The 72,089-nt window shown below is 41.4% G+C and overlaps 1 protein-coding gene across 6 annotated transcripts; it reads left to right on the top strand.

Moving 5' to 3' along the window:
* Positions 1–14,757: 14,757 nt before the first annotated feature.
* On the top strand, positions 14,758–66,088 carry GPR63 (G protein-coupled receptor 63). Of its 6 annotated transcripts, none has more exons than XR_012157997.1 (3): positions 14,758–15,191; positions 26,149–26,296; positions 27,061–28,301. XR_012157997.1 is itself a non-coding variant. In XM_073336792.1 (2 exons), the coding sequence occupies exon 2, from the start codon at positions 45,064–45,066 to the stop codon at positions 46,321–46,323; it is 1,260 nt and encodes a 419-aa protein (XP_073192893.1). In that variant the 5' UTR covers positions 14,758–15,191; positions 44,920–45,063; the 3' UTR covers positions 46,324–50,261. The 6 variants fall into 6 exon arrangements, 2 of the variants coding, with proteins under 2 accessions (XP_073192893.1, XP_073192894.1); XR_012157995.1 differs by having other exon boundaries at positions 25,082–26,296; XR_012157998.1 differs by lacking the exons at positions 26,149–26,296; positions 27,061–28,301 and adding an exon at positions 65,957–66,088.
* Positions 66,089–72,089: the final 6,001 nt, after the last annotated feature.

The following is a 72,089-nucleotide window of genomic DNA, read 5'->3' as shown; positions in this document are numbered from 1 at the left end:
CAGCTTTTTCTATCTTTGTTGATCCCAGAAAGCTTTATCATAGCTTTGGAGAGGAGCCATGGTCCTGTGATTAAGGTACTGGCTTGGGATTCACGAGATTTGTATTCAGTTCTGGCTTCTGTCATCTACCCCTTGTGTGATTTTGGGCAAATCACATAATCTTTCTGTACCTCTGTTCCCCCATTGGTAAAATGGATATAAGAATACCTCCCTTCTCCCATCCTGTGTTTGTCTTGTCTATCTAGATGGTCAGATTTTCAGATCAGGGATTGTCTCATGGTGTGTATGTAGAGGGCCTAGCTCAGTGGGTCCCTGATTCAGATGGAGCCTCTAGATGCTACTGTAATAAAAATAATAATACTAAACATACCCCATGAGTGGCCACTGTCCATACAGAAAGAGTCAATGCCCTTTAGAGGAATGAAATAAAAAAAAATCCCTACTTCAATAATAATTCATATGTGGGATGCCAATGTGTAGGAGCACCCCTCACCTCCCTCCTGCCCCAGTTCACTTCCTCCCAAAATGTGTAAGCCGCAGCCCAAAGAAAGGTTATCACAGGGCCCAGAGGAAAGATGTTGCAGAAATAACTCTACTTTGCTTTCTTTTGTATCCCCTAGCCCAGTTAGGGATCCACTGTGTTTGCATCTTGTCCACTCACAGAAGCGGAGATGATAATTTTGGATTCATTTATTAAGAATTTCATTTGACTTCAATAGGAGTACTACATGTGGAAGGGCTATTGCACTGTTGCCAATCCATAGTCATATCTGATCCTTCATGTAAAGTGATCACATGCAGGACTCAGGATCACAGATATGCTCCCTCCCTACTATCAATTTACATAATTGCACTATTGGCTAGATTTGTCCCCTTCCTCTGAAGTGTGTAGATTCCTTACAGTGTTTCCATGGCGTCTAGCTCTACGTGTATGAGTTGAAAAGTCTCTCTGGAAAAACTCGGTTGTCAGAAAGTTGATTAGTACCTTTCTGTAAGGACCCCGAGAAACATTTGTAGTCAAGCTCCCCTGTTCCTAATGAAAGACAGTAACTAATCCCATACAGAGCTTTTGATTCCTAAGTAGGGTAATAGCTCTCTGAGACTTAATTGAAAATTGTAGCCAGTACTAATATAGCAAATTTATATTTTTGTTAAATTCTTCTCATTCAAAGCGTTGCTTGAAGATGCACTATTTCTCCATCATTCTTTGCTCAGGGTTGGAAAAAAACTTTATGATTTTTAATGTTTACTTTCCAGTTTGCAGAACAGGGCCTTGAACAAATTATTCTTGATGCTGAATTGTTTGCCTAATGTACTGTAATGTTGGCCTGCAATTATAAATAAACACTTAACCGATTTTGTTTGGTTAGATCAAGGATTCTATGAGAGGATATTTGTGACCTGTCAATGTTTCAGTGATCCATTTTATTACAAGGTTTGCTTCTTCATCATAGTAAGTATACGGAGCATTGCCTAAGGTTTTGAATAACAAGGGTGCAAGAGATTTCTGTTAAACAGTGTTTACTCCCTTTGTAAAAGTATTCTAAAGAATACAGGGCAACTTTAGCACAAGGGCCAAAATTTAGTTTTCCTAATACTCCCCACATTAGGCATAAAAACAAAGGAAGTTGCTTTGTTTTGGTGTCCTTTTTTTTTTTTTTTAAACTATATATGGTTTCATTCTATAGCTGTGAATTTTCCTTTGGCAAACTCCAGACATTTTTGAAGAGTTCTGTGGGTGGATTCCTTTGTTTTTAAGACATTAGAATGTCACTTCTCCAGTCTTCACCAAACAATGATGTAGAGACTCCAAGGTCTCTCCCACATAATACTGAAGAATACTTAAGTTCCCATTTGAAAGACAGATTTGACATTTTTAAAAACATCAGAGACTGAAATGTAATATGAAAGTGCTATTGAGAATCGGGCTAACCCATATTAGCCTATTATTAATGTGCTAGATTAGCAGGCAAGAAACTAAATTATTCCTGGAAAGACCTGTTTAGTAAAGTCTCAGTGCATATAATCATGGATCTATTCCATCTTGCTATGCTATGATCAGCCTGCTTTTCCTATTTCTGCTCCATATAAACTAGTAAAAGCCTATGGGAATTTGGATGAATGACTTTGATATTTGCCAAAATGCAATTTTTCTTTAAGGGCCTCCCTCTTCCACTTCTGTGCTCCTTTCCCACATCTGATATCTATTAAGAAATTAAACTCTCTGCAGTGGTTTTGATGTGCTGGCTGTGACCCGGTGTGCCTGGGGTAGCCCTCACTGGAAATGCCAAGGTCAGAGCAGGCTGCAAAAGGGAGAGCAGATACTCCCAAGACTGGTGGGTAACACTGAAGTTAAACTCCTCAACCAGTCACAAACTGTGCTTCTGATTCCCCATGCTGGTTATCAAGAAGCAAAACAAAAAACAAAAAACAAAACAAAACAAAAATCACCCCGCCCCCTTTACTGCATTCCAGTTCTCTGGCTCCCAGTTAGCACCTAGGTCCAGTACAGTGAGAAGTTATTTTAAAACTCTACTCACATATACGAAATGTTCTTCTGACCCCAAAGGTCAGCCACGTTACCAGGTCAGTATAGGTTTGGATCTTACCCAAAATACCATGCTGCCAGCCAATCCTTTAGTGTCTAAAACTAAAGGTTTATTATAAAGAAAAAAGAAAGAACAAGAAGAGAGATGTTAAGTGGTAAAATAGTCACATACATACAAAGACTTCAAAGTCCATATATCAGGTTCCTAGCAGTATTGGTGAGCTTGCTGGCTTGAAAGTCTCTCTGGAATACATCCACAGCTTGGATGGGCCATTCAAGCCTTTATTCAGAGCTTCAGTTTGTAGCAAAGTTCATCCAGAGGTTAGAAGCAGGTTTGAAGACAAAATGGAGAAGATGCAGCTGCCTTTTATAGTCTTTTGCCATGTGGCCTGTGCTTCCTTTGTTTCAAACACAAGCTACCCAGCACATGGCTTGGAAGCCTTAGGGTCTGTCTTCACTAGCAATGTTAAACGTGGCTTTAACGTGGCTGTAGAGTCGTGGCACCAGCTCTGGGAGAGAGCTCATTAACACCTCTCATTAACAATCTGAATGGTAGCATTGTACACCCACAATACATTAACTTTACAGAGATGTAAATGACTATACAAAGTGCAAGGCAGTGGAGAATCAGGCCTGGTTTTCAGTGGAACTGTTCTATATTCTTCTTGTTTGTTGTCCCCGACTTTACACTGAATGAGCAACAAAATAATTTGGATAATAGAAAAAAAAACCCCAAACCTCCATAACCTGAACTTCTACTTCAAACATATTTGTTGCTGGACTGACTGGCAAGTACAACTAACAAGAAAGTCACAGATGTTGGTATATTAGCAGAGAGCAGTGTGCTAGAACCCAGGAGGGAGGCCTTGCTCTGATCTCCAACCATAAATTATAGCAGCGGGAATAAGATGTGCGGATTAGACAGTGGCTGGGTAGGGGTCCCCAGAGATTGAGGGCTTGTCTACACTGGCAACGTTAAAGCGCTGCACTTTAACGTGGTTTGTGTGGTCGTGGCACAGCGCTGGGAGAGAGCTCTTCCAGAGCTCCAAAAAAACCACCTCCGGGAGGGGGTAGCTCCCAGCGCTGGTGCCCCGTCTACACTGGCACATCACAGCGCCGGGACTTGCAATACTCGGGGAGGGGTGGGGTGTCTTTTCACACCCCGAGTGAGACAGCTGCAGCACTGTGAAGTGCCAGTGGAGACAAGCCCTTAGGTAAGCATTCCCACTTATTAGCAGAGAACCTCTGGAGGTTCATTCCTCACTTGAAAACCACAGTGCGGAATGTTTTACTGTATTGGTGCAAAACTCCACCTTGGCTGTGCACTTTGCTCCAGTGGTAGCAACAGGGCCAGAACTTCACAGAGTCAGGAAAGATCTATAAAACTGCATATTTAAATACACACCCACATGTGCTACGGCCTCACAGTTACAGTGCCCGGAGCTATGACTAAAAGAGTAAAAGGCAGTTTATTTCTAACCGTCGTTTTCAGTGATTTATAATTTCCCCCCAATATTAGCCTTCAGAAAAATAATCTTATTTTATGTATCTATTGCAATTTACAACACTTGAGAGGGTACCCTTCTGTTAAGCTGGGTGCCTTTGACATTATTTGAAATAATCCAGTAAAAACAGAACCAGGAGCAACCCCCTAAGAAAAGTACAACCTTTACACAACCCAATCTATTCATCCACTCAGGGACAAACAGATGGGCGTTACAGTATTTCTGAAAGTTCAATGATTCCTGACTATTTAGGAGCAAGGATAGAAGCTGATTTCTTAGCTGAAAACTCCTTGTGGAGAATGTTCTATCATTCAGCTCCCGGAGTTACAAGCATCATAATAAATAAATAAATAAATAAAATAAAGGTATTTCCACAAATAGGAACAATTCTGGTGCATTTCTGCTCTGCTAACTATTGACCAAATTCTCTTCCTCTTAGTCTGTGAATGGTCCCACTGGTGCTAATGTAATCCACACACTTTCTTGATGTGGTTTCTGTCCCATCTAGTGGCACCAAGACCGCTATAGAGAGAGATTAATGAGTGTGCCCTACAGCCTTAGCTAACAGGGAGTTGGCTTTTAGCTCATGCGGTAGAGGCTCATGCACTAAGCTCCAGAGGTCCCCGGTTTAATACTGTCCTCCGACAACCGGGGTCTGTTAGTGTTACATTAAGACTTGGTGATAGTAAGCCTGTGCTTCAGATCTAGTGATAGTAAGCCTGTGCTTTTGGAAAAGGAGGATCTAAATTCTATTACTGCTTATCTCATCATCATATATCAAGAGTAAAAATAATAGTGAAGCCAAGACTTGTGTAAATAAAGTGGGCAGGACTTGACAGTGTGTGTCTGTTCTAAAATGTATCCTTTCTCCAGCTCTTTATTAGTTAAGTAATATTTTATTGTTCTTTTCCCCACCTCTGAACTATTAGAACTGTTAGATAGGCCTTCCAAAATTATCTTAAGCTTGGAAGCACTAAAAGACATCACTATTCAAAAGGTGAGACTAGAATTTAATGAGGGTATTAGCCCAATAGATCACAGCTTGCATCAGGAAGCATATGTTCATTACTAAGCTGTGATTGCTTCAGTGAGTAAAAATGCTTTTTCAAATCATATCAAACACTCTGCTTTTCCCAGAGTCAGTCTTGTGCCACAGCAATACCAACCTTTTGCAAATAAAATGTGGTCATACAGTATTTGTTTTACAGGATCAAGAACTGGAGCCTGTTGTACTAGGCTCCCTACAAATACTGGAAGACAAAGGGACAGATTTGTATGTGTATTGAGGCACCTGGAGATGCAGATAGGCTCCCAAGTCCTCTTAGAATCAAGCATCATTGTCATAAAAGGGCATAGAAGTGGAAGATGGACTTGGACATAGTTGAGGTCCAGGCCCTTTAGGGCTTCCTAGATCACAAAGGACACCTGAATTTCACCCAGATTAAAGAGACGATGAGGATGACACACAGATGCAACAGGATTTCTTTTGTCTAGCCTATTTCAAAGGCAAGCAGATCCACACTGCACCAACTGTGAGTGGTCTTTTTGAGAGGGTGGCACCATCCATGGTGCCAAAGTGCCAGTGACCTCCATGCACAGATAGAGGGCAGGATATTATTTCATATAGTATCTTTAGCTTTGTCACTCTTTTCAGGTACATCTAACAGAGTTAATTTACAAATCCTTGTTGTGGAAATCTCTAAGTCTAAAGGCAAGGGAAGTAACAAAAGAGTTACTTTTGTTCTATCCTCTTGGTTCTTAAAAAGGATTGGGCATGATTTATGTTTGGTTTTTTTTAAAGATTTGTTTGTCAATAACAATTTATTTTTAATCTCAGGTTTCCAAATGTGTGATCACTGTCTCTTGTCTTCTGTTTTGTTGCCTAGTAAGGGAGACAGAATACTAAAACTGTGAGGAAATAACATGGGAATGGGAGGTGTGCATTCTAGCACAGGCAGCTTCACAGCACATCACAGGATGACTCTGAGAGGTGTGAAATGATTTTCATGCTACATTTCAAGCTCAGCTCCAGTTCACTAGCCTTCTGCATCAGTTAACAGATAAATGTCATATGCTTCCACTGCAAAAATAGCAGTCTATTTTTTTCAACATAACCCTTATTCATTTAGTCTTTCTTCGCTTGCTTCAGTTAATGTCATATGGTTGCATGTATCCTAGGCCTAGATTCAGCAAAAGAACTTAAGCGTGTGTGTAATTTTAAGCATGAGTCGTCCCACTGAAGTCCATGTGATTGTGCATGTGCTATGCTGTGCTGGAGCCCAAATTGTTGCAGGTTTCAGAGTAGCAGCCGTGTTAGTCTGTATTCGCAAAAAGAAAAGGAGGACTTGTGGCACCTTAGAGACTAACCAATTTATTAGAGCATAAGCTTTCGTGAGCTACAGCTCACTTCCTCAGATGCATATCGTGGAAACTGCAGCAGGCTTTATATATACACAGAGAATATGAAACAATACCTATTCCCACCCCACTGTCCTGCTGGTAATAGCTTATCTAAAGTGATTTCCAGCACAAATCCAGGTTTTCTCACCCTCCACCCCCCCACACAAATTCACTCTCCTGCTGGTGATAGCCCATCCAAAGTGACAACTCTTTACACAATGTGCATGACAATCAAGCTGGGCTATTTCCTGCATAAATCCAGGTTCTCACATCCCCCCACCCCCATATACACACAAACTCACTCTCCTGCTGGTAATAGCTCATCCAAACTGACCACTCTTCAAGTTAAAATCCAAGTTAAACCAGAACATCTGGGGGGGGGGGGGTAGGAAAAAACAAGAGGAAACAGGCTACCTTGCATAATGACTTAGCCACTCCAAGTCTCTATTTAAGCCTAAATTAATAGTATCCAATTTGCAAATGAATTCCAATTCAGCAGTTTCTCGCTGGAGTCTGGATTTGAAGTTTTTTTGTTTTAAGATAGCGACCTTCATGTCTGTGATCGCGTGACCAGAGAGATTGAAGTGTTCTCCGACTGGTTTATGAATGTTACAATTCTTGACATCTGATTTGTGTCCATTTATTCTTTTACGTAGAGACTGTCCAGTTTGACCAATGTACATGGCAGAGGGGCATTGCTGGCACATGATGGTATATATCACATTGGTGGATGTGCAGGTGAACGAGCCTCTGATAGTGTGGCTGATGTTATTAGGCCCTGTGATGGTGTCCCCTGAATAGATATGTGGGCACAGTTGGCAACGGGCTTTGTTGCAAGGATAAGTTCCTGGGTTAGTGGTTCTGTTGTGTGGTATGTGGTTGTTGGTGAGTATTTGCTTCAGGTTGCGGGGCTGTCTGTAGGCAAGGACTGGCCTGTCTCCCAAGATTTGTGAGAGTGTTGGGTCATCCTTTAGGATAGGTTGTAGATCCTTAATAATGCGTTGGAGGGGTTTTAGTTGGGGGCTGAAGGTGACGGCTAGTGGCGTTCTGTTATTTTCTTTGTTAGGCCTGTCCTGTAGTAGGTAACTTCTGGGAACTCTTCTGGCTCTATCAATCTGTTTCTTTACTTCTGCAGGTGGGTATTGTAGTTGTAAGAAAGCTTGACAGAGATCTTGTAGGTGTTTGTCTCTGTCTGAGGGGTTGGAGCAAATGCGGTTGTATCGCAGAGCTTGGCTGTAGACGATGGATCGTGTGGTGTGGTCAGGGTGAAAGCTGGAGGCATGCAGGTAGGAATAGCGGTCAGTAGGTTTCCGGTATAGGGTGGTGTTTATGTGACCATTGTTTATTAGCACTGTAGTGTCCAGGAAGTGGATCTCTTGTGTGGACTGGACCAGGCTGAGGTTGGTGGTGGGATGGAAATTGTTGAAATCATGGTGGAATTCCTCAAGGGCTTCTTTTCCATGGGTCCAGATGATGAAGATGTCATCAATATAGCGCAAGTAGAGTAGGGGCTTTAGGGGACGAGAGCTGAGGAAGCGTTGTTCTAAATCAGCCATAAAAATGTTGGCATACTGTGGGGCCATGCGGGTACCCATAGCAGTGCCGCTGATCTGAAGGTATACATTGTCCCCAAATGTGAAGTAGTTATGGGTAAGGACAAAGTCACAAAGTTCAGCCACCAGGTTAGCCGTGACATTATCGGGGATAGTGTTCTTGACGGCTTGTAGTCCATCTTTGTGTGGAATGTTGGTGTAGAGGGCTTCTACATCCATAGTGGCCAGGATGGTGTTATCAGGAAGATCACCGATGGATTGTAGTTTCCTCAGGAAGTCAGTGGTGTCTCGAAGGTAGCTGGGAGTGCTGGTAGCGTAGGGCCTGAGGAGGGAGTCTACATAGCCAGACAATCCTGCTGTCAGGGTGCCAATGCCTGAGATGATGGGGCGCCCAGGATTTCCAGGTTTATGGATCTTGGGTAGTAGATAGAATATCCCAGGTCGGGGTTCCAGGGGTGTGTCTGTGCGGATTTGATCTTGTGCTTTTTCAGGAAGTTTCTTGAGCAAATGCTGTAGTTGCTTTTGGTAACTCTCAGTGGGATCAGAGGGTAATGGCTTGTAGAAACTCGTGTTGGAGAGCTGCCGAGTAGCCTCTTGTTCATATTCCGACCTATTCATGACGACAACAGCACCTCCTTTGTCAGCCTTTTTGATTATGATGTCAGAGTTGTTTCTGAGGCTGTGGATGGCATTGCGTTCCGCATGGCTGAGGTTATGGGGCAAGTGATGCTGCTTTTCCACAATTTCAGCCCGTGCACGTCGGCGGAAGCACTCTATGTAGAAGTCCAGTCTGCTGTTTCGACCTTCAGGAGGAGTCCACCTAGAATCCCTCTTTCTGTAGTGTTGGTAGGGAGACCTCTGTGGATTAGTATGCTGTTCAGAGGTATTTTGGAAATATTCCTTGAGTCGGAGACGTCGAAAATAGGATTCTAGGTCACCACAGAACTGTATCATGTTCGTGGGGGTGGAGGGGCAGAAGGAGAGGCCCCGAGATAGAACAGCTGCTTCTGCTGGGCTGAGAGTATAGTTGGATAGGTTAACAATATTGCTAGGTGGGTTGAGGGAACCATTGCTGTGGCCCCTTGTAGCATGTAGTAGTTTAGAAAGTTTAGTGTCCTTTTTCTTTTGTAGAGAAGCAAAATGTGCGTTGTAAATGGCTTGTCTAGTTTTAGTAAAATCCACCCACGAGGAAGTTTGTGTGGAAGGTTGGTTTTTTATGAGAGTATCCATTTTTGAGAGCTCATTCTTAATCTTTCCCTGTTTGCTGTAGAGGATGTTGATCAGGTGATTCCGCAGTTTCTTTGAGAGCGTGTGGCACAAGCTGTCAGCATAGTCTGTGTGGTATGTAGATTGTAATGGATTTTTTACCTTCAGTCCTTTTGGTACGATGTCCATCTGTTTGCATTTGGAAAGGAAGATGATGTCTGTCTGTATCTGTACAAGTTTTTTCATGCAGTTGATAGATTTCCACTCCATACGGCTAAATGCAGTGCCTTGCATAATGACAGGTTTCAGAGTAGCAGCCGTGTTAGTCTGTATTCGCAAAAAGAAAAGGAGGACTTGTGGCACCTTAGAGACTAACCAATTTATTAGAGCATAAGCTTTCGTGAGCTACAGCTCACTTCCTCAGATGCATATCGTGGAAACTGCAGCAGGCTTTATATATACACAGAGAATATGAAACAATACCTATTCCCACCCCACTGTCCTGCTGGTAATAGCTTATCTAAAGTGATTTCCAGCACAAATCCAGGTTTTCTCACCCTCCACCCCCCCACACAAATTCACTCTCCTGCTGGTGATAGCCCATCCAAAGTGACAACTCTTTACACAATGTGCATGACAATCAAGCTGGGCTATTTCCTGCATAAATCCAGGTTCTCACATCCCCCCACCCCCATACACACACAAACTCACTCTCCTGCTGGTAATAGCTCATCCAAACTGACCACTCTTCAAGTTAAAATCCAAGTTAAACCAGAACATCTGGGGGGGGGGGGGGGTAGGAAAAAACAAGAGGAAACAGGCTACCTTGCATAATGACTTAGCCACTCCAAGTCTCTATTTAAGCCTAAATTAATAGTATCCAATTTGCAAATGAATTCCAAATTGTTGCAGTGAGTCGTCCAGTTTAATCCTCTATTACAGTGACGAAGCAGGCATTAAGAGGGTGGACCTCATAAAATCTTGGCACTAGAGATGTGCTAGAACCAAACCCCCCAGATCCAAATGTCTGCACTTGGGGGAAGAAGTTCAGATCCAGACCTAAGTATTGAAACTCAGGCCCTGTTTCTGGTTAGCACATGATGGTACTTTGTAAAGGAATCTGAATATTTAATGTTATGCAATTGCTTCATAATAGAATAAGTGCTCTTGCCTGAAGTCTGTGCAGCATCTCATCCGGTATGCCTATTTCCTGAATCCAGTGCTCTTTGGCTTATATATAAATATAATTGGCTTATTCCATCAACTGTGTTCCACACGTTGACAATTTTCATGAATAAAGAGATTTTGGGAGGGTGTGATTTCTGCTCCTAGTCTTTCCTATATTATTAAACTTTGGCCCGTGCTGCACATTATGCAGATACCTCAAAAGAAGCATGCAAGATCTTTTACGTTGTATTAAGCTCCATTAGGAGGGAAATCTGAATGGGATATGGCTCAGAATAGTACTTTGGCTGTTGAAAGCCGCCCTCCCACAGCCACCTCTTAGGTAGGGTTGAAAAAGCAATATCATGGATGAAAGAGAAATATTCATGCAAATATTCCTGTGAGAAAAATAATTCAAAAAGTCTAAACACAAATATTCTCATGTAACATGTTTGCAGGTAGTGACTGCTTCAAGGATTCTGACAGTTGTAGTCAAAGAAATAAATTACATAGTACTTGTGCTAATCATTGTGTATTATGCACTGTGAGTAAGACAGGCCAATGACATTTTAGATGGTTACCCACTGCTCTCAAAAAATTGAACACCACGCAGGTAAAGGGTAAACAAAGATCTTAACAGTGGGGGTATCCTTCTGCAAAGAACCAAATCTAAAATGAGTCTCTGCCATCAGCATTGCCTGTTCCCACACATCAGGAATTAATATAGACCAGTCTTTGCTACCATACTAGTCCACAAATTGGGCTACTCTTGCTTCCAGGACTTTGTCCATGCTGAAATATTTCCTAAAATCTCTCCATTGCTTTAGCACTGCTGCAGCTCTACAGATGCTAACAAAGGTGGAAATGCTGGTGTTGAGAAGCCACTAGCAGTTTGACCATTGTGTTATGAGTGGTTCTCAACCTGCGGCCCGCAGGCTGCTTGCGGGGGCCCAATCAGCACAGAGCTGTGGCCCATGTGACATCCTCAGGGCCAGAGAGATGGTATTGGATGTGGCCCACATAAAACATTGTGGCCCACAATGGTAAATAGAACAGTTGAGAACCACTGTGTTATCTAAACCTGCAGTGCTAGAAGAAACAGCAGTAAAAATGCCAACAGCCAGTCTTTACTTTCACTCCTACCCCTGGAGGACCTGTACTAATGCTGGGGCAACAGGATTTTCAAAAACAGTTCCATGTAGATGTAGCCACTCATGACAGTCCTTTTACGTTAGGGAAACTTTCCCTCCACTTTCCCTCCCCCACCCCTGCCACTTGCTTCTGGGGTAAAATGACCAGAAAAGTCACTTTTTATTCAAGGGCCCTAGCAGGTACATTTAGATCCTGCTCATAGTTATTTTTTATCTGAGACAATGTGTTCTCCCTGGCATACCAGCCTAAAAACCCAAGCTTTCCTCCAGCTGTGGGCTGAGAGTAACCCTTCCTTGTATTTTTTGCTACTCATTAGTTTGTCAAAGGGTCCTCTCTCCAGACTTAGTATCTTATCTTGGGCAGTTATTACAGGATTGGCCTTTCTACTTTCCTGATTCCAGGGAAATCTGTTAATCCCTTCCTGCACTGGCTAGGTATGAATATGCCATAAGTATTTATTTCTACAACCATTTTCTTATTATTTGGAGCTGTTCTGTGTGGTCAGAATGGGCATCAAAGGAGAAAGGTTCAATGCCCATTGAAGGCTACTTGAAAGGTGAGGGGGGCAAAGAGCTCATTTGTGTGCATTTCTTGACCAGCTCTGTGGGTCTTGACTGCATAGACAAGTGAAGCCCCTCCATCACCCTCCCCATACTTGGTCCAATGAAGAGCTAGCTTACCTATAGAGGCCACAGTGTTGCCACAATATAGTTTTTTTGTAAGTGTTTCCTAAGCAAAGATCTGAAAGACTAATGATCTATCCATTGGTCTCCTTAGGCATTCTGAACTCTCAGTTGGGAAGACCAGTACTCGGTCTTAGTGTTAGTGTATTAGTGTTTAAAGATGCACTTGAGAAGGGAAACCTTCTTTTGAAGTGCACTGCTGGTATTCACCAGAGAGCAGTGTTGCCCTCCATGTACAGTCCTCCATGGAATGACAAAGCTCTTCCCTCAGACAAAGAAGAAAGAGAGGTGAAGCTGGTGCATTAATTCAAGGGAACAAAGAGGAAAACAATGTGCGCACTGCATTCTATCCAGATGAACTGAAAATATAAAGGTCAAGGCAAGATTTATTCCTTTTCTCTGGGATGAAAGTCCCCTATCCATGCTGACAAGTTAATTGTTCAGGCACATTCAACTGAAGCGTCTCTCAATTAAAGCACAAACTGTGTATGCATACAGTAAAACCAGCAAATAAATGCAGAATCCTGTGGGAATGCTAATCTTGAGCAGTGAAGATATAACAGGTTGTCAATTAGATAAGCTTTGAAGATATGTTTTAAGAATATTCAGGGAGTTAATTTCCATCTTGATAGCCACTTGATAGTTACTGATTTGCTGTGTGGCCACGGAAAAGTTACTTGGGTCGCATTTTTTAAAGCAGCCGTTGATTTTGGGTGTCTTCATTTCTGAAAGTCCAAAGTTGATTTTCAAAAGTGCTCAGCATCCACAACTCCAGCTGAACTCAGTGGAAGCTACTTGTGCTCAGCATCTAAAAAACAAAAGAAAATATCCCTCCTTCCCATTCCCTACAAAAAACCTGACCCAGGTTGGACGCGTATTTGGTAGCTATTATTGAAAGCGTGGGCCTTGACTTCTTTTTGTTATAATGCCCACTATCTGTATTGTGTTCAAGAAATTAATATGAGAGAACCTGAAGCTTCCTGTAATCTTCATTTTCTTCTCGTTCTCATTTTGGGTTATTGTCCGATTCTTGGGGATTGGATAGAGACACATGCTGAGTGCCTACTACAGTCTTTGTAATAGCCAAACTGCAGTTTGACTATGAAGAGCTCTGTGTGGCTTGAAAGGTTGTCTCTCTCACCAGCAGAAGTTGGTCCAGTACAAGATATGACCTCATCCACCTTGTCTGTGTAAAAATGGCATTCTGGAGTTTTAAGTTTGACTTTCTCTGAGTGAGAGATCAAATACACTCACTTTATAAGTTAAAAGAGAAAAAGAGTTTTCATAGTGGCATTATATCCTTTCAGTCTTGATACTGCTCCCATAAAGAAATAACTAGTCTTCCACAAATTCTTTTAACTGAAAATACAATTAATTGAAATAAAATTAATACATTTGATACAATGTAATAACATTTATTGAAAGCTAAGCTCATTCCCTGCCTGAATTGTTTCAGAGTAGCAGCCGTGTTAGTCTGTATTCGCAAAAAGAAAAGGAGTACTTGTGGCACCTTAGAGACTAACCAATTTATTTGAGCATAAGCTTTCGTGAGCTACAGCTCACTTCATCGGATGCATTCAGTGGAGCTGTAGCTCACGAAAGCTTATACTCAGATAAATTGGTTCATCTCTAAGGTGCCACAAGTACTCCTTTTCTTTTTGCCTGAATTGTGTTACTGATGCTATTAATAGGCACCTTGCTTGAAGATTCTGCAGTTAGACTTAGTTAATGATGATGCATGAGCCAGAACTGAATCCAACCCTCTTCCTCTTGGTCGTATTGGCTCTATGGGGAGTCAAAAGCAGTAAAAATGTACCTTAGTCACTAAAGTCAGCATATGACTCAATCCACAAAGGGAGCAGATCTCTATGGAGCGAGGAAGTGTTATTTCTACAGTCATTTTTCTGTTCATAACTAGAGTTAAGGATTGGGGGGTGGGGGGGAATCCAACATTAGAGAAATGGAGCATATTTATACGTATGTGCCAAGCCAATGGGAGGCAAACGATTTATTGTAAATAGTGTGCAGCAACATCCATCTCCCCTAATGGAAATGTCATGTGTGCATCTGTTTTAAACATCCAATTTAATAGAAAGAACTTAATGCGAATGCAGGAACAAAATAAAAGTGGGATCACACACACAGTGTTTCCATAGCAGTTGGTGCTAAATCCCAGTCTGTTTCTATAAACTGCTCCTTTACATGCCCAGAGCAAGAGCAGACTAGACTTTCCAGTGCACGCTCCCCCTGCCCAGGATTGGTGCAGGCAGGTCCACCCCGGCTCTGAGCAGCCCCTAGCAGGCAGCGAGCTCTCTCCCTTGGGAAGCACCAGCCTCGCTCCATTGCAACGGGCCTCTGCCGTGCGCTCGCTCGCGCCCGCCACTCAGGGCCGGGGCCGACTGCTAAGGCAGGTGCAAGGTGCGCCAGGCTGCTGCCACATACCTGGAGCGCCCGGCGCGGCGAGCCCGGCCCGAGGGATGCTCGGCGGGAGCGCGCGGCCACTGGTGCACGTTCTCGGAGCGCGGAGTCTCCTCCCCTCCCGGGCGGGGGCCCGCCCCGGCAGCAGCAGCAGCAGCGGTGGCGGCCGCAGCAGCATTGCACAGACCGGCCGGGACGGCCAGCAGCCCCTTGCAGGGAAGCAGTTAGTAGAAGGAGGCGGCTGGCTGGAAAACGTTTCCTCCTCCGAGCAGGCTTTGAGTCTGTTTGTCCAGCAGCAGCAGATCCGTCCTCAAAGCAATGGGGAAGGTTGCGCTGAGCGGGGCGCAGGCGGGTTACCCTGAGGCAGAGAGAGCAGCCCCAGCTTGCAAGCAGTGCGCCTCCCGGGCTGCCTCCTCCTGCTCCCAGCTTTGAACCTTTTGTTTTCTCCAGTCGGGGGCGGCGAGCTGCTGGCTGCTGCTATGTCAGGCAAGTTCCAGGAGGCGTCGGATCAGGCCAGGCTTCTGCTCTGCCGGGATCTGCAAGGCGCGGTGGTTGTTCCGAGGTGAGACTTTGTTCTCTTCCTAAACACCCTTCTGCCCGCTGTTCAAAGCAAGTGGATTGCTCCAGTTGTGGGTGTGGGGGGAGAGAGGGGGCTCTGCGTGTACGCCAGAGGGAGCGGATCATCTGAATGGGAGAGAGGGGAGAGGTGAACTCCAGAATTGTGCTGGGGTTTTTCTTTTTCTGGAGAGTCCTGCACAATTGTCCCAGGTGCATTTGTTTTGTTTAACTTACAGTGCGGAGCCCATCCGCTAGACTAATTCTCTCGTTTCTGACTGGGGCTGAGCTAGAAACGCACCGTTTCTCCGTGGCACCTGGTGCCCTTTCACTCGGGCTGTTGTCTCTAAGCAGCTAGGCCATTTTAGACATGTGCACCCCGAAGAGTACTTGCATTCCTGGGCCCCAGGGCAACTGGCTGTCGAGCCTAATTCGAGTTGCAAATAATCTCTAGCCAGCCGTCCAGGTGGGAAAAATCCGCTTCATCTTCAGGCTTTATTCCAGGAGCCATTTATCAAGCCATTAATTAATAGGCAGAGTGGTTACTAGGGTTTTATAACCCTAGTTATAACCCAGTTGCACTGCTGCAGAGTTCAGCCAAAGAAACTGACTCTTCTTTCCGAATCTAAAGGTGCTAAAAAGTAGAGGTTTTGTCAGCCATGAGGTAGGCGCTTTAGGTTTCTCACACAATTGTTTCCCAAGGCAAACCTTCACACGAGGCGTTTCCATTTCCTCTTTTTTAAAAGTGTTTCCTCGTCTGGCCCCTCAAATTCTGGCATTATTTTATATCTGTTCAAACTTGGCCATAAAGTATGTGCCTTTTACAGTGGTCTTTGGCCTCTTCGCAAAGGTGTTGAAAACACACAGTCCATGTTTTTTTTTCTTTTATTGCCTCAGTTGTGGGCTTGTTCTTTCGAGTGGTTGCTAAATAAAAGCTGTAGTTCAGTATGTGATCCAAATATGAAAGCTCCCTATTATCCTCGAGGAGTTACATTCATAGTAGATATTTAAAGGGTTGAATGTCATCTCTTTATCTTCCCTTACCTTTTTAAGAGTGATTCTTTACAGTTTGATTTTATAGCCTATACAGTATCTATATTTCTCTATTTTTCATTCCAATTCTCTCTTTTATGTATTGTCTTGTTATCACTTTGCCTGCAGAAATGCAAATTAAATTGGGTGGCTGGGGACTCAGATTTCTACTTTTAAAATATATTAAATAGATTTCAGGTCCAAAATACTTTCTACCAGAGGATTCATGTTATTTATTGCCTAAGAAAGGAAATTGACTTGTGAATTCTTGGACTGTGAGAACTGCAAGAGTATCTATCTAGTTATTTTAGGATTTTCTGTCCTTACCAGCAGTGTTTTGCATCTTGATTGTGAAAAGTTTTTTACTAGACAAAAATACTAACATACACGCATTGATATATTTTTGATTGAAGAGTGACTCTTAGCCAAAAAAGTGCCCCATGTGAAAACATGAGAAAAACTGGTTTTCCCATCAGGTTAGAACAATTTTATTTGTGGGATTTGTGTTTACAATGCAACTTCGTGCATAGCATCTTTCATTAATGACTGTACAAAGACACATAATGCAAGACACACTATGAAATGTTTCAGTAAGTAGAATTGTAAAGACATTTTTGGCAAATCAGTTAAGGTATAATTGTTTCCCCATGAAAATGGGGTGAAACAAAGGAATATATATGCATAAAGATATAAGCAACATCTACATTTGCAAAATGGGGCAGAAGATGTGACAAGCAAGTTGTGTGTGTGGCTGAGGGGACTGTCATTGTTCATTTTTATTGAAGAATGAATGTTTAAATACTGGGAAATATATTTTGTACAATGCATTCTCTGCTATTGTGAGGAACATATGGTACATAGCTGATCTTATAGCAGAGAGAATAAGAATCCGATATGAGAGACAGTTTCTCACAGATTACATAGACCATTTCTGAATAACTGTTAAAAGCTGTTTTTGAAAAAAGCAGTTAGTTGAATGGGAAAAACCAAGTTCCCTCTAATTTTTGACAGGCCGTGTGTGCAAAAAATTTCTTATGTGCAAATTGTTGTGCTTCTGTGCAAATTTTTGTGCGTGTGATGTTTCGCCGGGTGTGCAGGGTTTAGGATCTGTGTGCGTGCGCACACGTGCACAGCTTAGAGGGAACAGTGATTGCCAGCTCTTCAGTGTGCTTTGCTTCAATGTTTGCAGTGTTCTACTCTCTACTGTCTGATGTCAGGTTTAACAGTGATGTTGTCACGTTCCCAGGGTCATATTAGACTAAAAAATTTAATTGTAATGAACCTGTCTACAGAAGCAGATTTGACGTTGACCAGTATTGAGGTTTATTTGTTTTATTCACTGTGATCATCTTTGAATAATTTTTGCTTGTTTCCATACCTGAAATTGAATTTTTGCACTCATACTATCCCAGATCAGAAACCCAGATGCTTTTCTTATGCACGTTTACTTGCATAAGTTATTAGACAGTGTCCTTATTATTACAGTGTGTGTCAAATGGATAGCTGCCTTTATAAATTGAGAAAATAATATGAATCAGGACAAAACTGACAGCATACTCATTTCCCATTATCTGCTCATCTATTAAGAGATGTTGACACTTTTCATAAGGTAATGGCTGATCACGTTGTTTTCACATTTCATTCCTGTGCCACTCTGAAAATCTCCCTTTAATAATAAGAGTAGGTGATGTATGGAGGCATAGCATACTAAGGGCTTGTACACACTACCACTTATGTCAGTATAACTTGTGTAGCTTGGGGTGTGAATAAGCCACCCCTCCCCCACCGAGTGACATAAATTACACCAACCTAAGCACTATGTCAGCTTCGCCCACTGACACAGCTATCACCTCTATTGGAGGTGGTTTTATTATGCTGATGGGAGAGCTCTTCACCAGACATGCTACAGTGGTGCAGCTGCATTCATGCTATTGTAGACTAGCCCTAAGTGACGAAACAGTAGCAAAGGCTTGTAGTTTTGAAGTTGGAAACAGGTATTGCTGTTGTGTAACCATTTGCGTGAAGATAACTTTACTTACTGTAGTAGAAAGAAATCTGGAGGAGTCTCTTACATCCAGTGTAAGACATTGGTCCTGCTTTGAAGTGCTGTAGATATGATGGGGCATTAAAACATATATAGGGATTATCACATGCTTCTTAGTGCCTTATTTCACTGGTAGATGTTTTGCTTATTCATTCCAATCTATATTACATTCCACTGTCTTGAATAAACAAAAGATCTTGAGATCAATTAAATATCTTAATTGGGTAGAATGTCTGCCAACATATTTTGACTTTGCTCATTTCAGGCCACATTCTGGTACCCTTATCCATGCTGAATAACACCTTGCTCAGTGAGTAGTCTCATTGAGCTCAATGGGCTCAATTATAAGTGGTGTAAGTCACTTGCATAGCGGGCATAAGGAAGCCCAAGATTCTCCCTCATTCCCCTGTGTTGGCTACCCACAAGATCAACTTATACAGGAGAGTTGGGGAGAGCAGATGTATCTGTGATGCTACTCTTCTCTTTTGCATAGGGGGCCAGGCAGGGAGTGGGTAAAGGCTTGACTCCATTCCCCCACACTCTCACCTTATGCACTGGCCAGTGTAGCAGAGGGGGGAAGTAAGCTGTTTCAGGAAAGGGCTGGCAAAACTTACTTTTCCTCCTCCCACTCCAAATTTCCTTCTGGGGCAGACCCACTGGGCTAGTAAGGCGTTATTCAATGTGAATAAGAGTATGAGAAGCCAACCCTGAGCGTGCTAATATTCTTACACCAACTAGCATGACACAATGCTTGGGCTAAATGGCTCAAAGCTGGATTTAAAGTTGTTAGCATGGCTGAAGTCCAAGAAGATTTCTTCATGCACTGGTCCTCTTCCATCAGAATTATGAACAAATCTTGGGCATGTGGAATCCGTCTGGAATTTTGTAAATATGCATCTTGCTGCTTGGTTCAAATCTATGGTGTTCTTTGAATTCTTAGTCTCACTGTGTGTGTACCGTATGTTATGTTATGGGGTTTTTTGTGGGGGGGGGGAAGAATTGTGAGGGAAGATATCTTGATGTGTCTAGATAATAGTCCTATCTCTTACATAGCTTTTCATCAGAAGACCTCAAAGTACTTTACAAAGGAAGTCAGTATCATTATCCTCATTTTACAGATGGGGAAACAGAGATACAGAGAAGTAAAAAGTGACTTGCCCATGGTTAACTAGCCAGCCAGTGACATAGCCAGGACTAGAACCCAATGGGTACACTGCCCCTCAGGAAAGCAATGCATTTTAAAAAGCATGTGTAGTCTGTGTGCTAAGGCCTATAACTACCATCCAAATTAGTAGTACAACTAAGAATTTAGATTTGCTACATGATTTTCTCATGTATTGATGAACCTGAATAAAGAAGAACATGGATGAATTACAGTGATATTTTAAATGTAGGAAATAATTCAACGAGGAAATCCGGTGACATGATAAAACACAGCACACATGTTTTATACATTACCTGTCAAGACCCCAAGAGCAAACTAGTTCCATAGAACGTTTTATAACATGAGGGAGGAATACTATTAAACACTTTGTGAGTAAAAAGGGGAAGAGCAGGAACATGAAGCTTTTAATCACTTAGGTTGCAGTTCAGGAAAGTACTTAAGCACATGCTTAACTTTAACTACACACTGGAACATAGCAAGTGCTTAAGCGCTTTCTGAGCTGAAGCCCCAGTTTAGTCATTCCATGTAAATTTACTTGAAAGATTCCTCATAGGATACAAGCGTCTCAGTGTTCACATGTTTCAACACCTTTCTTTTCTAAAGCTTAGCTTACTGTCTAAGGCCCTGATTCAGTAAGGTATTTCAGTACATGCCTAATTTGAAGTATGGGAGTATTCCAGTTGACTTCAATGGCACTTTTGAAGTACCTTGCTGAATTGAGTATATTTTGCCGCCATCTATATATAGATAGCACACAAATAACTGTCGAAATAAACATTATTAAGACTGCAAAGTCAAACACGCAAATGTTAGGAAATGCCAAAATTAAGGTTGCCTGTGTTCTTTTAATTTAGTTTTTGTGTGTGTAATTCCTAGGCTTTCTAAAAAGCATACTGAAAAAGCAGAAATTTGATTGTGGCATCCTATTGACGCCTGTGTAGTTGACATCCGTAGCGTTTGAACCTTGAACCACATGCAGGCTTGTGCCACTTAAGCTAACGGACTAACTGTTAGCAGTAGTAGGTTGTCATTCTGCAAGTGGATTTCACAGATATTTGCTGACATCAGAGGAATGGTGAGACTCCAAAACCTTGAGTTCCATTCAAGGCTCTCGTGGGAAGTGTGCTGTAGTGGGTGCAGACTTTTCTGTCCATTTCCCTCTCAAAGTGTGACCCTTCTACCTCATCCCCTCCAACCTGTCTCTTTCCCACATCAGGCTCCTTGTCCTAATACCATTCTCCTTGTCTATGCAGTCCCAGTTTCTTCAGGTTTCTCATCCCAGTTTTCTTGCTCAGCCCATCACAGTTCACCAGAAGCTCCCATTTCCAGCCTTCTTGTTTAGCTGGTCCCAGTCTCCACCCCAAAACACCTGTTTAGACCCTCCTGGCTTCAGGCCCAGTCTCAATGTCCCCACAGCTCCCGCTCCTAGTTCTTTTCCCCCCATCTCTAGCTGTTTTGTCTATTCTCCCTGTCTGCAGGTCTGGCTCTTTTTCCCCCTCAGCATTCAAATCAGGCATTATCCTCCTCCACACTGCCTGGGTACCATCGGGAGGGTCATTGAAAGCACAGGAGAGACTGGTTCCCTGCTCTCAGTTCTTGTTCCCAAACCCAGCAGGGCCTATAGCAGCCCAACGGTTTAATTTCAGGGAAAGTTCTACTCAGTCCTGGGATGAAACATAGCCAGTGTGGAGGGCATCTTGGGAATTTAGCAGCTAAAATGTAAGATATGTCTACTGAGCATATGCAAACGGCGACTTTTTTTCCTAAAGGCTTATAATTTGGCCAAATCGGGGTGGATTTTCTTGGTGAGAGCAAAAGGCACATCACTGATGCAAAGGCCACACCCCTGCCAAGTTTAAACTCCTTGCTTTGAAGCATGGTGGCATGAGAACTTTTCAAAAGACAGGCTGCTGGAATTTTTTAATATGGTACCCCTTAGGCATTCTGTGCCAAAAAATTAAAAATTCTGCGCCAAAATATTCTGCGTGCAATATTTTAAAATTCTGCACATTTTTATTTGTCAAAATAACCGTACATAATCACACCAGTTTCAATTATTTTGGTAATTTATTTCAAAATACCTGTAGAAAGTATATCTGTAAAAATACAGACACACACAAAAATTCCTCCAGGAGGAGAAAGAAAAGGAGTACTTGTGGCACCTTAGAGACTAACCAAAGAAACCCCTATAACAACCCAGTTCCTGTTTCTTTGCCCCTTTCTCCCTCCCTCCCCCCCTTAGAGCCCAGTTGGGGGGCCAGACACCCACAACCCCTCCCATCACAGAGCCCAGTTGCAGGCCCCCCCAGTCAATACACCTGAACCCACTGCCCCCCACAGACCAGCCTTGGGGCCCCCTAGCTCATATACTCATACCCCTTCCTCCCCAGAGCCTAGCCATTGCCCCACAGCCCAGACACCCCCTCCCCCTCGCCTCCTACCCCAGAACCCAGGGATCCAGAGGGAGAAACAGCCTGTTGCTTAGTCCTAGGCCTGCATGGAGTTTCCTGTGTGCCGCCACCCTCTCCTTCACACAGGAGGTGCTGGGAACTGTAGCTGCCAGGCACCCTCTATCTTCTCCACCCCCCAGCAGTGTCTTCTATGTGCGAGCTGGGCTCTGCTGGGTCCAGTAGCCCCTAGTGGCAGCTAGCAGCACTGCGGCCCATTTCTTTGGGGGACAGTAACATTATGTAGGCAGAATTTCATTTCGGAACCACTGCGCAATGCAAAATTTTGCAGAATTTCCCCAGGAGAAATATATGGGACAAAACAACATATTTTTCCTTAGCCTTTTTCTTGGAAGTGGCTGAACTATTTCACTGAAATTTCCCCAGAAATATTTAGTTAGTGTTTTTTTTTTTTTTTTTTTTTTGGCAAAGTTAAAAGCAATTGAAAACAGGGTCTTATAATGGGAAGTATCTGGCCTCCTCAATAATCAGCAGCGCTAACAGCCCGACCTATAATGTTACACATACAAAACCATGTTAAAAGAACATTAAGGTTGCAAAGTCAAGCACCCAAAAGTTAGGAAAAATGCCAGAATTAAAGTTGCTTGTGCAACCTTAATTCAGCTCCTTTGTGCTTATGCATTGTGATACACAGGACCAGATTTAGGGGCAAGCAACTGCCTGGGGCTTGGGATGCTGTTTTTGTTGTTAGCATCTTATATGACAGGGATAAATCATGCATACAAATTGTGCATCCAAGTCATGAAATGGGCTACAAATGCAATAAAAAATAAAGTATTCAAAAATTTAACAAATTGGGTTGGGGCGGGGGAGGTGGTGCTGAAGATGCTCATCGCCTGGGATGCCATTTGGTCTTAGGCCAGCCCTGATGGTAGTCTTTAATTACATGATTACATGCTATTTTTCCACAGGAGTCCTTCCTCATTCAGTGCACAGGATGGCCAGTGTTCACTTAATGAGCAGCTACTCCGTATTTTGTTTTCTCCTCATTGTTCCGTGTGTGGTCCCATGCCTTATGTGCAGCACACTATTCAAACCCTGCTCTGAAGACAGAATTATTCATTTCATCATTAATTTTCTATAGCATTCATCACTACAGTATCAGAATGCTTTGCAAATGTTAATTCATTTATCCTCAGAAAACCTCTTTGAGGTCAGGAGATGGTATTATCCACATTTTATGATGGGAAGCTGAGGTACAGAGAAATTAAGGTCAAAAGTGTCCACTAATTTAGGGTGCTCAATTTGAGTTACTTTAAAATCCAGAGAGAAAATTTATGCAACAGATGTACAAAGGAAAAAGCAGATTTTTTATATGAAGATTGTAAAAATCATATCTTTTTACAGCTGAATTGGATAGACTATAAAAACTATTAGAGCAGGTCATTGCTTTAGGATTTACTATACTCCATAAAATCACACCTTTTTGAGCATCCTCTAAAGTTCTGTGTTTATAATAATGAAAAAGTATGTGATTTCTCAAAAAAGTAGTAAAGACGCTTTTTAAAAAAGTGTTGAAAATGATTCTGAAATAAAAAAATTGAATTGTGTTGCTTAAATTCTGAAGTTCTGCAGATTTACTACGTTACTCTTATTCCATTGAGCCTTGTATTCTATCAGATCATTTAGGTTTAAAGTCTTCAGTATTATTTGTCACTTTTGAGGTTTTCTCCTGAAATTTGTTTGTGATTTGGTATGTTGTTGCCAAGAGTTGGTGTGTACATAGGTGTGTCTAACTAGGAAGCTATTAAATTGTGTTGTTCTGCCCTGGATATTGTTTTTTATAACTTCTTGTATTATATTAAAAAAAAGGTGTGTGTGTGTGTGTGTGTATATATACACAAACACTCTTTATGATACAGGAAGTTATTCTAACTTCTATTTTATATAATAATTTACAGAAAACAACAACAGACTAACCAAAAACTCTTCTTGAAGCATTTAAAGAGTATGCTCGTGTGCATGCTTGCACTCAATCTCTCATCAGAGGTTTGTGTGTGTGTGAAGTAACATCCCAGGAGATGGAATCCTTCTATTCATGGAGAAGAATCAACACATTTAGTGGAAATGAAGACCCTCCGCCCCCCGAATGTCATAACCCTGATTTGAAGGGCTCACCATTAGAGCTGAAAAGTCAGTTTGGTCTCCAGGACCACTGAGGGTTTGTCTACACTATGGAGACTATGCTGGCATAGCAGTGTCACTGATCATGACTTAAATCAGCAAGCAGGAAACATTGATGTAAATAATCAATTTCAGTCATGTTTTCAATTGAACTTTTTAGTTATTTTCTTAAAGGTTGATCCTCATTGGTTGGTAATCATTAAAATGTTGATTTGCAACTAAATATAGCCTTTGTACTAAGTTTGGTGCTTCTTTTTGCTAATAGGAGAATGTGCCATAGCTATACATGTATATATTTAAGCAGTTATATAAATTAATCTACATTCATTCAGATTCTTAATTTTTACATTTTTAATTACAAAATGGTGAATGATCTATTTCTTATTGACTAGATCATGATTAATTTTTTACTTGTGATTTGTCAAGCTCTATTTGGATGGAAATAAAAAATGCACTAAAACAGCATTTTAAATATTTTTATTTAAAATACATTAAATATGCTAGATGCAGAAGGGGGAAAAAGGCTTATCAAAAGTTTTGCATTGAAAATTGATTTCTTAAAGGAAATATTACCTGTAGTTAATCAATTGAATTGATAGTTTCCTATCCTCATGGCTTTCAAGATTTTAGAACTGCTTTATTTCATTCTCTCTCCTATTTTTTCAACTCCCAGTTGGTTTCTTAACTTTGAATGAACTAGTCATTGAACTGAACTGGTTGAATAAACTGAAATGAAGAAAATGTTTTCTGTCAACCTGCAGAAACACTACAGCTGTCAAAAGTGGATTAGGCACGTCAGCAAACTCTGGTTCCAGGTGCTAAGCCAATGACTTCTACTAGTTCTGTGGTTTGACTTTTTTTAAACCATGGCAGCAAATATGTACTGCTTATAATTTTTTTTGTTTAAATAATTGAATAGATTATAATAAGTTTAGGCCTCCACTTAGGTTGTCAGTTTCAAATTTAGTTTTAAATAGGTTTATTTAAAAATCAAAATAAACCCGTGTTTGATTTTAAAAACTTTTTTTTTTTTAATTTTATCTATTTTTATGCACTCTGTGTAGGAACACCATCACTTCCTGGAACGACGGTAGCTACGTTAATGGAAGCATTCTTCCATCAACATAACTGCATCTACACTGGGAGTTAGGTCAGCATAACTTATGGTGGGCACAGGTATGGATTTTTTATACCCCTGATCGACATAGCTGTGTCGACCTAACTTTTAAATATGGACCAGGCTTGAATCTTTGGAGTATCTGCTGAGGGTATGTCTAGACTAGAAACACTACAGCATTTCCAGTGTAGACATTTATTACAGTGACCAAAGGGATTCTTCTATTGCGGTAGTAAATTCACCTCTTTTGAGGCCTGGTCTACACTACAAAGTTAAATCAATGTAAGCTGCCTTGCATCAACCTAGCTGTACATGTGTCTACACTTGATGTAAGCACTCTCTTATGGTGACACAATTACACCAGCTCCCTGAGCCATGGTTGATGTAATGACTTCGATATAGCATGAGTCCAGACACTGCATTACCCATTTCAACCCTAAAAGTCCTTCAGCAGATGTCCCACGATGCCTGACAATGACCACTCTGGTCACAGTTGAGATCTCCACAGCTCAGGAGTGACCGAGACTGGAAGCTTCCCCTCTTTTTCTCCCCCCCACCCCAACCCACACACTTCAAAAGCTCTCAAATTTTTGAAAGGCTTTTTCCTGATTGTCCAGCTTACCGAGAACATTGAGCAGCTCTCCATTGTTGTCTGCAACTGCCCAGCTGACCATGCCAGCTACACACTTCAGATGTACTCCAGCCTGGAGTAGGCTGGAGAGATTAGATCTCCCTTGCCTGTGGTGAGAAGAGGCCATCCGTGAGCGGATTGCACAGGGGATGCAGGAGAAGGAGTACAACAGAGATCCGCAGCAGTGCCAAGTGAAAGCAAAGGAGCTGTGGCAGGCAGATCAGAAGGCTTGGGAGGCCAACAGTCAATCTGGTGCTGAGTCACAGACCAGCTGCTTTTACAAAGAGCTGAATGCCATAGTTGGCGGAGACCCCGCCTGCACCCCACAGAGCATGGTGTATACCTCTGAGGAGCTGGAGTCACAAGCCCTTGCCTTGAAATAGGACAAGAAGGAGGAAGAGGAGGAGACTGGGGAGCATGTGAGTGGAGGGTGCGGCGAGGTCCAGCTATGCTACAAGACAAGACCTGTTTGAGACTCCACCACAGTCCAGTAAAGCACGGGTGAGCCCGATGCAGGGAAACAAATGTTGGGTAAGTGTGTACATGTATTTTCCATTACAATGAAGTACTGATGATGTCCCCAACTTAACAGGACACAGCTATTGACTTTTTTCACTAATTTATTCCTACTAGAAGAGGTAGCAGTACAACTAGAGAGGTAGTGTTGTTATCTGCTTTTTGTTCCCTATGGAGTTAGGTGGGGGGCAGAAGGACATGCGGAGCAGTTTGTTTATGTATATAGGGATGTCCCTTGAATCCTCCTCAGAGATCTTGATAAAACTTTTATGGAGTTACTCTGTAGTCCTTTCCCGAAGGTTTCTACAGATGGCATCCCTATTTCTTTGTCCGCGGTAGGACACTTTCCCATCCTGGTCAACAATTACTTTGGCAGTCACCATTGCAGTCAACAGGCTAACGGCATATGGGCCCTGGCAGCTTTGGGATGCCAGCAGCAGCTGTATTCTTGGTGCCTTTATCACCCTCAGGAGTGATATCTCAGCTAAAATCTCCACTGCCTGTAGAAAATGGTGCCAGTATTTAGTACCATTTCCCTCTACTTATGATTTCATGCAACTGAGCAATACCCTTCTAGTTACCCTCGCCCCTGGCAGGCCATGCTCACCATGGCTGATGCAGTGAGTGGTGTGGTGCACAAGCACTCCAAAGCAGATGTGCCTTTAAGCATGTCTTCTTTAAAACTTTAGGGGAGCAAGGGAAGGGAGTTCTGAAATCTTTATTTTTGCTTTCTATTGTGACTATACTTACAGTGGTACCTCTGTGTGTTTCATCTGTAGTTGCTGCTGTTATGTCCTTGAGGGGTTCCTGCTCCACACCCACAAAATGCCTTAGCCAGCTAAGGAGGAGAAAGAAGAGGACTCAGGATGACAAGTTCAGCGAGATCCTGCAAGCCAGTGCTGTATCAGATCGTGAGCAGGGGGCCTGGAGGGTGAATATTGCAGACTGCATGGAGAAGGAAAGAGCAGACATGAGAAACTCTCAGCAGAAAGTGGAGGAGGAGATGCACTAGTCCATAATGGAGCTTTTCCAGCAGCAAACACCGCTGCAAACTCTTGTGAACCTACAGGTTTAACAATCATGGGTTGATCTCCCTTTTCAGCCTCTGGAGAACTCCATTATAGCACCTCCCTATGCTCCCCTCAACATTCCAAATGGAATCTGGGGGTGCATCCCTACCCCTGCCATTCCACACCAGGGGACATTTCGGACAATCACAACTTCACATACACTGACCTATGAGAGCAGCAATTGCTAAAATGGAAATAAATATTCTTAAGTTTTATTTCATAAATTTATTAAGATTTTAATGTACTTGCTTTTAACTTGCACAGAATTTTTTGCAGTGTTTTTGTTAGTCAATAACATTGTATTGTTCGGAAAATAATTCATCTTTATTAGCTCCCGAAATATGCTGCAGAATGCCTAGCAGTAATGAAAGCACCCACTTCCTCGTTGCACAGTGTGACACAACTCATAGGATCAGTAACAAACACAGTGTAGTGATCGTAAATGTACAGCAAATGCCACAAAATTAATAGGTGCATTGACAGTGTTACATTATGCATGTGCACCAAGCACCTCACAGTTGCTAACAGGCACCAGAACAGCAGGGCGAGGTAGAACACAGTACATCACAGTGCATTGTGGGGGGAAACCTGGATTTGTGCTGGAAATGGCCCACCTTGATTATCGTACACATTGTAAGGAGAGTGATCACTTTAGATAAGCTATTACCAACAGGAGAGTGGGTTTGTGGGGAGAAGACCTGGATTTGTGCTGGAAGTGGCCCACCTTGATTATCATACACATTGTAAGGAGAGTGATCACTTTAGATAAGCTATTACTACCAGGAGAGTGGGGTGGGGGGAGAGAAAACCTTTTGTAGTGGTAAACACCCATTTTTTCATGGTTTGTATGTATAAGAACATCTTCTGTATTTTCCACAGTATGCATCCGATGAAGTGAGCTGTAGCTCACGAAAGCTTATACTCAAATAAATTGGTTAGTCTCTAAGGTGCCACAAGTACTCCGTTTCTTTTTACTATTAAAGTTCTTTTTCAAAGCCTCCCTGAGTGGGATAGCTCTGCACTGAGCTCTTCTGATAGCCCTTGTGTCCAGCTTTTCAAATTCAGCAGACAGCTGCTCCACTTCCACCCTCCAGCCCGGCTGCAACATTTCCTTCTTTGCTTCACAGATGTTATTATGCAGGTCACAGCAGGCAGTGGGATGATGTTTTCACTCAGATCCACTCTTGTGAGTAAACAATGCCAGCCTCCCTTCAGTCTACCAACAGCACATTCAACTGTCATTCTGCACCTGCTGAGCCAATAGATAAATTTTTCCTTGGTGCTGTCAAGGTGGTGGGTGTACAGCTTCCTGAGTTAGGTAGGCTGGGTTCCCCAGGATCACTGTTGACATTGCAACATCACCAGTGCTAATCCATCAATGGGGAAAGAAACTTCCTGCTTGTAGCTTTCTGTACAGTCCTGTGTCCTTAAAAATGTCAGCGTCTGCGGCAAGGTGGTCTGGTGCCAAAATAGGAAGATGAGTTCTGTCTGTTGCTCCACTGCAGTTCAGGAAAGCCACTGCTGCAAATCCATCCATCTCAGATTGCTGAAAGTCACAGTCCTGCATAACCGGAGATGATTAATGGCCCTGCAGGCTGGCATGGCAAGGGCCCCCCTAGTGGATTTTCTGCCTTCAAAATGATTTCCCACTGACTGGTAGCAGTCCGGTGTTGCAAGCTTTGAGAATGTGATTGCCAATTGCTTCTCCACAGTCCATGAAATCTCCTTGTGATGTCCCTGTGCTGGAGGGCTGGCGCAAGCTTGCCATATAGATCCAGGAGCATGGCCTTGCCCATCCAAAAGTTCTGCTGCCACTGCTCATCATCCCAAATCCATATTACATTGTGATCCCACCAGTCAGTGCTTGTTTCTCAGGCTCAGAAGCAACACTTCACCATCTGCAGCTGCTCTGTGAATGCCACCAACAACTTGAATTGGTTCTTGCTGTCCTCCACAGAATCATCATGTTCCCCTCTGATTCAGTGGTTCTTGTGGCTCTACAAATACTGAAGGATCGTGCGCCCTGTGCTTGTAACACTCATGACAGTAGTACAGAACTGTGCAGGCTCTGTGTTTCTGTCAGAGATGGTGGACAATGAGAAGGGCCAGATGGGTTTATGAGATTTTTTTTTTGAAAGGTGCAAAAATTATGGGAATATAGATGACATTATGAGATGGAGAAAGTTGCATGCTGGGAAGTTGACTCCTTGCTCCCAGGCAGCCAAGCATGACCCGTTTCTGTCCCCCTTGCACTGCCAAAACTTCCCAAAAAGTGCACTGGATGGTGGTGAGTTGCATGCTGGGGTACCTACCCATGGTGTACCACGCTGTGCATCGTCACAAATGCTTCTGGTGAATACGCATAGCACCAGTGCAGGGAGCCAAGTATCACGTGTACAAGTGATATACTATGGTGGCATTATATTGGTGCAACTTGCATTGGCAAAAGTTTGTAATATAGACATGCCATGTGAGGAGGTAGCTAGGTCGACAGAAGAATTCTTCTGTCAGCCTTGCAGTATCTACACTGGGGCTTAGGTCAGCTTAATTACATTACACAGGGCATGAAATTTTTTACATCCCTGACAGATGCAGTTAAGATAACTGTGCCTGACTTGTAAGAGGGCAGGCAAACCTTTTCTCTTTACTCTGAGACGTTTCCACTGCAGTTACTATGTGGACACCTGTCTACCAGGAACTGGACTGTATCCATTCACTCATTTCACAGAGACTAAGAAACATCAGTTCGTAGCAGTGTATGGGCAATACTGACTTGGGCTGAATTTATTTCTTTACGTTTATTTAAATTGCCAGTTCAATCAAGCTCTAGATACCTGTACAGTTATCTTTAAAAAACCACCCAAAAAATAAAAAGAAAAAACTGAAGGAGAAATATCCTTACCATAAATAATTCTGCTGCCAGACCACCTCATGTCTATAGCCTGCTTAATTGTGCCATAAGCCTGTATTACACTTAATAGTTCAGTGTATATAGCACCATACCTCAACTTCCTCAAACTGCGCCTCCCAGAAAGGCTCAAGAAAACAAATGAGCATTGTAGTGCATCCTGAAGACTGTAAAATCTGAGCTCTGTAGGATGAAGATGAAGGAAGAGTTCTAAAATTGAAAATTCTTCTTGGAAAATGACCTGCCAGCATCTCTCTCCCTTTCAAACCAAGGGACTGTCATCTTGAGCAGCTCTGCTGATTGCAGTGAGAGGAGTGGGAGTTTTTCTGGCAGCCCAGTGAAAGACTCTGTATCCCGTTATCAGTCCTCCGAGGCATCCAGTTGATCAAGCCAATGTGTGTACTTTTCCCCTCCCTATCCCCCAAGAATACCAATAACTTTTTTGTTTTATTAGCGTACTCAATTATCATAGTGACTACACACTTTAAAATATAAATGCCTTTTTAGCCTATTTGTGATATAGATGAACTATGATATTAGTATTTAGCTGTGTGCAGCCAGATGGCTTATATAGTGTTGCTAAGGAAACAGACTATAAATGTAGTGGTAGCTGAGTGTTCCCAGAATATCAGACTATTTGAAGCTGGTATTTTTAACTCATGTAGGCAGATAGATAAAATAGATACAATTATGAAATATTAATTTCCTGAGTTTTACATTTCATTATTTATTTTTTATTGCTCATTTGTATTTACTAAAGGTACTTGAATTCCTTATGATGCCAATGAAGGTAGATGGGGCACTTCGCTATGATTTACAGTTAAATGATAAAATAAACATTAAGAAACTACAATAAAAGATCTACCATAAAAATAATTATCAAAACTGTTTGATGGATAGGTAAAGATATAAAGACCAAAGAGCGGTAGGGTCCTATGGAAAAATGCCTTTGGGGTGGGAGGAGAAGTTAAGGTAATTTAAGTGTGGAAGAGAGAGCGCTACCAGCAAGGATGATAGAGGGGTAGGATGTATCACAATTTGTTACTGTTTGGTCTTTATAACAGCCTGTCAAAGTACACTCCAGACAGCAGCCCTGCCCAGAAAAGGAGTTTGATACCTTGTTGAAGGACTATGGGTGAGAAGGTATCAAATCTGCGATCTCAGGCCATTGACTTTGACTCTCAAATATTGGCCTACCTCCATGGAACAGTATTTTTTCTACCCGGTGGTGTGTATGACTGTGGGAGAGGACTACAAGAGGAGAGAGAGACTGTCCTTAAGAGCAGGTTTCAGAGTAGCAACTGTGTTAGTCTGTATTCGCAAAAAGAAAAGGAGGGCTTGTGGCATCTTAGAGACTAACAAATTTATTTGAGCATAAGCTTTCGTGAGCTACAGCTCACTTCATCGGATGCATTCAGTGGAAAATACAGTGGGGAGATTTATATACATAGAGAACATGAAACGATGGGTGTTACCATACACACTGTAACACTTAAGCGATCACTTAAGGTGAGCTATTACCAGCAGGAGAGCGTGGGGGTGGGGGGAAACTTTTGTAGTGATAATCAAGGTGGCCCATTTCCAGCAGTTGACAAGAATGTCTGAGGAACAGTGGGGGGTGGGGTGGGGGGATAAACATGAGGAAATAGTTTTACTTTGTGTAATGACCCATCCACTCCCAGTCTCTATTTGAGCCTAAGTTAATTGTATCCAGTTTGCAAATTTATTCCAATTCAGCAGTTTCTCGTTGGAGATTGACAGAGCCAGAAGAGCCGTGTTTATCTCCCCCCCCCCCCGCCACCCCCCACTGTTCCTCAGACGTTCTTGTCAACTACTGGAAATGGCCCACCTTGATTATCACTACAAAAAGGTTCTCCTCCCCCAGCCCTGCTCTCCTGCTGGTAATAGCTCACCTTAAGTGATCACTCCGGTTATAGTGTGTATGGTAACACCCATTGTTTCATGTTCTTGCTGGAGAGGGAGAAGGCAGGAGGGACACTGCCTTGCCTAAAAGGCTGATAAACCTCAGACTCACTGAAGGGCTGGGATCAAACATGGGGACGGTGCCTCTTTGGTCATCTGTTATTTTTCAAAGATCTGTAACTCTTGAATGCTTTTTAGAGTAAAATCTTTGGGGTTAAGAAACTCCTTGGCTAAGCTTTAATATTAACAAAATGAGTTAACTGAAATATCTTTAAGCTCATGGAGGGAAACATGTTCTTGAATTAGTGAGGGAAATATGATCTTGAATTACTAACGTGTAAGAAAGCATGAGTTAATATATAACTGCTTCCAAATATGTAATCCTGACCTTTCCAGAATTCTAAGTAATATACTGGAAAGCAGTCTGAAAATTCTTTTGGTTTTATGTGTGTAAGAGTTAAGGGAGATATGGTAGGATATTTGAGAAAGTTTGGGGCTCTGCAGGTTTTTTCCTTTAGGAGGAGAAATTGCTGATGAAGTCCGATATTTGATACAATTCTGTTTATTTATAGAAATTGTACAAAGACCTGCTCCCCCCTGAACACAGGAGAAAACCAACAGGAGATATAGTTTCTTTGCTTACAGTTCAAAGCCCCCTTTCAGCCGGAACCCAGCCCCAAAGCTCTTTCTCTAAGCTTTTACCAGCACCACACATTCAGTGCTTGTTCAGGCTTGTGTTTCATGCTAATTTCTGTCTTGGCTTCTCAGAAGTTTCTGCTTTTCTTACACACACAAACTTCTACTACAAACAGTACCCAGCCAAGCCTCTTTCCCTCATAATTCAAATTCCTGATCAGCCACCATGTGTCTTGGTTTTGGGTGGTGACATGTACCTTTGTTTGGGATGAAGGCCACTACTGTTTCATGAAGGAGCTTAACTGTTTCTTACAGCTATCTTAAATGTAGAGTGGCAGTTACGTGTAGGGCTCTACCAAATTCATGGCCATGAAAAATGCATCATGGATTGTGAAATCTGGTCTCCTCCCGTGAAATCTGTATAGTATAGGTTAAAAGCACACAAAAGACGAGATTTCACGGGAGGAGACCAGCATTTCTCAAATTGCGGGTCCTGACCCAAAAGGGAGTTGCAGGGGGGTTGCAAGTTTATTTTAGGGGAGTTGTGGTATTGCCACCCTTACTTCTGCACGGCCTTCAGTGCTGGGTATCTGAAAAGCAGTGGCTGTTGTCCGGAAGCCCAGCTCTGAAGGCAGCACTCCGCCAGCTGCAGCACGGAAGTCAGGGGGGCAATACCATACCATGCCACCCTTACTTCTGCACTGCTGCCTTCAGAGCTGGGCAGCAGGAGAGTGGTGGCTTCTGACCACTGTTGTTATCTCTGGTGGATCATTATGGCTGCAAAGTTTGCTAGTAAAGATACTATGCTACAGGTGGGAGGCTCATTCAGTCACTAGATACCACGTGAGCAACATACCCAGCCCACAATTTGTAAAGAATACAAAATAGTCACATTTTTTCCACTCATTCTAATACCCCCATTTCGACCCTAATGTCGCGTCCCCCCCCCCGATCCTTACTCTTTCAGTCAGGCAGGTATCTATGAAAGCAATAATGAGATAAGTGTGCATATTTTGCCTAGCTCTGTCAGTAATGGAAGTTAGGACATTTCAATAATGATGTGTTACCTCATAAAAAGGACAAACTGTGTGTGCACTTTTAAGTTCCATTCATAGACAGCTGCTAACGTTTTGTTAAACCATTAATGACTAAGGAGCAAATCCAGCCAGCTCCCTCTTCCCTGGCAGCAGAACAGGTATATTTCCAGGATATAAATGGGTGAAAGTGTAGAGGGGAGCCATGGAAGAGATATACCCCCTGCCTGGCATGGAGCCTGGGTCTAGGTTCTCTCTCTGCTTGGCATTGCCCAGTAGACAAAGCCGAAAGTGTACTACATGGATCATCTGATCCTCCCATGCCACGAAAGAGTGCATGTAGGTGACATGTAAACTGCCTCAGCCAGGAAGCTGAATTAGCTTTAACAGAACAGCTCTGCAGCTTTGCAACCTAGACTGGGCTTGTCCTAAGCTCTACTTACCACCTTCTCAGCGTACAGACCAAGTTTTCAGGTGGGGCATGGAAGGTGTATTTGACCCTGATTGTGCAGTTTAAGGTATTCAAGGTAAGCAGGGTTTGGTTTATTTGAGTACAAGAGCTCAGACATTGTATCATATGTTACATTCCCAAAATGTCCAAACCAAATTTAATGAAAGCTAGCCAAAAGAATATTGTTGGACTGACACCAAAAGCTATTGAAAAGCTTTTGCAGCCTTTTGAGGGAGTCATGAGCATTCTGGTATGTCTTGTATGATGGATGGTTCTGAATACTTGCATGTATTATTTGTATTACAGTGGTGTCTAAAGCCCTCATCTGTGTTTGTGGCCCCTTTGTGCTAGACACTGTATGAACACATACTAATGGTTGGTCTGCACTGGGAACTTGCATCAACATAGCTATGAAAAATCCATATCTCTAAGTCACGTAGCTATGCCGACCTAGCCCCTGGTGTAGACAGTGCAAGTCAGTGGAGATAGTCTTCTCTCAGCCTAGCTACTGCCTCTTGGGAGGTGGATTAATTACAATAATGGGAGAACCCCTCCCATCGCTGCAGTGAGTGTATACAGTGAAGTGCAATCTAGCATTTTAAAATGAGTAGACATATCCTAAGGGACAGTCACTATCCTGAAGAGCAAAGAGAGGTGAAGTGATGTATCTCACAAAGCAATACTCATTTGTGGTGCAGTAAGGTATTGGTTTTGACCTTGAAATCAAAATAATTTGGGTATTCTTATATTTCTTTGAGTGCCTTCATTAATATACAGTGGCCAAACTTAGGTAAGCTGCTCTGTGTGGGCAGACATGCCTGCACAGAGTCGCATTGACTCAGCTCTGTGTATGCATGGGGTTCCATCTATGCAGAACTCTGCTGGATCAGGACATTTTTTTTTTCATGTTGATAGATTTTACTGATTTGAGAGAGTTTCTCAATACATATAATGGGGAATACCAATTGGACACAGTACAAACTGTTCTGATTGACTTTCATTTCTTTAAAAAATGCTTTATTTTTATCCACCTGCTTGGCAGCTTGAGGTTAAAGTTATTCCTAGATGTCACAGATATTCTAGATTGCTTTTTTAATTGGCTGTAAAAACACTACCAGCTCTTACTGATGGCATCTTCTCGTAGCATGCAAGTAATGAGAAGAAATAAAAAATGATTTCAAAGAATATGCTTACCTTGTGGGAAGATCTGACAAGTTAAATTTGAATTTAATCCTTCCAAGTTCTTGGCACTGTTTTCTCCCTGCTGGCAAACCTGTTCCCTTAGCTGATGGTTTAGTGAGGCTGGGAGAAAAGATTAACAGTTTATGACGCTGATCTTGTTAAACAGGGAGCAGATTTAGTGATGAATACCTATCATAATCTTAGCACTGCATTTTATCTGTGTTGTTTTTATACATGGCTAAATAATATTCCCTCCTATCCTATTTATTGGAATAAACACATCGTTAATTTTGAGCTGATTGCAAAATAACATCCATTAATACTGACTTCTGACCATTTGGGAAAACTGTGACAGAGTGATTGTGAAACAGGTCAAAGCCTTTCCAGCCTTTTAAGAACCAGAAAGAGAGACAAGTGTCCATAAACATTCCAGAGGAATGCAATTCTGCCTCCCACTACATTTACCTTGTGCTTTGATTTTTATGTATACAAAATATTTGTAAATAACTGAGATCATTGGGAGCTGCCAAAAAGCATTAAGATGTTTCGGCTTTTAAGGCTCGCTGATACTCTCTCATTTCCCTTTGAGAATAAGTAGAAGAGTTTGCAAAATGCTCATTTCAAAATGGATGGTGTGAATTCACCAGAGCCATACGAACAAGTAATACTCAGGCCTCCTAGCCTGTTTGACAGATGTCACATTAGATATTTGTTAAAGTAGAGAACTATCCTGTTGACAACTGGGTGCGGTGGTGGTGGTGACTAGATGGTCCATTCCTGTTATTGTAGCTGTCCAATCATTTTCACTCCTCTAATATGGTTGTGTTGATGTCCGTTACTTTCTGCGAACTTCATTCACCCTCCTTATGAAATTCCACAGCAGCCTGTGTGTTTAAATGCTGTTTCTTTCCATTGATTTCAGAGGGCTTTGGATCAGGCCCTTAACACAGTTAGGTTTCTAAGCATGTTCCTAATTTTAAGCACATGAGTAGTCCAGTTGGCTTCAAAGTTAGGAATATGCTTAAGTACCCTGCAGAATTGGGGCCTAAGTTATACTTAACAGAATATTAACCGCATCCAGCAAAAAGTATCTTTTCAGTTTTACTGGAGGGCAAACTGCTGCTGTTCTCCCTTATGTTTGGACTTAGTTGTTACAATTTCAGAATAACTGCATCTTTGACCACCTCCAGGGCCGGCTCCAGGAATGCTCTCTCAGGTCTCTAGCTATCCCCTCTCTGGGCAGGGACTCACGTTCTTTCCAAGCAGATCTGACTAACGTCCAGCTTCTGGAATTTGCTTTCTCTTCAAGGACTATGACAGTGGTTTACCAGTGGTTATAAGTGACTATCCAGCTCTTTCTTAGCAGAGTACATTTACTGAAGGACAAAAACACACAGAGAAAACATGAAACAAATAAAAGGTCTCAATGCATACTAATTGTACCAGGAGTTGCCCATCAGTCCTGTGTGGACGCTGGCAGGTTCCAGTCTTTCTAAACCTTCAGCAGGGTGGGGTGCTACCTTAGATGAAAGGTCATGACCATTTGTGGGATCAGAAAGAAGATCCCCGAGTCTGTTTAATCACAGTCTTTGTATCCGCAAAACTGTTGTCTCCCAGCAACCTGAAAATAGGTAAAACTAGTCGATGCCCCTTCCCTTGGGAGGTAAGACTTCAAAGCCTGCAAAATCAGCCTTGGGATTTTGCATTAATCACCCTAACATGTATTGATACAAAAGGCTATGAATATTCTATGGGTCCGTATCCTCTGGCACATCTCAACATAATGGTCTTCGAAGTTTTCGTACTTTCAAGGCTGGCTCAAACATTCAGATAACATTCATAACGATAAATACGATCACCTCAAGAGAGGCCTGTGTTTGTCATATCTGTGTCAGTAGACTTAACTTATTTTTTAACAGGCTGCTCGGAATGGGAAGATTCTGCTGAACATCAGTGCATGCAATCTCAAAAAGAGCACTGAAAGATGACTTATTCAGACTATTCCTTATTCTGTTCAAGGGATCCTGCCTGGATTTGTATGTTTTGGATTTTTGTGACAGGAAAGGGTGTTACTGCAGGGGTAAATGGACGCTGAACTTAAATATCCAATTTAGATACATTGGATACAAATCCAGTGGAAATTTGAGAATGAAGTTGTGAAGTTAAAAATGGATCTTCCTGTTGGTTAATCTAACGATTAGGCAAAGACCATGGAACATCATTGGCAGTGCAAGTTTTCAGCAATACTTTGCACTTCTTTTCATTTGATGATATTGAAGAGTGTCCCAAATGCTAACTAGTCCTCATGACATCCCTGTGAAGCAGGTGGATAATAACTGTTTTACTAATGAGGAAACTGGGGCACAGCAAGTCAGTGGCGGTACTGGCAGTTAACCCAGAACGCTGATGCCCTTTCTTGTGAACTAAAGACTAGACCATGCTCTTTCTGAAGAACTAAGTAAATGCTATTTTTCTTTTCTTTCTATATCTGTTCATGGTTTGTAATCTCACTTCCCATGTTTGGGCATTTTTTGGCCATTAACCATTGCTGAATTAAGGGCAGAAGGCATACTCCTTAAGAGGGTAATTAAGTGTCACTAATTGCTCAATCCAGAGGTGGTGGTTGTTGCTTTAGTACTTTTCACTTTTAAAATATATAGTTGTAGTTCTAAATGGAAAAGAGAAAAATACTTCCATTTTAAATAATCTCTTTTTATGAATAGTTCTGCTTAAATCATACCTCTTGAGTGTTTTTCACAGATCCTCTCTGTTTACAAAGTCTAATGCTTAAAGTCAATGAATGTGCAAAACAGAGGTTCGTTGAACTCTGCATCTCTCCAAGATTTGATAAAAAACAATATCTTATCTACAGTCCAGGTTCAGGTGTAAAGCCAGCTTGTGACTCAGAAGGGATTTCCTGTGCTCTTTTTTGCATTTGGCTGAGAATCCCTCTTCTACAGAATACCTTGCTAGGAATGCTTATAAGACATATTTCTCTGTAGCTGTTGCAATACATTGGGTCATCTGTTTAAAAGAGTGATACAGTGATTGAGCATAGCCAGTCTTCAGGGACTTCACTCTTCGTCCAAACGAGGTTAAATAGTTTGCAAAGGAGCATGACTATGCCTGTTCTGCCATGTTTTAACACTTCAGGCGGATACCATCTGGACCAAGTTCCTGGTTGTTTTTCAGAGACCTGGTTATTTTTAGACCTGATAGTGGTACATTTTAGAAGCAAGTTTGGTTCAAATATTGCAGATTCTATATAGCATAGCTTGAGATGCAATCAAGTTCTCGGTGAGCTAAACTGGGAGGGGTGGTAGATACACTGGAGGGTAGGGATAGGATACAGAGGGACCTAGACAAATTGGAGGATTGGGCCAAAAGAAATGTGATGAGGTTCAACAAGGACAAGTGCAGGGTCCTGCACTTAGGATAGAAGAATCCCATGCACCGCTACAGACTAGGGACCGAGTGGCTAGGCAGCAGTTCTGCAGAAAAGGACGTAGGGGTTACAGTGGACGAGAAGCTGGATATAAGTCAACAGTGTGCCCTTGTTGCCAAGAAGGCTAACAGCATTTTTGGCTGTATAAGTAGGAGCATTGCCAGCAGATTGAGGGACGTGATCATTCCCCTCTATTTGGCACTGGTGAGGCCTCATCTGGAGTACTGTGTCCAGTTTTGGGCCCCACACTACAAGAAGGATGTGGAAAAATTGGAAAACGTCCAGTGGAGGGCAACAAAAATGATTAGGGGGCTGGAGCACATGATTTATGAGGAGAGGCTGAGGGAACTGGGATTGTTTAGTCTGTAGAAGAGAAGAATGAGGGGGGATTTGATAACTGCTTTCAACTACCTGAAAGAGGGTTTCAGAGAGGATGGACCTAGACTGTTCTCAGTGGTAGCAGATGACAGATCAAGGAGTAATGATCTGAAGTTGCAGTGGGGGAGGTTTAGGTTGGATATTAGGGAAAACTTTTTCACTAGGAGGGTGATGAAGCACTGGAATGGGTTACCTAGGGAAGTGGTGGAATCTCCTTCCTTAGAGGTTTTTAAGGTCAGGCTTGACAAAGCCCTGTCTGGGATGATTTAGTTGGTGATTGGTCCTGCTTTGAGCAGGGGGTTGGACTATATGCCCTCCTGAGGTCCCTTCCAACCCTGATATTGTATGATTCTATGACATAGTGGTTTGAAGTGAAAACTGAAGTCAAACAGGGATTCATACTAAATCCAATATTTTTTGCTGTACAGTTAGGCCTGGTCTACACTTAAAAGGTTTGCATAGCTACAATGCTCAGGGATGTGAAAAATCCACACCCCATAGTGCTATATCTTTGCCATCCTATGCCCCAGGGTAGACATAGCTGTGTTCATGGAAAAATGCTTCTGTTGATCTTTCTACCATCATTTGGGATGGTGGAGTTCTACAACAATGGAAAATTCCCATCCATCACTTGAGTAAGTATCTAAACTATGGCAGCATAGCTAGAGCACCCTAGCTGTGCCTCTTTAGTATAGACGTGGCCTTAGAAAACATCTTATACAAGCTCCCTTAGTAACGTTGGTGGAGGCTGCAGGATATCCTGGCAAATTATCAATCATCTTGACTTTGCAGATGATATAGTAATGATAATGCCTATCATAATGATAATATAATCAAGAAGCAGCAATTAACCTGTAAACACGAGCCAGAGAATGGGGATTAAAAATGAATGAACAAAAGACCAAACTAATGTGAAATTAGTGAAATCAGAAATCAACAAACTGACTAAACTAGTCATTAATGGTTTAGACATATCACACGTAGATAGATTCTTCTACTTGGATTCCATTATAACATATGGCAACTACCATGAAGATGACATTGACAAGTGGATAGCTGCTGCCAGGAGACCATTCATGTAACTGAATAAAAATGTTTGGAAAGTAAAATCCGTAACAGCTAAAACCAGATTATATACGTTGTATAAACGTTGTACCCACATTTCGTTATGGTTGTGAAACATGAGTATTGACAAAGTGTCTGGAGCAAAAACTACAAACATTGGAAATAAGGTGCCCTTGCCATATCCTAGGTATGACATAGCTAGGTAGATTAAGAAATGGCGACACCCATAAAGGACTGAAAGTGTCGTGCATGTCTAGAGTCATCAAAAGATGCAAACTACAGTGGTTTGGCTATGTTGCTAGATTGACCCCATACTGACTGCTTAAAATTGTTTACTATGGAAGAGTGCACCAAGAGAGAGGCTGTGGATATCCAAGTGGTATAACATGGTATATAAGACCAACCAGGTAACACCCCAACTGGCTCAAATGGAAATGGTGACTCAGAACAGGTGTGGATGGAATCTGTTTATAGCCTTGGCCCTATCCATCTTCACTGAATTAGCTAGTTTCCAATCATGTAGTCTTGCATGTCCAGTATCACCAGCAGATTCACTCATTCATTCATCTCTTTTTCAATCTGCTGGTGATACTGGACACGCATGTCTGCATGATTGGAAACTAGCTAATTCAATTGTCTCATCAGTCAAGAGTCAGTTAGGTTAACAAGTAAATTACCCATTCCTGTTGGTTCTATGCCCCACTCCTTGCTCTATCTGAAGCAGGGAATTGAATGTTAAGGCACTGAAAAAATCCTTTCCCTCCTATGTAGCGAGAGAAATCTGCCAGGCCCCCCTTACACAGGTGTGGGGTCAAAGAAGGGATGTAAAATTAGTTACATTATTTATAACATTTTGGTTTTGTATTTAAAAAATGTTTCCCTAATCTGTACTACCTACCTATATCCCTGTTTGTGCTAAGTGTATTTGTTCATAGATTCATAGATATTAAGGTCAGAAGGGACCATTACGATCATCTAGTCCGACCTCCTGCACAACGCAGGCCACAGAATCTCACCCACCCACTCATGCGAAAAACCTCTCACCTATGTATGAGCTATTGAAGTACTCAAATCATGGTTTAAAGACTTCAAGGAGCAGAGAATCCTCCAGCAAGTGACCTCTGCCCCATGCTACAGAGGAAGGCGAAAAACCTCCAAGGCCTCTTCCAATCTGCCCTGGAGGAATATTCCTTCCTGACCCCAAATATGGCGATCAGCTAAACCCTGAGCGTATGGGCAAGATTCACCAGCCAGATACCCAAAAAAGAATTCTCTGTAGTAACTCAGATCCCACCCCATCTAACATCCCATCACAGGCCATTGGGCCTATTTATAGACTTACATAATAATAAACATGGTAAAAAAAATTAACATTACAGGTCATCTTTAACCCAACCAAATGTGAATTAAAATAAACCATGATAATTGTAAAAACAAAGCAAAACAAAACCCAAGTGGGACCATGTAAAGGGGCATGTTAGAGTTCTTCCTTTCTATGTGTTTAAACCACGTGTCAACTTTAAGCTTTTGAAGAAAATCACTGGTAGGTGGCTAGAATTTGGTAGAGAAACAGGTCAAATTAAAAAGGAAAACTTTAAATTTAATGGCAAACTTGAGCAACAGCCAAATGTAGACTAGCTTACTCTGCCTTGAACACAACTGTTGCTGTAATACTGTATTTACAAGTACAAAGAAAAATCCTCCACCATTTGGCTGTATGAGAGGTTCTGGTTTTGATGGTTATTGGCTTTCTACATGAGACATAATCTTTGACCATTGGGTATACTTTCCAAATTCTAAACAGATAGGTTTTTGCCCTTGGCTTCAAAATCTGCTAAATTCAAACAGAGTTCTAGCAATAATTATATTTGATGAATGAAATTTGTGAGATATTTAGCTGTGAGTTTACACTGCATCAGAAACAATTATGTCTATTATGCTCCATATAAAAAAAGTTGCATTTGAGTGAGAAATTTGCTTCAGAGGAAATGTGCGTACCCAGTAATTTTCTGCATTGAAAAGGAAAAAGTAATTTGGACTGTAGCTTTTCTGCATTTGAAAAGAACCAACGAGAGTGCATGTTCCAAAAATGAGAATACAGTGACAAAAATGTAGCTGCATCGTACTTGTCCACTTTGACCAGAAGCAAATTTTCCAATTTAGATTATCTTCACTCTATGGGCTCATTTATGCTCAGTTCAGTAACTGCTATCCAATGCATCTGTCTCAGTTTCAAACTGTAGGATTTGGCCTTCACAGCTAGTAACTGAAGAGTGAAACAAAACCAATGTGAACTCCTCTTAGCTCCTTTCTTTCTGACTTCCTTTCAACCTCTGTTTCTATTTCCAAATTTTTTTGGAGGAGGGAAACAGGATGGATCATAGAAACGATTGTGTGCTTGATGGTGGGAAGAGAGAACAACTCAAACACCTTTTTGTTGCAACTTGCTCTCTGTGCAAAAAGCCTGATTGCTCATGTTTTTTGGGAGGAACTCTGTGGGGTTGGACAAAGGGAATCCTACCCACTCTCTCAACTCACAGACAGGGCAGAGGGCTGAAGCTCAGCCTTTCCTTGCTCCCTACTCTATCCCAGTGGGCTGGGAAAGCATCTACAGCCATTCTGTGCACCTATATGGCTGTTTTTACTCATGGACCTAGCAGCTCATCCACAATGTTAATTTATTTGGAGTCAGTGAGGAGACCCTTTCCTCCCTACCTGTTTCATTTGCAAGGAGTGAAGCTGAATGCAGATTAAATTGAGCAAATGGAGCTGCTTTAAGCCTTGTACATTGCTCTTTCCATGTGGCTGAATTGCTCCCAGCCTAACTTCCGTGTTGCCTGTTTTTCTGATGTCTCATCATCAATGAATAGCAGTCCCTCCAGGGAACATTGGTCCTCTGTCTCCAATTCCACTGATCCAGTACCTAGAGGGTTCAGAGGTCCCCTGAGCACAGCCTTTCAGAAGGGATTAAATGGTGCAGAAAACCTTTCACTGGTACTCTGCACCTGGGTGAATTTCACCTTCTCGGTGTTGCATATATTAGCTACTGGGATTTAAATAGAAAGGAAGGAACAGCGCATGTATGCTTGTGAGTTGGTACAATATATGTAAAATAAGCTTTGTGGCTCGTACTTTCCCCCCAAGTTGTTTTCTGCGATAGTTAAAGGGTAATTAATCATAAAAGCCATATATTTTTAAATTCCTTGCCTCTAAACAAGAACACCTTAGATTGATTGATTTTGTTTTCTGTCTAGCATTTTGTGCAACATCCTCTGCTATAGTATCTGGGCACCTAAGGCAATCCTAAATTTACATCATAGCTGGATTAGACATAACATCTAATCCGGGATTTTGATACTCATACTGTCAAAATTATTGTTCATCTGAACCAGAAAAGAGTGGGATCAATTCCTGTTAGGTGCTGATTACACACAGAATTTTAACATTTTTGGTGGAGAAGACTATTAAAGGAAAGATTTCTAAATTGGCTTTTTCTCTCAGTAAGTTCTGGGCACTTTCTCACTGTGGGTCTACTGTTTGTGCTTTAGTTTATTATTAACATTAGTGCTTGTTGCAGAGGAGTTAATATAAAATATAAATGAAGGGCAAGTAATAAGGAGAAGAAGAAATCTAGAACAAAGTTTATCTGGCATTTTTACAAGAATCTCACTACGTAGTTTAGGAGGACAGTCTGCTTTCCCTGAGCTACCAGCAGGGCTTTGAAATGTAAAAGGTAGGAGGAAAACATAAAACATTAATCCTCCTCCTTCAAGCAGTAAGGGAAAATAATTAAACTCATGAATCAACAGTGTAGTTATGTTCATAGTAATACTGTACCTTCCTGTGAGGGAGTGAACAAACACCATACAAGACCAGAGTAGGAAGAGGTTAAAGGTCCATCTGGGAAACAGAAGCTGAAAGTTGCCTTGCACTGCAACACCTGCCAGCAATATTAAGCCTGGACGGAGGCCACTCCTGCTGGGGGTATTTGAAGTGGAGGAAGCAGACTTGAGGGCTGAGAGGTCCTAGACAGCTACGAACTTTAGGGGAAGCCTGGATAAAAGTTTGGACTTTTTGTTCATTATTTGTTTTTATTATTGTTCATTTCTTTGTTAATAAACTCCAGCTGTGGGAAGGGATTACATTTTTGATCCTATGTGTTTTAGAGCAGGTAGGTTACTCTCTGACTTATGCTTCCTCGTTACACTGTGACTTCAAAGTGTACCTAAAACCGGTGCCAAATAAAACTAAGCCAAAGACTGTGTTTCTGGGTGTGGTGCTCCATCTCCCTTCAGACTTGAAATGTTAACAGTCTCAGACTCACTCAGATTCCAAAACACATTCAGAATGTTCAGATTAATGGTCTAGGACTGGAGGGTGGGTGAGGGAGGAGAACAATTACAGAATGATCAGAGAGTTAATATCAGAAAACAGGGGTTTTCAGACTTATTACATTATTTGTCCTGTAGTGATGTCTAAGAACCAATTTTTTTTCTGCTCATTTTAAGTTTCATTCCTATGTTTGTTTGTTTTTTGTTTTTTTCAGGCATAAATATTGTCATGAAAGTTGGAGCTCTGCTGTTTTCAGTTGTGTAATCCTGATTTGGTCCAGGGCCAAGGAACGTGATACTACCCTTACAAGCTGAAATGCCTTGAGGACCTTGGCTCTGCATTCATTCCTCCAGAAGCAATGGTTTTCTCCGCAGTGTTGACATCTGCTCATTCTAGGACATTGAATGCTACTTTTATTGTCTATGAAAATGCCTATATGAATGTTACCACTCTCCAATTTTTGCTTCGTAGTGGTACGACACAACCATTGAAACACAGTTCAGGGGCCATGGTCACCACTGAGATAAGTACTTTACTAGTGAACCCTACAGCTATCCTGCCTACACAAGAAGTTTTCAAGAGCTTGAGTCTGCCACTCCAGATCATTCTTTCTGCTGCTATGATATTTATACTGTTGGTTTCTTTTCTTGGAAACTTTGTTGTCTGCCTCATGGTCTACCAGAAGGCTGCCATGCGATCTGCAATTAACATTCTCTTAGCAAGCCTGGCTTTTGCAGATATGTTGCTTGCGGTGCTGAACATGCCTTTTGCTCTGATAAGCATCATTACCACGCGATGGATTTTTGGAGATATCTTCTGCAGAGTCTCTGCCATGTTTTTCTGGCTGTTTGTCATAGAGGGGGTGGCCATCCTACTCATTATTAGCATTGATAGATTCCTTATTATAGTTCAGAGGCAAGATAAGCTGAATCCTTACCGTGCAAAGATTCTCACTGCTGTTTCATGGGCTGCATCCTTTGTTGTTGCTTTTCCATTATCTGTGGGGAACCCCAACCTGCAGATACCTTCTAGAGCACCTCAGTGTGTTTTTGGCTACACCACTAGTCCTGGCTACCAGGCGTATGTGATACTAGTTGTACTAATTTCTTTTTTTATTCCATTCATGGTGATGCTGTACTCTTTTATGGGCATACTCAACACTGTACGACACAATGCAGTTCGAATCCACAGCCACCCGGACAGCATATGCCTCAGCCAGGCCAGCAAGCTTGGTCTCATGAGCCTTCAGAGACCTTTTCAAATGAACATTGATATGAGCTTTAAAACTCGTGCCTTCACAACCATATTGATTTTGTTCATCGTTTTCATAGTCTGTTGGGCGCCCTTCACCACTTACAGCCTTATTGCCACATTCAACAGTCACTTTTACCACAAGCACAACTTTTTTGAGATAAGCACTTGGCTCCTTTGGCTCTGCTACCTCAAGTCTGCACTGAACCCGTTGATTTACTACTGGAGGATTAAGAAATTTCATGATGCATGCTTAGATTTAATGCCCAAGTACTTCAAGTTTTTGCCACAGTTCCCCGGTCACACAAGGAGACGCATTCGGCCAAGTGCCATCTATGTGTGTGGGGAGCACCGGTCAGTCGTGTAAAATTGCAGCTATTTGACATGATGATTATTTTCTGGGATTATTTGTTTTGTTTTATTTTAACATGGCTCCTTCAACTGCCATATCTTATAACTTAAGTATGGTTTTCCAATATCTCGTTCAATTTTATGGGAAAACGTGATTGATTAGAACTGGGTTTACTGTCAGAAACAATGTAAACAAAATTACAAATATTACCTCCAGGATTCATCGGAAACCCAGACTTTTTTTTAAATTACATTTCTAATATTTTGTCAGTTTTCTGCTTATTAAGCCTGCAATTGCATCTAATTGTAGGGTTTTTTATGCTGCTATGGTACAGTATATTTAGTTGGTGTAATTTTTCTGAAAATGTTGCTGCTTTCTGCCAAGACATTAGAGCCAAAAAGTCACATTTAGGTAACTTCTTTTTAATTTTAACAAAATTTCAAGAGTTTTGATGATGACATCAGAACATTTAAAAAATATTTCCATTAATATTTTGTGCACTTTACAAAACTTGCTACAGAATCTGTTTTTCAGAATGTTTGTGTTGCCTGTGGAGGAGGTTTTTACACATTATAGTGGTAGTTTAATGAAAGATCTGTTTAGTTTCGTGAGGGCAGATTTACATTGGTGTATCTAAAACTACAATTACTGATTTGCTGGATATTGTTCCTGAAAATTAACCTGATGGGATATTAACTCCTTCATCCTGGTGAATGAGGAAGTGGAGGCAGAATGAAAAGATAAAATATCATTGTACACATTTTAATATTTTTGTGATTATGAAACTTCCAAATCTATTGCTATGTTCAAAAGTCAAAGTTATAAATTAGGGCTGTGATCCTGTGATTTACAGCATGTAAGCAGACGACTGTTCCCATTCAGAGCCCTAAGGAAGTCAGCGGGAGTCTTTGTGAGTGGACTGCTGCACCCATGCATTCTAAATGGGCAGGATCAAGGCCTGGGAGAGTCTATGGCCAAGGAATAATTGGAATAGGTGTTTCTGGGTCCAAAAAAAAAAAAAAGCACATGAACCATGTTTCGGTGTGGGGCAATAATAAACACCTTCATCTAAAGACTGGCCACAGTCCTACAATTTATAACCACGACAAAAATTGAGAAAATCTTTCCATGAAATAATCTGATCTGTAATTATAAGAAGTTGGGGAGATGGTTTAACAAATGGGGAAAGTTTGGGAAGCTAGTTCAGAATTTATAATGGAGAGTTGGGCAGTGGGGCTTGAGTGGGATCAAATACGTCAAATTCCCTACCTCTCTCCTGTATTTCTTTATGTTGTTTTTATTTGCCATCTCCCACTCACATGGCCACTGCCCCACTCATTTATTATGTATTACAAATCAGCTTGTTTAGTGGAAGCTTCTTTCCCTGGAATGCCACACCATCTCTTGGATTCACATCAGGTACTGACTTTGCCTTTCTCGATAACTGCCTTGAAAATATCCATTCATATTTGAGAATAGGAAAAATGTCAGTGGATTTCCCTCAATGATCATAATCTAGGTATGTATTTTTATCAACTACATAAACTTGTAAATGACAGGTGAATCGGATAAACGGGAAAATTTGTTGCATTTAAGTAACAGCCCTGAATTGGGCATCAGGGTGGAGACAGGTATCACCACAGGGAAGATTGTGCTTGTGGAAGGTAAAGTCTCTTCTGGGCTGTATTTGTGCATGGGAGGAGTGCAGCCTGCTCCCTCCACACACAATCCCATTGGCTACGAATTGAAGGAGCAGATTGCACCAGCCCTGCTCCAATTAGGGGATACAGTCATCACCCTGCTACCTTCCTACCCCCTTTTTCAGCATCCTGCTCTCCAGGAGTAAGTGGTCCCTGTGCTCTCCAGAGTACGGTGTCAGTTCTGTTAAGTGTCCCCTTCTAAGCTGCATAAGGTGTGCGTGTGTGCATAGAATATCAGGGTTGGAAGGGACCTCAGGATGTCATCTAGTCCAACCCCCTGCTCAAAGCAGGACCGATCCCCGACTAAATCATCCCAGCCAGGGCTTTGTCAAGCCTGACCTTAAAAACTTCTAGGGAAGGAGATTCCACCACCTCCCTCGGTAACACATTCCAGTGTTTCACCACCCTCCTAGTGAAAAAGTTTTTCCTAATATCCAACCTAAATCTCCCCCACTGCAACTTGAGACCATTACTCCTTGTTCTGTCATCTGCTACCACTGAGAACAATCTAGAGCCATCCTCTTTGGAACCCCCTTTCAGGTAGTTGAAAGCAGCTATCAAATCCCCCCTCATTCTTCTCTTCTGAAGACTAAACATCCCCAATTCCCTCAGCCTCTCCTCATAAGTCATGTGTTCCAGTCCCCTAATCATTTTTGTTTCCCTCCGCTGGACTCTTTCCAATTTTTCCACATCCTTCTTGTAGTGTGGGGCCCAAAACTGGACACAGTACTCCAGATGAGGCCTCACTAATGTCGAATAGAGGGGAACGATCACGTCCCTCGATCTGCTCGCTGTGCCCCTTATACATCCCAAAATGCCATTGGCCTTATTGGCAACAAGGGCACACTGTTGACTCATATCCAACTTCTCGTCCACTGTAACCCCTAGGTCCTTTTCTGCAGAACTGCTGCCGAGCCATTCGGTCCCTAGCATGCATGCATACTGCATAAGGCTTGTGTGTGTGTGTGCAAAGAAGCTTCTTGTTCTGTATGAATGCATAGGGACCACTCACTATCTGGAGAGCATGTCTGGATTAGATTTTATGAAGCTATTTAGTGAAGGTCTAAGGACACTCTCAAAGTAATCTCTACTCCTCTCACCTAAAAATATTGATAAAAAGGTATTTGTATTTTGAACATATTAAAGTAGGAATTTTGCCTTGATTTTTATTTCAGTTTTAAATAATATCTTGTTTTGAACAATTAAATGCACTGCCACTCAATGCAGATTTAATAAGACTTTGGGCTTTCAAGCCGAGGCACCAGGGCTAAGGTGTTGTTAAAATGAAGAGGCCCCTTGAAGTCAGCTCTTACATTCACATTTAATTCTTCTGGTGGCATACTTGTAACAGTTATCCTCTGATCAGATGACAGGCAGTAATGGAGTTTTAGAGCAAAACAACTTGTTTTTTTGTGTTCCTCTTAGAGTACAACTCTTGTTTTTAATGAATTTTGCATCTGTGGTTCCAGTTTATGGCTGGGCTCGATTTTGTATTTCAGAGCTATCCACTCCTTTTCTCTCTGAAAACAGAAACATTGTGCTTTAACTAATGTCATACAATGGGAGCACACACACTCTACCACTGGCAGGAACAGATATTTTGGCTCTGTCTTCCAGACGAACTAAACTGGTTTGAATGGATGTAATAAAATAAAATAATTCAAGGAGGAAAGAAGATGAGTAATCCAGTGAGGTTAGTTAAATGATTCCTTGAAGGGGGAACATGACCTTGCGGGGATTTCATAATCTCTGATCTGTGCAAACTGTGAAGTAGAAATTGCATCTGTCAAAAATGTGATTTGTCTTGGTAATGCAATGTTTAAGCCCACATTGGAGCATGTTCTCTTCTCAATGCTTGATCTGTTAATGCCAGCTCTTTGCATTGGGTCAAACTCAGAGGAGTCTTGAAGTGGGGGTGAAACATACAAATGGAATAGGTTTTGGGGATTGGGAGGTTAGCAGAAAAAAACCCCCAGCTAACCAAGAGGGAGTACAGTAAAGTAAAGGTGAGTTGCTCAGCATAAAAATCAGACCAGTTTACCCCAATGTGTTATTTACAGAACCAGTTGGTTTATTGTGTTCAATTGGCTGTTACAGAGCAGTGCCTTGTTAATTTCAGTTGAATTCTTAGGATCAAGATAAAGATTGTTAAACTGCTTACTCTCGCTGGCTATGATCCTGCAAACAGATGGTAACTTTACAAACAAGTGTTTGCAGTATTAGGGCAATTGTGAAAGAGAAATTTTAACTGGGGCCGGGCCGGGGGGTGGGGGGTGGGGTTTAAAATCTGAAATTAATTTGATCCTTCTTAATTTTAGGAGATTACAATATTATTCTTCCTCTCCAAAAATGACTTTTTTTTTTTTTACTCATGACTGAACTGTGTTCCCATCTATTATATTCTGAAGATTCTTTGGTATTGAAAATGAAAATGAATTTTTTTTTTATTACTTTGCAGTTATCTCAGTGTTGTTCAGTCAAAGCATGAAGCTGTCACAACTTTCATGTGTACAAATCTGTTGCTAAAATGAGTTTTCTATATTCCTAAGGGATGTTGCATTTCTTGGATAGTTTTACTACTTATGTAAAGGTATTTAGTTATATAGAGAAGAAAATGCTTTTTCTCTTTTCTTCCTCTGTTGATTTTCACTTTTATGCCTGATACTTTTATAATTTTATTTGGTTTTATGCTTAGATGACTGCCAGATTTTAATGTTCTTTCTAAGAACGTGAGAGATTTTTCACTCTCAAGTCATGCAATGTTGCCCTCCTTGAAAGATTTATTGGTTCATTTTTCTGTGACAGCAGAACTCCAGAACACACATTTGTTGCAGCGAAAAGGGTGAAGAATTTCTTAAAAGTCAGTTTTTCCTGGAGCCACGACTTTGTCATTATGAACTGGTTTAATCTTTTTGAACAGTAGTAATTTACCTATGTGGAGAAACCTTGAATTTACTGTTTTAAAAACAAATTGTTAAGTAGAATTGTGTTGTATTTTCTGTACATATCACACCCATGAAAATAACTCAAAAACAAAAAAGGAAAATAAACATGAACATTCTTCAACCATGTGGGGAAAGTCTGTGACATTAAGAAATTGTTATATTCACACTCAGATGTAGGCCTGTCAAAACGCCTATAATTTTAATATCTGCTTTTATCATTTCAAATATTTTTAAAGCTTCCTTTATAATTCATATAATGAAGACTAATGTCTGCACCATTAGAAACTTTCCTATATTTGTAGCTGTTTTTGTTTCACCCAAAACATTATTTCCTTTATGGTAATTGTACAACAAAATGCAGTAATGCTAAAACTGCTATGGAGATGGTGCCAATATATCTGAAACATATGTTAGCATTTTTAATGAAGGAAAGAGTGAAAGCCTAAAGGAGGATACATAACTTTCTTTATTTCCGTATAAAGTAGATGTGCTACCTTTTAGCTATGACTGAGTAATTAAAATCATCTTGGTGTGGAATAAATAGAACATATGCCACGGGCAGTGGTACAGTACAGCATGATTCATTTCCACACATGACAACGACTTTTATGACTCAATTTCTGTCTATTTGTAAGTGACGGATTATTTCCGTCAGTCGTAGAAATAAGAATTGGGGTGAATTGGATGATAAGCATCTTGTGGTTTTATGGGAATTTTCAGTTAGCAAATGATCGACACCTCTGCCAATAATTTTTGAAAATTATGGAGAATTAATGTTATACTAAAGGACTGGTACAAGGTGATGTGATACCGGTCTAAGGACTTGTCTGCAGAGGGAAACTTCGCTATTGGTAACTGTGGTGAGAGTGCAAGTATAAACAGGATGCTGCTCACATTTTAAGCAGGGATCTAATGCAGGATTGGGGATCCAATATGTCTATGTCATGACTAATTTATGGCTCTACGTAGTGTATAGATTATGTTCACCAGTAAAGGCCCCAGTTTAGCAAAGCACTTTGTGTTTAAATACCATTGACTTCAATTGGACTAAAGCACTTGCTTAAGTGCTTTTCTGTATCAGGCCCATATAGTATAAGTAAATGTGCAGGATTCCAATAAATTGCTCCCCAGTATGAACGGGCCTGGCGGGAAATGTGATGAAATACAATTTATTTCAGCATTTCTAAGGCTAACACTTTCCCCCACAATCAATCTCATCTGAGAAGAAACTGTTGTCTCTAGTAAGTGTTACTTTTTATGCAGTCTGAAAAAAATAGAGTAATCTTGTTATTACAAAAGAAAAAAATTGAAAAAAGAGACATAAAATCAGTGGTACTGCTAATACTTTAAAAACAAATAAATGCTGGTATTTTTGCATACTTCTGTAATTTTGTGAATGTTCAGCAAAACCACAGTTTCTATGGATTGCTACCAGAAGGATGTGCCAGAATTCAGATGCTATTATCAGATATACTAGTAGTTTGCTTTTATGCACAAAATGTTGGTTTTTTATAAGTAAGTTGTGCAACTCTTTTTATAACAATTATGGAAACATTAAAATCTTCAGAAATTTAAATATTGCAGATGATACAATATTCTACAGCTGCAAGCTTTGCATAATGCAACAATTCTAAAGCAGTATGTGTACCTGTTGTATTTGTCAGTGTCTAAAGAATCAGCTTACTGCTATGTGGGTGAAGAACATAGCAACAATCATGCAAACATACTTGTAGCTGTGACTGGCATTCTGCCTCAAGCAGATCGTTGCATGGAAAACCTCTGTGGTTGGTTTGATACGATTTAGTTTTGTTCACCAACAATACAAATTGGAATTCTCTTCTCCCATAACCACCCTCCCTTCTCTTTCCAACATTTTCTAGGACTACTGACCCCTTTTATGTGACTAGCTGACATTTATGGTGTGTGTGTGTGTGTGAGTGCGAGAGATGAAGGTTGTGTGGAACCTATGAAAGTGGACTACGTTTTAGGGTTTGTCTATATGAGGAAACTAAGGAAAGTCTATAGTGTAGATACTTACTACAGTAACAGAATGGTTTTTCTGTCGCTGAAGTAAATCCTCCTCTCCAAGAGGCAGTGGCTGGGTTGATGGAAGACTTCTTCCATTTATCTAGCTGTGTACACACCAGAGTTACGTTGACCTAAATACGGCACACAAGGCACAAAATTTTTTGCAGCCCTGAGTGATGTAGCAAGATCAACCTAAATTTTAGGTGTAGACCACGCCATAGTTTGCTTAATCCCAGAATTTCCTCTAGTATTAAGGGCCTGTCTACACTATAGGTGTACAGCTACAGGACTGCAGCGGTGCTACTGTGGAACTATAGTGTAGATACTTCTTACATCAATGGAAGGGATTTTTCCATCAGTGTAGTTAATCCTACTGTTTTAGAGGTGGTAGCTAAGATGACAGAAGAGTTCTTCCATTGATTTAGCTGTCTGTACACCTCGGGTAGCTCAACCCAACTACGGTGCTTGGTGTGAAATTTTTTCACAGCCCTGGGCAATTTAGCTAGGTCAATCTAATTTTTAAGTGCAAACCAGGGCTAAACTAAGGCCACTTTACTTTTGAATGTGAGAACATCCACATAGGGGGGTTTAATGTTCTTTAACTTCACACCATTAGTTAATCGGTCTTAACTTTCCTGAGTGCCCCTGTGTAGAGAAGCCCTTAATGCAATTGAGTAACTTTGGAGCCCAATTGTCACCATAATGGTGAGGCTCTTTGGAGATTTTTTTATGAGTAAAATTTTTGGATCATTGTTTTGTTTTTGACTTTAGAATACACATTTGTAATTTATTTCAAATTCTGAAAACCAAAAGGCATCCGTCCATAGATCTAGGTGCCCGGCTATCAATTTTATTGTACTGTACAATTCTGTATGTTTCTAAACCCCTAATCAGCCTCACCCCTTAGCGAAATCCTATTGTAGTCAAAATTAACAGATCAACACCCCATTCTGTAGGTACATATAGCTATAATGTCTTCAGAAATACTAGGTGTTGCCATTGTAGGAGACGGCACCAGACTGGACAGGCCCCTGGCTTGTTTCTGTATGGCAAGTTTTTTGTTCTGAGATAGCAGTAATAATTTTTAATTCTTACTGTTTACATTTATTGTTGATCAAAGTTGAATTATAAGGTTAGTAATGGTATTTAAAAGGCCATTTCTTTGTACCTCTTTATTTACTTTTGAGATTCTTTCTATTCATGAGCTCACCTTGACTATGGTGCTAGGAAACTTCGGTGTCTTTGTACGCACAATTGAAGGTCTGTCTTTCTGGTGCTGATTGTGGAAGGCTGGTTTTCTTAATCGACTTTCTCAGAGGAATTCATTACCTTGAAACCTCTGCCTAATAAGAGATGTTTTCAGCTTTTGAAGTTCAACTAATTTCCATGAAGGATGACATTACTAAGCAACAGATTCTGTGGAGTGTCTCTCGAGGAGCAGAAGCTACAGTACACACAAAAAGTAAAAGAAAATTCCAGTACCAGAAGCAGCAGGGAAAATAATTGATGAAATGACATCCTAGATAGAGCAATCAGACCTAATATCACATACAGCATATCTGTCCAGGAGAAGAGGCTTCTTGGAGGCCAGTCCTATACTGTGGCTTGAACTCCTCCAAGAACTAAGGACCATCACCACCTCTGCTCGAAGTGCAAGGTGCATTTCTTTGACCTTGCATTCTCTAACATAAATACATAGCAACATATACACTTAAAAAAACCCCAAAAGCAAAGCACATTAAGCACACACAGTTCACCCCCAGAGGAGAGTGAACCACACATGCCACATGTTAGTCACATCGCTTAATGAACTACTGGAAGATGCACAGATATTATGGTGATGTGGATGGTACAAGAATCTATATAGAGTAGACTAGAATACAGGAATGCTTGCTTCTTAGGCCGTAAAGCATAATGTCACTTCTCCATATTGGTTTTGCTGTCTGGTTTTACTATGGCTAAGTGTACACTGGCACTTTTGTCAGTATAACTTATGTCACTCAGGGGTGTGAAAAAAAAATCCCTCTGAGCGACATGAGTTACAGTGACAGACGTGCCAGTGGACACATAGCCGGTATGGACAGTGCTATGTTGGCAGGAGACACTCTCCTGCTGACATAACTGCTGTCGCTTGTTGGAGGTGGTTTAATTATGTCAATGGGAGACCTCTCTCTCGTCTGCATAGAGCGGTTACGTAAGCGATCTTACAGTATCATAGCTGTATCGATACAGCTGTGCTGCTGTAAGCTTGCTAGTGTAGACCTTACCTATGTTAGAGTGGAACCTTATATACGCATCATGGCTGGAATTATGACAGTTAAATTTTCTAGAGCACTTGTGTACTTTTTGTTTGACTTTGTCCTAGTTGCCACCATAGATACATAGTAGGTGAGCATGCAGAAAACTAAACAAAAGCCTCCCCGCCAAGTTTCCCTATGAATATGCATTTGAATTTTTACATGATTTGTTTTGACCTTGTCCGTGTCCTTTTTTGTGTTCTGTTTGAGCAAACATTCAAGCTCTGTCCAGTTTATTGGCACAAATTTTGCATTATGTGAATTTCCGTATTCATGGCAGAAATGTTTTATATAGTAATCCAATCAGATAAGAAAAACAATACTATGTAATTTAGGTGACTAATCCCAGATAAGTTGTCCAGTATACATTTTGGATGACTATGATCAAGCCAGGAAGTAAAACATTCTAAAAGACAGATTTGACAAATTTGAATGATAAGTACATTCAAGCATATCACAATCTAGTCATGAATGTTCCAGAGACAGAGTGAGTGAGGCAATCTACAGTACATTTGTCAAATTAGTGGTTGCCCAGTGATGGGATGAATCAATGAGTAATCAAAGCTCCTGGTTCTACGGTGCCTCCTCCCAATCTAACATCCAATCATGCCCTAAAGCAGCAGGAGAGAGATCTTATTTAGGCCACCCCCTCATTCAGCTGAAAAGTCCCTGAAAAATCTGCCTATACAACATGCTCTCAACAAAGGAAAAAAGCTAGATTCTGACTATATTTCCCACCCTTCCGAAGCAAAACAAAACAAACAAATCCAAACGCACCCATGTTTGAAACACTCTGTTACTCTGATACTGGGCCTGTCTTGAGCACCGCCTGCCAGTTATAACAAATTGTTCCAGGCTGGGTGGTGCGTTTTATATGTGAACCAATTATGAGGACTAGGCTGAGACAACCAGACTCAAACCCACAGGGCATTAATAGTGGTATAAAGTTAAGCCACAGCATACCACACCAGCTAGTGTAAACATGCCTGTCTTCTGAAAGCAGAAATACTGACTTCTTGTCTTCTCAGATAAGTTTCAATATGTTGGTCTTTCAAACAATATTTTGTTTAATATAATAATAGATGATCCTGAACCACAGGCTCAAATGTTGTGGAAGTTCGGGACTGAACTGGATCCAAACTTTATGGCTCAGTCCTCTGCCTCTACCCCGCTACCCCCCTTCACCCTTTCTCTCTTTTATATTTATATATGGGTTGAACTGGAGCCCTGGCTAAATTTTCCCAAGCCACTGATTTTTGGATGCCCAGCCTAAAAATCTTAAAGGGGCCTAAGGGGCCTGACTTTCAGGAAGGGCAGAGTATCTATTCTGTGAAAATCAGGCCCTTTTATGGTTTCTGAAGGTGGGAAATGTGAGTCAAAATTGAGGCACTCAAAGTCACTAGTCACTTCTGGAAATGACTGAATCTGAATCCCTACTAACTTTAGAGGAGTTCAGATTGACATCTCTATGTGAATTTCACAGCTTTGGCTCATTTCTATTTAAAGATCACATTCTGTATCTGCTGGATGTATTATGTATGCCAGATATCATTACCTTTTCAAAAATTATTGAGCTACTAAGAAACAGGAGTTCTCTTCTTGAATGTATCATCACTCTGTTCCAAGCTTTGGATCCTTTTAATTATGAAATAAGAGGTAAGATATACGCACTGATTAATTGACCACACAGATTATATGTCCAGTACTGGCACAATTAAAATGTGAAAATACAGCTATAGATCATTTAAATATCTGCTTTTGATTATCCTATAGCAGAGAAGTTTGGGTCACAAATACCTGGGAAATTACTTCATTTTAAAAAAATGTACAGTATCTACATAATGTAGTCGCTCCATCTGTTGACTTCAAAGGAGTAAGTAGAAGGAGACATTCCTTTTGATATTGTGTGTTGGATTTAATCAGAGAGCAGTTAACATGTTACATAGGCTTCAGCATGCTGAAAATAACTGTGATGTTCCCTGTCCCTTTTTATTACTCCAAGTATAAATTGCCATAATCAGTTACAGAGTATGTTCATGCACAAGTAACCTAAAATCCACAATGATGTGTAAAACGGTGAATATAATATAAAATCTAGAGATGAGACCAAGCTCCTGAAGAACAAGCTTCTGGATCTGAAGCCTTATACAGATCTTACTCAGGCTTAAATGGCTTGTAGGTCCTTTTGTTGCACATCTGAGAGTGCTTAATGGGGTGGGGTAGTACAAAGGATTTTTTTTGCCTGTTCTCCCATATAGAGAAGTCTTTTAGAATTTGAGAGAATATTTTTTCTCAAGGCTTGTTTTGTTTTTAAAACCATCCTTTAAAATGTAATACATTATATGAAATGTTAAAGGATGGTTTGAAAGCACCATAGAGAAAATATAGTCTCTCAGTTTTTGGAGGTTTTAAAATCCTGGCTTCATCCTTGCCACCTACTTTATAGGAAAAGATTTTAGAAATGTTTTAGAGAGGTGCAAAATTTTGAGGGTTATTTTTGTTGTGTATGTTTCCATCTATAAAGTCAGAATTTCTTAGTTACAATGGCAGGTTTCAGAGTAACAGCCGTGTAAGTCTGTATTCGCAAAAAGAAAAGGAGTACTTGTGGCACCTTAGAGACTAACCAATTTATTTGAGCATAAGCTTTCGTGAGCTACAGTTCACTTCATCGGATGCATACTGTGGAAAATACAGAAGATGTTTTTATACACACAAACCATGGAAAAAATGGGTGTTTATCACTACAAAAGGTTTTCTCTCCCCCCCCCACCCTACTCTCCTGCTGGTAATAGCTTATCTAAAGTGATCACTCTCCTTACAATGTGTATGATAATCAAGGTGGGCCATTTCCAGCACAAATCCAGGGTTTAACAAGAACGTGGATACAATTAACTTAGGCTTGAATAGAGACTGGGAATGGTTGAGTCATTATAAAAAGTAACCTATTTCCCCTTGTTCATTCCTCCTCCCCCCCCCACTCCCACTGTTCCTCAGACATTCTTGTTAAACCCTGGATTTGTGCTGGAAATGGCCCACCTTGATTATCATACACATTGTAAGGAGAGTGATCACTTTAGATAAACTATTACCAGCAGGAGAGTAGGGTCGGGGGAGAGAAAACCTTTTGTAGTGATAAACACCCATTTTTTCATGGTTTGTGTGTATAAAAACATCTTCTGTATTTTCCACAGTATGCATCCGATGAAGTGAGCTGTAGCTCATGAAAGCTTATGCTCAAATAAATTGGTTAGTCTCTAAGGTGCCACAAGTACTCCTTTTCTTTTTAGTTACAATGGGACAATTTCTGCTCTCTTTTACAACAGTGTAAATCTGGAACAAATGAATTGATTTCAGTATAATTGCTGTGGAAGTACCTAGGTATAACTCAGTAGGATTTCACCCCATAAGTTCAGTCTAGTCTAGATCTCAGAGGCAGATTAAAATACATTACACAGAGACAGAAAAGGTATGTTTATTAGTGCTCCACTTTTAAAGGTCTGATACGTCGAGCCATTTCAGGGCTAGAAGCAAATTCTGTCTATCAAATCCAATAGCATGTTGCTACTTTTTCCAGTTCTGATGGATATTGATGGATCAGACATGAAATCTGCCTGTGGTCCAGAACGAAATCTGGTCAGTCCTCCATATCAGGCTAGTGTAATTTTTGGAGAAAAGAAGGAAGTTCTTTTAGTGGCTTTTATTATTACTATTTTATTTTATTTTTATAAAGGCAACTGTTTAAAGTTGAAGAAGGTTTGGGATGTTAGAGTAGTTTTAGCAGAAAAAGCTTTTTGGGCAGAGGGCAAGTGGAGAAGTCAAAGGTGGAGCTTCTCCCCTAGTTTTGCTTACCATTACCTGAGTTGTGTACCTACAGATCTAATATATAATCAATGTATTTGTTAATTATCTGTTTTATGGGAGAATTCCCTTGGCATACAGTCTGCGAAAGAGAACAATATTCATGATGATGATATTCAGTATTCTGTCATTTCTAATGCCAGAATATTAACAATTTGCCCCTCAAAAGGGGGTGGCATCATATTCACATAGTCAGATTTGCAGCATTCCAAAGCTATCTAGGGAAAAAAGAAGCCTTTACTATTCCATTTCAACAGCTTTAATTCACACTGTTCTTTGAGCACCTAAAGCCAGACTGTCCTGATTTCTGGCTTACTAGCAAATGACTTTACAAGACTGAGAGAAAAATAAGCATGCTTGTAGGATGAGTCTGAATAAATCACGCAGACTAGGATGACTGTCTGAGTACCAAGTCTTGATTAATAATGTATTCATGATCTGTGGATCACTTTTCTTCTCCAGAATTCAGGAATACTGCTTAATGACAAGCTTTGTTAAAGAAGAGATTTACATTTTTTCCCCTTCAAGTGGAGTAGACCATCAGAGTGATAGCATATTTTAACTTTTTCCCTGTGTTCCTGTTCAGGACTATTTTATCTAAGTAATCATCAGCCCTCCATAAACCATGCGCTTTGAATAGTACTGTGTCCTACTGAACTCAGTGCATGTCAGAAGACTATAGGTAATGTAGTTTAGGAGAGAATTTAGGTAATTTAGTTTAGGAGAGAATTTATATAACAGAATCTGGTTTTATATTGTCTTTCATACCTAGGGTATCTCAAAATGCTTTACAAGGTAATGAGTTGGACAGTGGTAAGGCAGAAAGAGCATGGCCTCAGCCCTGAATCCTCTCCTGAAGTTAGGGGCCTTAGCCATGTCAGGCTGTACTCACACAAAAATGAGAAAAAGGAGCTGTCCACGCTGCCAGACCCTCTCCCCTTATATTTCCAATAGTCCAGGGACTTAAACTTGGGTTTGCCACATGAATATCCTAACCACCAGGCTGTGGAGTCAATCTCTCACACTTGTTCTCTCTCTGGCCCAATAAATATTTAAATAATGTATAAAAAATGGAACAGCTTCAACAGGCAAGAGACCCACCCCAGCATACTCCATAGTCCTGTGGTTAGTGCACTTCTCCGGGAGATGAGAGACCTGGGTTAAAGTCCCTGGTCCATGTGGGTATTTAAGTCTTCCACATCTGAGTGAATCGTCTAACCACTGGGCTATTCGGTATAAGGAGGTGGCTACTGCCTCCTTATTTTGTGCAGGCACTAATATGGTAGGTAGCCTCTGAGAATGCCTGCTGGACCAGGGGCTGCAGGCAAGATAGGTGGGGGAACGCCTAGTTTGAGGATCCTACTGGGAGCTGGGCACCAAGCTCCTCAGCAGGGTCAGGATACAGATGGCTGTGCACATGCGTGTGGACAGAAATGTAGGTGCTTTGGGGACTTTACTGGCAGAAACTTAGCGCTGATGGGAGGGGTGGACAAAATTTTTGGCCCAAAGGCCACATTGGGGTTGCAAAACTGTATGGAGGGCTGGTAGGAAAGGCTGTGCCTCTGCAAACAGCCTGGCCCCCACCCTCTATCCGTCCCCTCCCACTTCTCACCCCCTGACTGCCCCCCTCAGAACCTCTGACCCATCCAACCCCCCCCCACTCCTTGTCCCCTGACTGTCCTGTCCCTGTCCCACCCCTAACCGCCCCCCCTGCCCCCTGACAGGACCCCCGGGACCCCTGACCCATCCAATGCCCCCCCTCCTTGTCCCCTGACTGCCCCCTCCTGGGACCCCCATCTCTAACTGCCCCCCCAGGACCTCACCCCCTATCCAACCTCCCCCGGGACCCCCCCCATTCAACCCCCCCTGCTCCCTGTCTCCTGACCGTCCCTCCCCAAACCTCCACCCCATCCAACCACCCCCTGTCCCCTGACTGCCTCCCGGGACCTCCTGCCCCTTATCCAATCCCTCCACCCCCTTACCAGGCCGCTCAGAGCAGCAGGACTGGCTTATTGGAAAGCCTGGGAGGTGGGCGGGCAGAAGCTGCGCTGCCCTCGCGGCGGCATAGGTGCAGGGGAGGAGGGACAGCGGGGGATGGGCCGGGCTCTAGCCTCCTCGGCCGGGAGCTCAGGGGCCAGGTAGGACGGTCCCGCGGGTCGAATGTGGCCCGTGGTCCGTAGTTCGCTCCCCTCTGGCCTATGGACTTTAGAGGCCTATGGGGTTAGGTGTTAGCTGAGTGGAAGTTTTGGATCTAAATTTTAGACTTGGACACTTAAAGTGGCAGTTAGGCACCTAAATTCATAGCCTCTAGTGTCTCCCTGATGAATCAACATAGATATTTCCTTTTATTCCCTGTAACCAAGTACATGTTTGCTTTCACAGGCTTGTATTTGCAATGTAGCAAATGGGCCTATTACAGATACACTTTAACATCACATCTTGTCTACTTCCCAGTAAACAGTAATGTGAGACACAAAACTAACTGTTAAAATGGTTCCTTGTTATTGCACTTACCTGCTCCTCATATGTCTTCCAAATTGCACCTGCTTTGTCTACTGCCAAAAGCAAAGCTTTAACTGCTGTCAGCCTTTCTAAAGCAATACAAGGGTGGAAAAGTAAGTAGAGTTCAATCTTCCTGATCATGTATCTTTTGCAGCAATCTTATTCTAGAATCTTTGTGGTTGTTGATGTGGAAAGCTGACCAAAAACACAGTGTGAATTTCAGATACCAGGTTGGGGCGGCAGTACAGGAAAATTATATGTATATATTTTTAAAGAATATCCATCATCCTTATACTGTACTTACATTGTCCAGCAGTATCAGCCTTGTTTGCAGGGGTTTTGTGCCACTCCAGTGTTGCAAAGCAGCCATAAACCCAGTTTACCCAGCTAGTTAAATTGGATTTACTGTTACTTTATATCATCAGTGGCACATGGCAATGAAAGTGAATCTAGCCCATAGTTTAGCCCATAGCCCAGAACAAACCATCTGTGAAAGAATCTAGTTTTCCATCCGTTAATCTGTTGAGCAGCGTTTCCTTTGTCACAAACAGTATCAGTACACAGAAAAGACGGAAGCTTCAGTTTCAAAATGGATTATGTCTTTGTGCCATTTAAGATGATTTGATATGATCATTGATAGATGTCAGAATTAAATGAAATCATTCCTATTTTATGAAGCTATGGGGTTTTTTTTAGTTCCTTCGCTGAGTTGCAATCTTAGTGAACCTGTAGTTATCTCTGCCCTGCAAGGCACACATACCAATATACTACAATTAGGACCTGATCTTGTGAGGTGTTGAGTACTAATCATGAGAGTAAGGTTTATAGGATTGGGCCCCTACCTTGTGGCAATATGGCAAACACTGCATATATTGTAGACATAGTAATTATGTAATTAAGCAGATGTGGGTAATTACACTTGGAAATGTCAAGTAATTCAAAGGTTAATTACTATGTAACTTGTTTATTAAACAGAACATATTGTGATTATGCTTTAGTTTTAAAAACAGAACCACATTATTACCCAGAAACTATTAAATACACATAATTATCCAGTGATTATTACACGGTCCTTACCATGTACTTGTAAGGAGTCAGAATCTTCCGTGGGTGTGACTCATTTGTGGCAGGAGCTAGGAATTTTAAACACCACCCACTTTGTGCATTGACCCTGTGAGGCAAGGCTGCACTCAGAGGTATAAGGGGTTTGAAGGTCACTTCAACTGAAATACGACGGTCAATGTGTTGTAACACCTGTTTTCTTTCTTGGGTATACTTAGGTGCTTAGGCTATGGTTTCCGTGAACGCCCCTTCCTCCTCTCCCTCCTCCCGCTGTCCTTTACATTATTTCAAGTACATGGACAACTGCTGACATTCCTAAGCACTCTCTCCCTAAGTTATTGAGTTAACAGTTCTCAGACTTAGCAGTGTGATTCTTCTAGAAAACCTTGGAGTTTCTCTGAACTGCCACACTTTATTTTCTTACTATAGTTTACTCTGTTAATGTTTGCAGTGGTTAAGTCACACAGTGAAATCTCCATGCACTGTTTTGATAATGTAGGGGTAGAAGTTTTGCTAAATTCTCAAGAAAACTTACAGCAGAATAAAATCCTTGCTAATGCACACACACAGCGACAGCACCCCAATTATTATTAAATCTTTGACAAGGCTTGTTCATTTCTTCTTTGGATAGCAGCGGTGGTTTACTTGTGATCTTTGTCAAGAGCTATTTCCTTTCTCTGCACAAAGTTTATAACTTGCACCGGAAACCTAAGAATTTCAGACAAATATTTCACCTAGGCATACCTATTACTTCAATAGGTAGCTCTTAAAAGGAGGAGTCAAAACACATCATCCGATAGCTCCACGTCTAGCTCAGTGTGTTTATGACGATTATGTTTAGAAGGATGAAGGTATTTTCTATAAATTTCAGTGGATAATTTATGATTTCAAAGTAGCTTTTTTATTGAGGTATCAGATTGTTGTTTCTTCAAAATGTAATGACTGTAGAAGTCAGTCCAGGTACATTCGCTTCAGAAATAGTCATATTTATAATATCTTATTGTTGTCGGATAGAAATTAAGTATGAGCACATCAATGGACTATAAATGCAATTTGTAATAGTGGTAATCTTTTATTGTTAACTATGGAAAAAATTTCATCTTTTTTTGGTGGCGAAAGAAATTAACGACTGACATTTTACAGATTAAAATACAAGTTGTTGTAAGACTAGGCAAATATTCAGTACACCCATACCATTCTCAAAAGTAGCACACCAGGGCCATATACTTCCTTTTTTCAAAAACCCAGAGTCAGTGGAATTTGCACTGGAGTTCTTCAGGGAAGGTGATGTGGGGAACAGAATCCTTTTGTTTCCTGTGGCCACTAAAGCAGCCAGGCTTTGGCTTGTGGGTGCAAATCCTTGTCCCCCATACCCAATGACTCGCAATACTACTGCATTTGGGGGCCCCATAGAGCATAAGTTCTGACCCTCCAATACAGGATTTCTGCTGCCTTTATAGTATATCATCAAATCCATTGTCTTTTTGGGCCCCGTATGCCTGTGGAAGGGTATGGATAAGGGGAGGACAGAGTTTGGATCTGAAAAGTTATCTTAAAATAGGAAACATTTTATATCCCAGTTGACCCCTATGCAGCATACAAGGTGTTAATACATTGTGAACAAAGTGTGCCACCTCTGGGATGGAGGATAGCAGGGCTGCATAGTCATTGCATAACAGTGAAGGTGGGCAGGTAAAATTTTGCCTGTATAATCTGGGAGCTAGATCCACAAAGGGATGTAGGCACCTAAATCCAAAATTCAGATCCTTAAACCACACCTCCTGCCTAACATAGGTGCTTAAATTCCCATGGCACCTAAGTTTCTGCTGCTACAGTTCCCTTGGCAACTACCCTTCTGCTGGTGGGTACGAGCAAAGCTGCCTCAGTCCTGAAGCCCAGCACATAGCTCATGCCTTAGGCCTGGTGGGAGTCAAACTAGCTGTTCCTCCTCCTATCTCACCTGTGGGGCCTGTACAAAACACAAGAGGAGGCAGATGAGGTGGTGGAAATACTCATTAGCTCAGAATAGGCAACCTGGATTCAAATCCCTGTTCCCATCTCTCACATCCTCGGCGAGTGTTTTTACCACAGAACTATTGGGTAAAAGGGGGGAGCATAGCACCACCATCTCTTTTTTTTTTTTTTTTTTTTTTAATTTGCGAGAAAGGTCTCACCTCATTTAAGTGCCTAACTCCAGGAGGGGGCTCATGGGGATGATGCTTTCTGTAAAGTGCCTGTCTTCCTTTGTGGGGCATAGCTTAGGCCAAACCTCTCTCCTTGGCATTTTCTATTTGTTAATTTAGGCAGCTCCCTTCTCATCGTGTTGGCTTTTGTGAATCCTATTTTTAGGCCTCTAACTCTGGCCATGCATTGTATAGGGCACCTGGGCACCTAACTCAGGGCTGTCAGTTCCACTGGGTAGCAGGGTGCCTGATTCTAAGTCCCATCTATGGATCTAGCCCCAGAGGAAAAATCTCTGTTTTTACATCCTGTTCCATGGGATCATGAGATGGTCGAGTTCAGGATCCTGACACAGGGAAGAAAGGAGAGCAGCAGAATACGGACCCTGAACTTCAGAAAAGCAGACTTTGACTCTCTCAGGAAATTGATGGGCAGGATCACCTGGGAGGCTAATATGAGGGGGAAAGGAGTCCAGGAGAGCTGGCTGTATTTTAGAGAAGCCTTATTGAGGGTGCAGGAACAGAAAAGGGAAGCTTACAAGAAGTGGAAACTTGGACAGATGACTAGGGAGGAATATAAAAATATTGCTTGAGTATGCAGGGGTGTAATCAGGAAGGCCAAAGCACAATTGGAGTTGCAGCTAGCAAGGGATGTGAACGGTACAAGAAGGGTTTCTACAGGTACGTTAGTAACAAGATAATCAGGGAAAGTGTGGGACCCTTACTGAATGGGGGAGGCAACCTAGTGACAGATGATGTGGAAAACGGGGAAGTACTCAATGCTTTTTTTGCCTTGGTCTTCACAGCCAAGGTCAGCTCCCAGACAACTGCACTGGGCAACCCAGTATGGGGAGGAGGTGAGCAGCCCTCAGTGGTGAAAGAACAGGTTAAGGACTATTTAGAAAAGCTGGACATGCATAAGTCCATAGGTCCGGATCTAATGCATCCGAGGGTGCTGAGGAACTTGGCTGATGTGATTGCAGAGCCATTGACCATTATCTTTGAAAATTCGTGGCGATTGGGGGAGGTCCCAGATGACTGGAAAAAGGCAAATATAGTGCCTCTCTTTAAAAAAGGGACGAAGGAGAATCCGGGGAACTACAGGCTCATGTCAGTCCCTGGAAAAATCATGGAGTGGGTCCTCAAGGAATCCATTTTGAAGCACTTGAAGGAGAGGAAGGTGATCAGGAACAGTCAACATGGATTCATCAAGGGTAAGTCATGTCTGAGCAACCTGATTGCCTTCTATGATGAGATAACTGGCTCTTTCACTGGAGAAAGCGGTGGATATGATATATCTTGACTTTAGCAAAGCTTTTCATATGGTCTCCCACAGTATTCTTGCCAGCAAGTTAAAAAAGTGTGGATTGGATGAATGGACTATAAGGTGGATACAAAACTGGCTAGATCATCGGGCTCAACAGGTAGTGAGCAATGGCTCAATGTCTAGTTGGCAGCTGGTATCGAGTGGAGTGTGCCAGGGGTCGGTCCTGTGGCCAGTTTTGTTCAACATCTTCATTAATGATCTGGATGATGGGATAGATATGCTGAAAGGTGGGGATAGGGTCCAGAGTCACCTAGACAAATTGGAGGATTGGGCCAAAAGAAATCTGATGAGGTTCAACAAGGACAAGCGCAGAATTCTGCACTTACGACAGAAGAATCCCATGCACTGCTACTGGCTAGGGATTGACTGGCTAAGCTGCAGTTCTGCAGAAAAGGACCTGGGAATTATAGTGGATAAGAAGCTGGATATGAATCAACAGTGTGCCCTTGTAGCCAAGAAGGCTAACGGCATATTGGGCTGCATTAGTAGGAGCATTGCCAGCAGATTGAGGGAAGTGATTATTCCCCTCTATTCGGCACTGGTGAGGCCACATCTGGAGTACTGTGTCCAGTTTTGGTTCCCCACTACAGAAAGGATGTGGACAAATTGGACAAAGTCCAGTGGAGGGCAATGAAAATGATTAGGGGACTGGGGCACATGACTTACAAGGAGAGGCTGAGGGAACTGGGCTTATTTAGTCTTCAAAAGAGAAGAATGAGGGGGGATTTGATAGCAGCCTTCAACTATCTGAAGGGGGGTTCCAAAGAAGATGGAGCTAGGCTGTTCTTAGTGGTGGCAGATGACAAAACAAGAAGCAATGGTCTCAAGTTGCAGTGGGGGAGGTCTATGTTGGATATTAGGAAAAACTTATTTCACTAGGAGGGTGGTGAAGCACTGGAATGGATTACCTATGGAGGTGGTAGAATCTCCATCCTAAGAAGTTTTTAAGGCCTGGCTTGACAAAGCCCTGGTTGAGATGATTTAGTTGGGGTTTGTCCTACTTTGAGCAGGGGGTTGGACTAGATGGCCTCCTGAGGCCTCTTCCAACCCTAATTTTCTATGATTCTATGATCTTTAATTTACAGACAAATTTGTCCCAATGTCATCATTTTTCAGCAGCTATAGAAATCAGAATGCCAAGTGCCAATGTCGATGAGTGCGGAAAAGGAACACGGTATGCTAAAAATTAGAGGAGAACAAGCTGTTTTAAGAATTTGTCCTTGGGGCCATCTGCTATGTAGTGTAAATCTCTCATGGGGTTTGGTGTACTTGTGGAACTAGACAATATGCCAAATAGATTGATTTAAAGTGAACTGGAGGTCTTTTAGGACCCCTCTAATGTTTGCACATCATATGGGAAATGCAATCAACTAATGTTTAAAGACACTTGCAGTACTTAGCTACAGAAATTCAAAGAAACTTAATCCTGAATTATCTTGGATGGTTATCTTGTAGGATGTAGTTAGTTGCTTGGGGAGAAAATTTTTAAACTGCCTGAAATGTACTCCAAATGTTATAAATTCAATCTAGGTAGCCAATTCTAGAAGTTAGGCTCTAAATATTTTTGGGTTCCAATTGGTCTACAACAAAAGATTTTAAAGCAGAGAAGACAATTCTGAGAGAATTGAAATAGATTATGGCTTTGCATGACACTTTTCATAGTTATGATACCCCAAAGCACTGAACGCACCAATGTATTAAATACTGTACTATGCAGCTAGACTTGGCAGTTATTTTGAGCTCCACAATAGCTCAGACATAGCCTTAGATATTAAAACCTATTTTATTGAGAGAGAGAAAATTAATGCCCTAGTCTTTCTGAAGGCTGGCAATTGGGGGCCAAATTCTGCTCTGTAATAAATCTGGAGTGATGTCATTACAGTCAATGGAGGTACTCTGGAGGTACACTAGTGTTATTTTGAGCAGAATTTGGCACTAGTACTTTAACTTCCATCTGGAAAGTCACTAAAGATGAGCAAAGGGGCAGACTTTCTCCACATTTCATCTGAAAGACAGAATAACATGTTAATAGTGTATTTTCATTTCCATGGTTTAGTACTTGACTAAAAAAATGACAATTTCAATAATTAAAAAGTATCCATTGTTGGAGACAAAAAACCATATAATCACAGTATATCCTTTCCTAACTGAAAGTGCTGCAGCTTTATTGACTATTCTGTTTTGTCAGTGGTTGATTAAACTTTTCTATTTTCCATGCAAGTCAGGATTCAAGATGTCATTATTAGTACCACCACTACACAGTAGTGGTGACTAATTACACCCTGCCTGAAACCACAAGTAGCCTTTGGCATTGTGTTGGAGTGATTTATCTTCCTCAAAGTAAATTGCATTCTTGGGTGAAGACTAGAGTGACACAGTCACTAGAATCCCAATCAACTACAAAGCCATCACACAATATCTTGGAAGTTTCTGTTACAAAGTGAGAGAGCACAGAAGCTCTCTGAGACAAGAAAATATTGATCTGCTTGGGAAGCATTAATTAACATTTGTAGGAAAGCAGAACAGCTTTTAAAGTGGACAGTGCTATCCTTCCATTCACTACTTCCAGCTTTCCTTCATTCATTGTCCAATGAATAACAATAACATTTACTGTACAATTAGTCTATGGAGCAAGAATGTCTATAATCAATAAAAGATCTTCAAATGTGAGCTCCCTGTTTTCATGTTGTTTTGCTTTTACTGTAAAGTTGGGTTTAACAATTAAATTAATTCATAGATTCATAGATATTTAGGTCAGAAGGGACCATTATGATCATCTAGTCTGATCCCCTGCACAACGCAGGTCACAGAATTTCACCCACCACTCCTACAAAAAAACAAACAAACAAAAAAACCCTCACACCTATGTCTGTGCTATTGAAGTCCTCAAATCGTAGTTTAAAGACTTCAGTAAGAATTTAATAAAGTGGATTAATGTTAAAACATCAACCCATAAATCCTTGGTCTATCATAGTTCTCTTTGTAAAGGAGTTTACTTTTAAAAATGTTTGCCATCAAGTTTTAATGGATTTCTTTCTGGTTTTATTCATAAGACAAACTTTAAGGGGCTGATTACTTCAGCTACCAACGCAGTCTCTGTGTGTTGTATGGCAACATTCCAGGCAGGCCACAAATAAATGCAGGTTATTATGAAACTTCATAGCACAATTGACAGACCTTTCCTACCATAAGTTTGGTAAAGAGGCAACTGATTTTGTCATATCTGGCAATGACGATTGTGTCAGGAAGCTTACATGAAGCAGAGCTGGCGAAACTAATCAGTTGATTTCACCATCCTGACTTTCGGTTTCTTCTCTTGAGGTCCATCTGCTACAGCTGGATCAGAAATCCCAGCTAGCATATACTGCAGGACTCCACCTTTCCATCCTAGATGACTGTATAAATGCAGTCCTAAATCATTGTACTTAAAACTAAGTGGGTGGGAGGTGTAATTAATTAACATGGGAGCTTGAATTGTCCAAGATCCTTTCCCTGAGTTCTCTGCCACCTTAAAGTTCTTTTTTACAAGGATAAGATTCTAGAGATGTGGAAGAACAGACCCAATTCATCAAACATTTAAGCACATGCATAATAAGTTCCATTGAAGACAAGGACTTAAGCACTTGCTTAAATTTTTTGCTGAATAAGGATGGACTTAGGAATTTACTTACATGCTTTCTTGAATCGTGGCTTGCCCCTCTATCTTCTTTCTGGTCTGTTTGACTGCACTTCCTCAGGTATTAGGTCTCATGCCCTTACCAGTCTTTGGGTGAAATTTCTCAGTTCTCCCACTCTTAGGGTCTGGGTCAGGGTCAGGGTCTGGGAATAACATCCTGGCTATAACAACCACTTATTGCTGTGCAGGTCCAGCTTGACACTTGTGTTTCCCTCTTTGGGAGTCTGTGATAAGCAACCTTAAACATACTTATTTTATGAACAGCAAAGAGAAAAAAGCATTAGAGAAAATTATTTTAAAAAATAGCGATTTACTTTCATTTTACCTTTCACTTCACCACAAGCTAAGGTTAGATGGGCTTCCCTCCTGAGTTAAAGGAACAGGACAAGGTCTAGCTTACATTCGTCTAAAAAGCCCAGGAGTTCTTGCAACTCAGCCTGGTCTCCCTTTCTTCTTCCTCCAGTCTGTTCCCCCCCCCCACCCTTTCAGGAAAATGCCCCTTTTCTCAAAACCCCACTTCTTTGTGTGAGCCCAGTTACAATATATCTCAATAGCTTTTGTTACAGGGCCTAGGTGTGAAGTCTTCCCTTTGCCTCAAACTGGCTTTTCTCACTTGGCCAGCCAAGCCTGTGCTCTGTAATGTTTGGAAAGATAATTTGAACATACCTCCTAAAACGTTCAGATGAGTGATAGCTCAACAAAGGAATACATCCGATGAAGTGAGCTGTAGCTCACGAAAGCTTATGCTCAAATATATTTGTTAGTCTCTAAGGTGCCACAAGTACTCCTTTTCTTTTTGCGAATACAGACTAACACAGCTGCTACTCTGAAACTCAACAAATAATGTATCAGTATATTTTGTAGGAAAAATCAGTTAAAACTGACTAAAGTCAGCCTACTCCTTCCTAAAGCAGATGTTATTAACAACAATTCTCTCAAACAAGTAGAATTTGCCCCTCTGCTCTTTAAGATCATGCTGTTGTGTTCTAAACAGACCAGGTTGAAGCAGAAGTAAAATATGTCAATAAGAAAAAAGACAGGCAATGTAAAAACTGTGTAGGCAGGAAGATTTAAAACAGATGGAAAGTTACATAATTTAAATTCTGATTTCATGTTACAAAGTAAACTTTTAAAAATATTGAAATTACCTTTTGTGAGTTTAAATGCAAACAAATGTACTTTCTTCAGACAAGATGTCCACTAAGTGATGAACTGTCTGGAATTGCAGAGTCAGAGCTGCCTCTCTTTGAAATTAATGGCAACACTCCCAGGAGTGCAGATCTCAGTTCTGTGCTTCATCTCTACTGAAAAATGGGGGAAGATGACTGTGGCCACAGGTGTGCATCAACCGGCATGTTGTTGTTTTCATCTCCCCTATGTTCTGTTCAATATAGGAGTGACGGATCGTAGATGCCCATTGGGTACCTTTACCTTATGTTCTAACGCTCATTTTCCTTCCCTGCATTCTTTCACAAAACAGATTTTATTATAGACTCACTGTAGTGACTCCAAAGTTAAGGCTGTAACTCACCTGTTATGAGCTCGACTTTGACCGTATCCCCACACCAATCAGCAAATTGCTTTTAAAAAGTCCCTTCCATCTGAAATTGTCATGCACAGTATGAACTCTAGGCAGAGGAAATTTTCCTAGGAGAGTTTCAGATTAATTGGACAGTCTATTTTGCAGACACTGAACTCAAAATAAAACTGACAGGACAATTCACTATTTGAAAAAGCCTGCAATGTTTTCTGTAAAATCTTATCTCAAAGCCAACTTGACCTAGAAATGTCAGTATTTTGGAAATATTTGCTATTGTGGATTTTTGGAAGTTTGGATGCTTCAAGGAGTCTCAAGAGACTTTATCAATTTAGCCATTTTTAGCAATTCTGAAATAATTTTAAATAACCCCCATGCCTGCTACACTTCCCAGATGCACTCTTGCCCAATGCCATCAGGAGAAACTATCAGTACCTAACTATAAGTTTGCCAGCTGCAACCTGGGAAAATGGAGTCACATTGTGTCCCAGGAAATTTCTGTCAGAACCAGAACCAGAAGTAAAATGTTCTGAGTCCCAATCCAGTGCCCTAACCAAAAGACCATTCTTTGTCTCTTCCATTATTTCACCTCAAATATTCCCAAATTTAGAACACTAACAGAACACTGCACCTCCCAGAGACACAACAAATGTCAAGGCGAGACTAACT

Source organism: Lepidochelys kempii, chromosome 3 (genome assembly GCF_965140265.1).
Source record: "Lepidochelys kempii isolate rLepKem1 chromosome 3, rLepKem1.hap2, whole genome shotgun sequence".
Classification (NCBI taxonomy): domain Eukaryota; kingdom Metazoa; phylum Chordata; order Testudines; family Cheloniidae; genus Lepidochelys; species Lepidochelys kempii.
The sequence above is the reverse complement of the archived record's forward strand: the minus strand, read 5'-3'. Positions and strand labels throughout refer to the sequence as shown.

Bases quoted from the DNA above. Each gene is read 5' to 3' on its own strand.
- GPR63 (XM_073336792.1), top strand. From the start codon at position 45,064: ATGGTTTTCTCCGCAGTGTTGACATCTGCTCATTCTAGGACATTGAAT.